The sequence below is a fragment of the Neltuma alba genome, unplaced genomic scaffold (genome assembly GCF_004799145.2).
Source record: "Neltuma alba isolate B1F8T4 unplaced genomic scaffold, ASM479914v2 tig00012048_pilon, whole genome shotgun sequence".
Classification (NCBI taxonomy): Eukaryota; Viridiplantae; Streptophyta; class Magnoliopsida; order Fabales; family Fabaceae; genus Neltuma; species Neltuma alba.
In genome coordinates this window covers 5639-73248 of record NW_021636613.1, presented here as the reverse complement: position 1 = coordinate 73248, position 67610 = coordinate 5639, and the positions used below count along the sequence as shown (strand labels likewise).

Sequence of the window (67610 nt, the reverse complement as noted above, 5' to 3'; positions counted from 1 at the left end):
ATGTAAATAAAGCTACAAGTTAGTAATTTTCATGACCCTCTTCTAGCTGCTTCTTTAGTGTTCCTGTAATAGAATGAGCTTAGTTATACATTTGATTGGTTTTTCAGGAATGGTTTGTCACCGGTGTTGGAGATGGTTGGTGTGAGAAAGTAAAACCCGCTTAAAGCATGTGTGGAGGTTATTCACTGGTAGCTAATGGAGGTTTTGGGGTCTTATTCCTATTTTAGGTGTCCTTAATTTACCCTGTTAAAGACCTTAATTTTGGGGACATTTTTATGTTCTTTTTTTTTTTTTGGGTTAAAATGTTTATATATATAAGGATGCTTATATATATGGTATTGTGATACAGTCTTGACTGCTGATCGATATTAATTTGTGTTCTTTTATCATGGTTCATTATGAGGCCATCCTTGTGCCCATGTTAGTTTTGTCTGTCATTGCCATGAAAGGTTATTTCCGCTGCAGCTTTTGCTGAATTCTAGATTCTAGAGAGAGGCAGGATAACCCGATTCCCAAATTTCAACAGTTACAAACATGAATAACCAACAACCCCATTTTATGCTCGTTTTATTTTCGCCAGCCTACTTTTCATACTCGGTAAATATTTTTAATTGAATGGCAATGAAATATCTTGGAATTAAAGTCAAACTTTACCTGACAATTATCAGACTTTAGAGGCCTTGGTAATTCACTCGGCAGCCGTAATTCAAGAAGAGGCCACTTGCTGGGGAATGTGTCACGTGGAAGGCATGGACGCGTGTGAGTGAATTGTGGACCAATTGCAAGGTTTGATGATGGAGGCTACAAGTTACGAGATTTATGTTTGGTCTGATTCATTCATTCACAAGCGATGCTGATGCACGCAAATATATTTATGATGGCAGATGGCAAATATTCATGTCAGTCAGGAATCAAAATATGAACCACAAAGGCAAAGCCCTCGTGATTGTCGTCGTCTACGTGTCAGCTTTCTTGCTCTCCTTTATTGCTGCTCACAGTATTGTGTTTTCACAATCATATCTCACATTTAGATTTAGGGTGTGTTTGGATGAAACCAAACCGTGGTTTGGAAAAGTGATTCTGGAGAATAGATTCTGGAAAGAATAGATTCTAGTGTAAATGTTATGAAAAAGTGATTTTGAGAAGTGAGAGTGTTTGGATAGTTATTATCAGAATCACTTTTTATATATACAAATTACTAAAAAAAAGACATAAGTTAATATGATAATTACAGAAAAAATAGATTTTATGATATGTTTTAATTTGAAGGAATAAAATTGTTAATAATATATTTTTTATTAACATAATTAATAATACATAAGATAATATAATTAATAAATAATTAATATGTATATATATTTATAAAATATAAGATTAAATATGTTTATAAAAAAATAACAAGATATATATCCTATAGGCTCTCACACTCTCCCTTTTTTCTTCAAAAGCAAAAAAATTTTGCTTTTTTCAAAACCATGGTTTTGAAGCCAAAACCATGGTTTTGGCTAAAACCACGGTTTAGACAAATTAGAGGGTTGTTTGGGTGACTTATCACCCAAACCATGGTTTGGGGTGTCACCCAAACAGTGCCTGTCAAGTTTTCAAAGTTAAAAAGAGCGTGCGTCAAGTTAATAAATAATATTTCCTCGTTTCATACGTAGTATCATACAAATTACGACATGTGATTCCCAGACTCTTGTCCCTCTGTAACCTCCGCGGAGGATCCTCCGTGTTGCTTTTTTTTTTTTCCAACTCCCTCATAAACCCAGTGGTCGGACAATTCTGACTTTGACCAATAAAAAGATGGGGAAAAAACAGAGTCTTCCTCTGTTTTCTCCCCCGTTTTTTTGAATTATGAAAGATGAAACATGCATGTCCGGCTTTTTTCTCGCCCCAACGCCAGGCTTAGGTCACATGTTTTTATATTTTGCTTAAAGGTGAAAAGGGTGCCGACTGACTATTTAAAAAGATCCTTTGTGCGTGTCCGCCTAAAAGACCCTGTTTGGTTCGGTGGAAATGGGTTCTGGGAAATGGAAGCTCCACTTCCTGTAGTGTGGTTGGCATGAAATTGTGTTTCTAAGAAATGGATTTCCACCCATGAAAATCCATACTTTCCTGGGAATCTATTTCTGATGACTAAAATATCCCTGGGCTTTCTTCGAATTTCTAGATTTGATCAAATACTTCCTCCTTCTGTTCGATTGTCTTCAAATTTTCAGGAGCTCTAGCCGTCGGCAACACCCTCTTCCTCTTCTCCGGTGAACACTTGTCACAGCTTTCTTCATCGAGCACTGCATTCTTAAAAAATAGTTAAGACTCAAAGTGCCCATCAAATACGAGAATTTCTTTTTCTTAAGAGAGAAAAGTTCAGAAAAGTTTTCCCAAGTAATTTCATTTTATTCACATGGGATTTGAATAATTAATTAAAGAGATAAGAGCCAGAAGGAAGAAGTTGCTTGCTGCACAGGTTTTCTCTTCAAAACGTTTTGGCATCAATATGGAAAGGAATAACTGTCAGCTAACGATAAAAGGAAGTAATCACATTCCCTCCTTAATGCCATTGAAGTAATACTCCTTAATTATACCAATAAGACCAGACACGCCTATTATTCTCCAATCCACTTCACTCTTAACTACTTCTAAAGCTCCAAACATGGAGGCTTCCAACCCTACCCGCAATTCAAATTGCTTCTGTTGCAGAGAACTCTCCCTCCATAACTTCTCCTTCAAAAAGTTTTGCTTCTTTCTCCTCATCTTCTTCCTCATCGCCCTCGTTATAATCGGCTTATCTACGTTCTTTGTGATCATAATCATCAAACCCCACAAGCCAGTTTTCTCAGTTCGAGAGGTTAACATGGATTTTTACGATGTTGACAGTGATCGTAACTCTAACCTAACCCTTCTGTTTTCGTCTGTGCTCTCATTGACCCTTAATGCTGAAAATCATAACAAGTTTGGATTAGGGTTTAGTCCTGCGAGGTTCCGTGTCTATCACGAGGATTTTCCCATAGGAACCATACGAATTCCGAGGTTCTTTCAGCCTCCTCATAGTGAAGATGTTGTGGTGCATTGTCGTGTTTTGTTAGAGTGCGTCAATGTCTCCAAAATCTTGGCCAAGGCTTCAAAGACTACTGGTGATGATGAGTCAAAAGGGAACATTTCTGACATGAAAATCTTAGGAGATGCCAAGGTCCATCTTTGGTTTCTTCATCTAAATTTTCTTACTATAAAGGTGACTTTTCTCTGTCTTTTTTCCCATATTGATTTAGATCAGATTAGATTCATTACTCTGCTTTGCTCTGAATATTTACAACTTTAAAGTTAAATATAATATGAACTTCATTTATTTGATATGATGCAATATATATTTTTTGTAATATTTATTATTTAATATTATTATCAATTTTCTAAATATGAAAGTAGAGTCTCGTTTCCATCTTTTTATTTTATTCTGTTACTAATAGTTATTCATATACTTAACTTGTTACTATATCGTATTAGTGATCAATTAAATTGATACTTAATATATTACTAAGATTTTTGAGAGAGATGATTATTTGACAAGCTCCATATCCAGTAACTCAAGTTTATTCATGCACGCTTACCTTACCATATGTACGTACCTCAAATTTGAAAAACATCCTCTATCTCCTCCCATTGCGGAAGCAACGTACAGAAAATTAATAAGCTCCACATTAATTATTCATTAGTATTACATATACTTTAGTTTGGGAGATGAAATCATTCTTCTAATTTAAGCAATTTTTTTATTTAGTTATAGTATATATCGTGTGGTCCATATAACTGATCCTATTTAGTATCTAGTGGGATAAATTTCACTGTTGTTGTATGGTTATGATTTCATTAATGTTTTGTTAATATATTGTATATATGCTATGGATATAAATTATATTTAAAACTTCGACAAAATACACACACACACATATATATTGATCTTGATGAATTGTTATTGCTTAGAGACCTGATCTAGCTTGTTGGATCGTTCCATTTTGTTGCAGCTTGCTATGGATTGTGACATGAACGTTAACTTGAAAGACATTATTACTTCCTCGAAAAATGAAGTACACAGCGCCAAATTGATAAAGAGTCGTTTGGTAATTAATCAGGCCTTTTCACAAATCAATTATTGATATGTTAAGAGCAAAAATCATAGTAATTACGATTGATTAATTATTATTATTATTGTGTCAGGCCTATGCTCTCAGCAACTCCAAAGGCATCACAATGAAATGCGTCTCAGCTCTTTCCATCTAAAAATCCAATCCCCTTCATGAAATGAGAGGGGCTACACAAGCTATTATCTAAGGCTGCAACAAAATCAATATGTGCACCAATTAATTTATTCGAGTTTTGTGTACTTATAATCATAATTTAGGGAGAATGCAATCTTATGTTTTTTTTTTGACCGGAGAATGCAATCTTATGTTGGAATCTTTATTTTAGTGTAAGATTCTTACGCATTAGGATTTGAATTACGGGCACATGGCCCCTAATCTTTGATTGTTTTAGTGTTTGCCTTTGTATCTGTATAAAAGGAGAAAAAAAAGTGAGAATGTTTTGGGGCGTGGAAGCTTCCGAGCAAATTAATTAATGGAAAAAATTGATGAACTTAACTTGTTTACAAATTAATTTCAAAAGCATTGCAAAAGTAAGGCCCTGTCTGGTAGGTGGAAATCCTGAACATGGAATCAGAATTGGAAATGGATTATGTGCCGAAAGCATGTTTGATTCCTAGGAATTCTGATTCCAGCCAAAAGGCCTGAATTTTATTTCATGGAATTCACGTCGTTGCCCTCCTCAGCTCTCTCTCTCTCCCCCCCCCCCCCCCCATTTTATCCCTTCTTCCCTCTAACTCTTCCAGTGACGGTGACGATAAGGCAACGACAGGGGAAGACCGGCAAGGAATTTCAGCGACCTCGGATGACATCTCACCAGCGAACAAACGACAACGACAAAGGGTATGTTTGGATTGGCGTTGGACAAAACTGACTTATAGTCTAACTGACTTTTATAACTGAAGTTAGAGTAAAAGTCAGTTAGTATAATATGATTTATGTTTGGATAGGTGCTTATAAAAAGTCAGTTGAAAAAGTTAAAAGTTGTTTGGATAATTAATAGAAAAGTTAGTTTAGTTGTAAATGACTGAAAAGGGCATGGATTTTATTGAACAGTAGTGTTTGAAATTTAATATTTTTAATGTGATAATAGTTTAAAAAATACATAAAATTATTATGATAAAATATAAATACGTTATTTGTGAGATTATAAAATAAAAATATTTGTTATGGAGAAAAATTTGAAAACACATTGTAGATAATTAATTAAATATACATAATGGATAAACAAGAATATAAATTAAAATTTATTTGGTCTCTAATTAAAGTAAACGAAATCACATGACTAATTAGATCGTAAGCTTTGCACAATTTTCCCATAAGTCAGTTAGAAAAGTTGATTCAGATTACGTTGGATAAGTCAGTTAGAAAAGTTACTTTTTCTCATAAGTCAGTTAGAAAAGGAGTCTCATCCAAACAATCTTCTAAGCTGCAATAAGCCACTAACCTCAGTTTCACGCTTTCCCGTGTGCTTTTGGCTTCTCCAATTGCAATCCAAACATAGCCAAAAGCACTTGTGTTTCCAAAGCTTTTTCAAAGCTTTTGACGGTGTTAGCGACGGCAGAGGATCGCTGTAGCTTACAAATCTCTAATCGAACTCCTCAGGTGGTGGCTATTCAACGATCTAGCTCGCAGATTCCTTGGTTTGCGTCGTGTTGCAATTTTCCATCTTTGTGCCTGTTTGGTACAGAGAAAATAGTATTGCGAAGAAACCGGAAATGGAGAATAACTCGTTTTCCAGCAGCAAAGACGTTTGGTAGCATCTTTCATGTGGAAAGACGTTTTCCTGGGCCCACCAATTCGCATCTCTACGCTGGAAGTCTGGAACACGGGGAAGCCAAATTCCTGAACCGTGGTGAGACCCACATTTGAAATGACAATTTTGCTATTTTTTTCCTCCCTAGTTCAATATTTATTTTATTTATAAATATAAAATCTTAATTCATTTTATCTTTCATAGTTATATATTTTTTTAAGGTGGACCTTATAATAATAATAGTATTGGTTAATACACTTAATTGTTAAAGATATTTTAAGAAAAATAATCCCTAATTATTATAAATAACTAATTTAACTAGTTTTTTTAATCTATTCAAATTAGTTAACTATCAGCGATAGTATTATAATAATGGTAATTAAATTATAATAATAAATGATATTCAACTAAGATTTTAATTAGAAAATTAAATGAACCGGATAAGGAGAATTAACATGAGTATAATCATAAATAATTATTCTGACATTTTTTAATTAATAATAACAAGAAATCAAATATTTTATTATTATTTTCAAATAATGATATTAAAGTGGGTCGCTCTTTACTTTTTCAATTATATTATCATTTTCTTCCTGTCAAATATAAATTTCTTCATTCAAATGCATATCAAACGTGTCAGTGCTTGGAATTTTCTCATTTCATTTCTTTTCCTTCCCTTCCAGCATGATTAATTCTTTGTGCCAAATGAGCCTGTGTTTCTGACAATAATGACCTTGATCATAGATTTTCCAACTTATGAGGGTTGTTTTAGTAATTTGACATTATAAATACGTAGATTAAATGAAACTCATACAAGGCTCCCTGTATGATAAATACACTTTTTCTATTCCGCTTTCATCAAGAAACTTCCTGCGGGGCCTAAAATGAACAAACAATGCCGGAGGGGCCGCGTTGGATTCTTGGCTCACTATCACATTTCACCACTCCACAGTCACACTCTCCTCTGTTTTAGTACCTTCACATAACACTAACCATCTATGCTCAATTCTAAAACTTTGGAATAGATGGCCACTTCTGGTTTAATTATCCGTCTCTTTTCACTTCTCTGTATCATCCCAGTTCGCTGCTGTGCTAAATCATGCCGACCAACAAACGACGCCGCATTGTTCGTTTTCGGGGATTCCCTCTTCGACGTCGGAAACAATAATTACCTCACCTCCAAAATTCCCTTTCAGGCCAACCGATTTCCCTACGGCCAAACCTTCTTCAACTACCCCAGTGGCAGATATACTGATGGACGAACCATTGTTGATTTTGTTGGTAACTTTCTTTTCTTTTTTTTTTTCCCCTGGCTCTGGGTTGTCTGAATTTGAGTTCTAGATCATACCCTTCTTTTTAAAAACAAAAATTTTCCGCAGCTGAGTATGCGAATCTGCCACTGGCTCTTCCTTATTTGCACCCTGCTTATCGACAATGGCTTGATGGGGCCAATTTTGCTTCTGGTGGATCTGGAGCTCTCTGTGAAACTGGTCAAGGACAGGTATTTCTCACATATTTTATCATCTAAACATGTCTTTATACTGAATATTGGATGCTGTTTTTTTCTTCTTATCTTGAAATATTTGGGAGATTGATGTACCCAATTTGATATTTTCCCAGGTGATAGACCTTAAAACTCAGCTTGATTATTTCAAGAACTTCACCAAGCTATTGAGGAAGAGAATAGGAGAAGAAAAAGCCAAAGGCTTGATATCCAAAGCTGTTTACTTGATCAGCATTGGAAGCAATGATTATGTAGAACGTGTGGTTGTGAATTCCAGTGCCTTTTCATCATACTCTCGAGACCAATATGTTGACTTGGTGATGGGCAATCTGACAACTGTTATTGAAGTATGTGACTAGCACTACAGTATCAATTCACGTTCACAATTGTTTTTATTATCTGAAATCATATCTTTTAATATGAAGGAAATTCACAATGAAGGAGGGAGGAAATATGGGTTTCTTGGCTTGGGCCCTATAGGATGTGTTCCACAGATGAAGATGCTTGCGGATGGGACATGTTGCTGCCATGAAAATGAAGCTTCTGTACTGGCAAAACTTCATAACAAAGCACTTTCTTGGATTCTGCGGAAGCTACAGAAACAGCTTAAAGGATTCAAATATTCACTTGCTAATTTCTATGATTCACTTACTGACCTAATTAATAACCCCATTCAATATGGTAAGTAAATGCATGATTCTGGTGAATTATTTTATTTAATCTGAATTGAAGGTTTAGTTTGTTCTAAGTATTGTGTTAATACTTTGAACAGGTTTCAAAGAAGGTGGTGTGGCATGCTGTGGTAGTGGTCCTTATAGGGGAATGTTAGCCTGTGGAGGAATTCTGGGAAGGACAAGTTACGAGCTGTGTAGAAATTCAAGTGAATATGTGTTCTTTGACTCTGTTCATCCCACTGATAGGGCCAATCAATTTTTTGCACAGCAAATGTGGATTGGACATCCCCATGTTGCTGCACCTTACAATCTGAAATCACTTTTTAAGGCCTAAAATTCATGTACACTGACACTGAATATACATGAATATTAGTCTAGAGTCTGAGATTATTATCTTTTTGCTTTCCAAATCTGATGTTTCATAGTGAATATTTTAAGCAGACATCATGATCTACTTTTACTTATCTTCCTTATAGAAATATCATGTATTAACATGGAAACTATTGTTACCGTTGCGTTCTAGTCTTTTCTGCAGCTGCTATAATAAAACTAGTCTGAACTCTAAACACACAAAACAAAAATGTTGCCAGACGTGAAGGAAGTATCATTTACTAAATGCCCTGCAATTAGCTATCTGGTTGTTCGTTACATATGCATGTATTCATACTATCAACCTAAGCGTCCTAAAGCCAGTGTGGTGGGGGGGGGGGGGGAGAGAGAGAACATTTTCAAAGGGAGTTTCATACGGAGGTTGATAGATCGATGAAGATGAGGAAAGATAGAAGCAGGGTTGGTATTTGTGAGAAGGGGATGCTCTGCTTCTGATAAATGTGGGTGCCAAGAAAGCATGCAGCTTTATTCGTATTTGGAAATAACCGCATCAATACTCTTCCTTATGCCAGAACTTTAGGCACCCTAGCGTTGGGGTGAATTTCGCATCAGGAAGATCGGGCGCTCTTGCTTAAATTCATATAGGATACGCATGTTTTCTCTGCTCATCCCATTAAAAACACATGTAATATGTTTCTGATTCTGAGAGATCATGGACTATAACTCTGTCTGATCCCGTGTCTCTGTCGGTCTAAGACTTTCGTTGGATCTTGCATTTCTAACTGATGACGAGGCTAATTAATCATAGTAACTTGATGTTTGATTTTCTGGTCCTAGATCTGAATACTCAATTAGAAAACTTGGAAAAGGTCAACAAATCACCGAGGAAGAAACATGGAGATTCTGAAAACGAAAAAACTTGTTGTCCGATGCCATATACTTATTTAACATAAGATTCAGTGACTACTCGGTCCGTGTGTTAGAAAACTGAAGTCCCCTTTTCATCCTTATAATTGAGAGAAGTTTGTCTCCATGGTGTCTGGCAATTTGACTCATGCAGTCCAAGTAAATAAAGCCCAGTTAAAGGTTGATATGGTTGGTAAGGAGTTACTCTTCATAACATATAAGGCCATAGTTTAAATCCAATTATTAATGTGAGTGCTTTGTTAATGGGCTATCTATTAGTACTCTGTAAATATTTTTTAAGTCTGGAAGCATGCTGTAATTTGGCAACCTTTGTGATCTACCTCACCTAAACATTTAGCTTATAAAAAGAAGAAGAAAAACCTAGTTGTTTCAAAATATATCGTTACGATACTTACGATTCTTTTTTACACAGTTTCGTATTGATTGTGTCAAAACCTTAAACTAATGTAAATATGTTTAACATAGAAAGGAATGTCAGCTAAAACTGAAAGATCACACATAACGGATATATTTATCTAATTGAATTTAATATTCCATTAATTTGGTCAAACTATTGCGTTTGAGTTCCTCAAAAACCAACCGACCATTCTATTAATTTAATTGGTTAATATTCAATTCCCTTTGATTCCGTACTTACGTATAATCCCAAAATTTTATACAAAATACTCTTTCGGTCTTAAATATAAGACCACTTTTGTAGTGTAAATTACACTACAAAAGTGGTCTTATATTTAGAATCAGAGGAGTAACTTGGCACACATGAACGTCTCTGACCCGGCCAGAAGAACCAACTAAGCGCTGTACTTAAAAATGTCTCTAGCTAGTATATCCTTATGGAATGCTTCCTCCGATGTTGAAGTTAATTATAATCATAAGTAAAGACTTTTTTTTTTTCCTTTACTTGACTAGCTATAAACAAAAACTACTTGATTTTAAATACAATTAATGATTGTTTTCAAATGTACGTGTTCATTCAGAATTAAAAGATCGGAGATGTTGCAACATGCCAATAAATGACTATTATTATTAATAAGGTCATTTGAGATAAAACAATTCAATTTCAAATATAATTAATTAATCCCCCTCTGAAGTAATTAAACATAACCTCTTAAAAACCAGGGAGAGTACTCCTTGCAATTTTGTATGTCAGTCACTTTCAAGTTTCAACCATCCGAAACAAGAAAAGACGATTAACTTATTGATTTTGTATTAAAATTAGAAGAATTTCAAACTTTACCCAAGAAACTTTTTCTCATGGGCGGCTTGCTTTGAACTTTGAAGTTACACCACCTCTTTCCTCTTTCTCTCGCTCCATCTAAGTCCAAATGAGATTACAATTAATCTCTTATCAAATACTCCTCTGGTCCTAAATATAAAACCCCTTTCGTAGTGTAAATTACACTACGAAAGGGGTCTTATATTTAGGATCAGAGGACTATATATTCAAATCTCATCATAGCGCCATTTAAGCAATTTTTAAAACCTAACCATAAGGAAGTTAAACCTGTCGCCGTGTTCGGAAGTTAAACATTAACCCAATTTCACAAAACCAATACGCGGCGGTGTTGGCGCCCTGTAATAGTAACCAGTAAGGAACGGCCGGCCGGCAGCCTCAATAATTGACAATGATAAATTCTGTTTATTAACAATGAATGCTTATAAATAGGGTTCCTCCATATTTGTAATGATGGAAGTTTATTAGTAGTTCCGAAACTAGCTATGGCAAGTTCGAGAGCATTATTAATATTGTGTTTCTCTGCGATCGTTTTCCTTAAAATCACTAGTGGCCAGAGCATTGCTAATGTCAGTACCATATGCTTGCTGGCAAGTAATTCAGCTGTGTTCGTATTTGGAGACTCTATCTTTGATTCTGGAAACAACAATTACATCAACACCATCGTTCATCTTCTATCTAACTACCAACCATACGGCCAAACCTTCTTCAAGTTTCCCACCGGAAGATTCTCCGATGGACGCATAATCCCAGATTTCATTGGTATAGCAGTGTACTATATAATATTCTATCCGGTTTTAGGTTCTAATTATTGCAGGATAAAGTTAATTATCTTCCCAAATCTTAGGGAAGGAATGATAGTTAATATTCTTAACTTTGTCTTAGTACATGAATTTGCGAAGCTTGATGATTTTGTTTCATTATTTTATTGGAAGCTAGCTGAATTAGTTTATGTTTCGTTTCATGTAGCTGAATTTGCCAAGTTGCCATTATTGCCACCTTATCTGTATCCTGGAATTTACGATGATCACTACATTTATGGAGTAAATTTTGCATCATCAGGAGCTGGAGCCCTAGCTGAAACAAGTCAAGGAACAGTATGTTAATATAATACCTCTGACTGATATATATATATATATATATATATAATCTCCAGTTTCAAATATTAGTCACCATTTTTTTTAAGAAAAAGAGCATTAGGGGCTCAAAATTGAAGTTACCTCTATATCATAAAATACTTATTTTCCACAAATGTTTTTGATTACTCGTATTGGATCGAATTAAATTGGTGAGGTACATGGTACTCTATGCAAGTTTGAAAAAAAATATTCAATTCATGACGAGAAATAAATTTAGACTTTCTTAACATGTATGTTAGGTACGGTAATTATGATTTATATTTAGAATCAGAGGTAATATTTCTACCAGTATTGATGTTACCTACATGCGTGTTTAATTAACATTTGAAATTATGTTTGAACGTTCCATGTGGTGTTATTTTGTCAGCTGGTTTATATCTCATTATATGGCTTATAAATCCTTATAAGCTACTTTAATTTCCTAACATTAACAGGGGAATTTGTTAATATTGGTTAAATGTAAAGAATTTGTTGGTCCATTTTATTAGGTGTCTTCCAAAAGAATTTGCTGGCCCATTTTATAAATAATCATCAAATGTTAGATTATGAAGTTTTTCCCATTTTATACTCCTTCGTTTACCAAGGGCCACAGAAATTTAATGTGGGGGTGAAGTTGGAAATTTCCTTTAATGTCTGGACATTTTCAATGAGTTTCAACATTCATTGGTTTTATTATAGTTAAATAAAATGCCCTACATTTAGGATTAGAATAAATATATGACTTGCTTTGGTATCAATTTTTGTGTTTGTTTTTCTTAATTAAGTTAATTTGAGTGAGCCTTACGTACTGCATCGATCTCAAGATGAATATTGAATAATACACAGGGTTTTTTCCCCCCTGTGATATTCTTCGTTCAAGCCAGAAGTCTAATTATATTATAATACTGGGGGATTAGCGTGCAATTTTGTACGTGGAATTGAAATCGTGCTAATTATTGTTGTTTATTAGGTGATAGACTTGGGAACTCAAGCAAGTAATTTCATAAAAGTGAGCCAGCAATTGAAGAACAAACTGGGCGAAGGAAAAGCCAAGTCACTGATTTCTAGAGCTGTCTTCATATTCAGCTTGGTCGGCAATGACTATGTTACTCCTGTCTCCCCCACAAATTCCACTGTCGTCCTCCCATACCCTCCCCAAGAGATGGTCGATGTTGTCACTGGAAACATAACAATCGCCATCCAAGTACGCATGCATGCTTATATGTGTGTGTGTGTGTGTGTATTAACTTGTCGTCGTTTTGATAATAATTTCTGGTTGGATGATAATTCTGATGATGAAACTGCAGAAAATATACAAGGAAGGTGGGAGAAAATTCGCGTTAATGAATGCCGCTCCATTCAGTTGTTTTCCATTGCTGAGAAGAAACGGAAGCAGTATAAGTAGTTGTCAGGAAGAAGAAGCTGCTTTACTCGCAAGACTTCACAATCATGTTCTTCCACAGAAGCTTCAGAAACTGCAGGAACAACTCACTGAGATCAAATACACCGTCTTTGACTTCTACAATGCCCTTCTTCAACTAATGAAATACCCTTCAAATTATGGTATGTTACTTAACTAATTTAAGTAAATTAAAAAATTTGAATAAATTAGTTAATCATAACAAATATGACATGATCTCTTTAAAATACCCCCACATAACATTAACTTGTATATTAGTCTATAAGTTAGGTAAATTAGTTTTATGATCAAATCCGATCTGGGGACCGGAGTGAGGGAGTATAATTAAGATTTTTTTTTGTTTTAACTGAAATGAAGACAATTGTACGTAAGTAATTCCATTAAAGGATTATTATTACTGATTTAATTTATTGTTGCTGGGAAGGTTTCCAAGAAGGGGAGGTCGCTTGCTGTGGAGGAGGACCTTACAGAGGAGATTATAGCTGTGGAGGGAAAAGAGGGATTGAAGAATATGAGTTATGTGAGAATGTGAATGATTATGTTTATTTTGATTCTGTTCATCCTACAGAAGCTTCTGCTCAACATTTTGCCAATCTCATGTGGGCTGGAACTGGAAATTTCACTCACCCTTACAATCTCAAACAACTCTTTGAATATTAAAAATCCTTTCACATACATATACGCAACAGAAGGACGTTGATCCATCTTTTGTATGTTAATTAGTATGTTACATTCATACATTAAATAAGTAACATCACTTTGAATGTACTTCAGTAATTAAAGATGTGCGGTTAATTAGCATTCAGGTTCGTCTCGTATGTTGCAGGCAGTGCGTTTCTCCCATATTCCTCTAGTCTTATTTGAAGGGCCGAGAAACAAATTTTTAATTTATATGAAACATGTTGAAAGTGACTTATAAATAAAATTAGAGGAATAACTGTTTAAATACTTCTCATTTAATTGTAGCTCAAGGGTCAACCTATACAAGTGCCGACCTTAATCAATCTCAATAATTGAATATCCATATATGCACTGTGGTCGCTGTACAAATTTAGAATCACCACGAAATTTATCACTAAACCTACTTTATCTGCGTGATGCATTTAAATATCTCACCAAACCAGGACAGGGTCCTGTTCCTTCAATCTGCACCGTCCACATCTATCATCCTAGAGAGAAGACCATGCCACACCGCCCACCTTGATGAATTTGCTTTTTCTCCCACCCCACATGGTGCTTTTCTTTTTCCTTTTGAATTAGATGAGTCGGTATTAGCACTCTAACAAGTGGATCAAATTCACAACCTCGAGCTTTCATATTATTAAGTCAAAAGAAGATGGTCACAAGTGGTCGTTTTTCGGGGCTCTTTCCAAATTTTTTTTTGTCTTTATATCATTAAATTTCACATAAAATGAGTAAAATTTTGATATCTTATAGACAAAAAAATTCAGTTTTATTTTTTTACATTTTTTTTTTGAAATTTAACACTCCAAGTATATATGTGGTTATGTGGGCATCAACACAACATGCTGGTTTTGGTTTTGTATCCATAATCATCACGGGTGGCGACGATATCAGAGTTGGCGGCCACGTGATTCTTGTCGTTATTGATGTGTTCAGTAGTCCAAAGTACTGTGTCGTTTACATTCCAACATCACATAATCGGCGAGGGTCCGCGTCTGAACCGCAATACGACAGTTGACCACTCACTCATTCTGCCATCTGACTCAGATTTTTCATTCTCTATAGGCAAAACGACAACATGCCGGCCTTTCCTTTTGCTTACAAACTACAAAGGCCTATTACTCCCCCCCCCCCCCAAAAAAAAAACACACACACACACAGAGGGAGAGAGTTTTATTGGGAGCCAGAAATCTGTGTGACAAAGCTAGCAACATTAGAAAATAAGTGAATCGGAGAATTAGCATGGCTACGGCTATGGCAAGTTTAACTAGGAAGCTGATGATTTTGTGTGTGATGATCAATATTGTTATTGGAAACAAAATCTGCCTGCCGGAGAACCAACCAGCAGCCTTGTTCGTATTTGGAGACTCACTGTTTGAGGTCGGAAACAACAACTTCATCAAAACTATACCTTTTCTTCAGGCCAACTGTGCTCCTTATGGCCACACTACTTTCTTCAAATATGCCACCGGAAGATTTTCCGATGGCCTCGTCCTCCCAGATTTCATTGCTAAATATGCCAACTTGCCTCTGTTGCCGCCATATCTGCGTACGGCATCAAACGATGGTGACGATTATATTTATGGGGCGAATTTTGCATCTGCCGGAGCCGGAGCTCTTGTTGAAACTCGCCAAGGAACAGTAAGTTTCTTTTGTCCAATATGATCATATATATGGAAAGCTCTATATCATTGAGAGTTTAAGGTTAACAAAAATTGTACTATATGAACATTATTTTCTCACTGGTTTTATTACTTTTTAGGCGATAGACCTGAAAACACAAGTGAGTCACTTCAAACAAGTTGGCAAGCTGTTGGAGCAGAAACTGGGAGATGCAGAAGCCAAGGCATTGTTATCCAACGCCGTTTATATTTTTAGCATAGGAGGAAATGACTATTCTGCCCCCTTCTTGACGACCTCCAGCACTGTCGTTCTTCCTTATCCTCAAGCACAATTTGTGGATGTCGTGATCGGCAACATATCAAGCGCCATACATGTATGCAAATGCTTAATCCAACTTATTGTCGCCTTTTCAAGTGCTATATACTACCTCCCCTACTTAATACAAGAGTTAGATAACTAATTTACAAATATTAAAAAAATGAGGTAAATTAATTATTTATAATAAATAGATATTGTTTTTCTCAAAATATTTTTATTAATTATGTGCACTAGAACTACCTTTAATGGAAACTTCCTAAAATGGATAATCCCATAAGGACTACTTAGATACAAAATGGATAAATATGTAAAAGGCAAAATGGATTGAGATTTCATATTTAGGACTGGATTGAATATGTATATTAAAAACCGGAGGTAGTATATACTTAGGTATGTGAATTGTTTTTCGTATATGTAGCAGTCATGATGAGCCTCATCATGTATTATAATTTGCAGGAAATTTACAAAGAAGGTGGAAGGAAATTCGGATTGCTTAATGTGGGTCCTATGAATTGTTTCCCAATATTCAGGATGATGAAAAACGGAAGCAGCTTAGATGCCTGCCAAGAAGAAGAAGCTTCAGGAATTGCAAGATTACACAGAAAAGTTCTCCCCACAATGCTTCAGAAACTGGAGAAACAGCTTGAGGGATTCAAATACTCTCTCACTGACTTCTACGGTGCCCTTGTTGAAGTAATGAAGTACCCTTCCAGATATGGTATGCCCTAAAACATCATTACATGCACTTAATAATTACTTGACAAAATAAAATATTATTTATGTGGCTATTATTAGAGGGGACATTACAAGACTACTCTTAATCTTTCGAATGGACATTTTTAATTCTGTGGTGGTAACGATATTTGTGATTGGTATTGAGAACAGGTTTCAAAGAAGGAGAGGTGGCTTGCTGCGGAGGAGGCACATACAGAGGAGATTATAGCTGTGGGGGCAAAAGAGGAATTGAAGAATATGAGTTATGTGAGAATGTGAATGATTATGTTTATTTTGATTCCATTCATCCTTCAGAAGCTGCAGCTCAACATTTCGCCAACCTCATGTGGGCTGGAAATAATGATTTCACTCACCCTTACAATCTCAAACAACTCTTTGAATTACGCTAACTTAGTGTATTTTTGTTCTTGATATTTAGTTAATGTTTCCAAGCTGCGTTGTAATATTTAATTTTTTTTCTTAATTAGCAGTAATTTTTAACAAGATTTACTTTCCAGTATCAACGATATATATACATAGGGTTGTTTGATTTGATGGTATATTACATTGTGCAGTCCCATATAAGTATGTCCCTTGAATGTGATCAATAATATATCATGATTTGTTGTCATTTAATTGTACAATAATTGTTCCTATTAAAGTGCCAGAATGCAATGTTTTTTAGGCAAAAAAATTTGTCAATTAAATCATTTCAATAATATAATTTAAATACCAAAACTATTCAGCTTAATGAAAGAAAAATATATGGGAGATTACAATGAGGTCCCAAGAAGGGAAAAAAAAATCACAACAATTCTCAAATGTTGTTATTCTTCATTCTAGAACTTGTCATGCTTAGGTTGTTACTAAAACTTTTTAATAATTATTTATCTTCTTTAGGATTTAATTTTAATTCTCCCAAAATTTATCACTAAACACCGCCAGATGTACGTGTCTATAAAATACTACTATAAGAGCAAGTTGATAAATTTAGGTAGATTAAGAAAATTTATTAAATTAGTTATTTATAATAATTAGGTATTGATTTGTTTTAGATTACCCTAGCTAGTATATATTAGCTAAAGCTACATTTTGATGAAACATTTAACATGTACAACTATTACAATGATTACTTTAAAAAAAAGTATAAATACGATAGACAAAGTGAATTGCGTTGTTATATTTAGAATCCAATTGAATGTGAAACTAGCTCTTATATTAAAGACTGAGGGTTGTATGCGTGTGTGTACATATATAAGCAGATACATTCAATGGAGTCGCGTTCATTTAAGTTATACACACGTATATATCCGAAGCATATATATGGGACAAATTTTGTAGGGCCTATATATATCACATTCGCTAGTCATGATTTCCTCTGTTCGGTCTTCTCTATATACAAGCAAAAAAAAAGTGAGAAAATCCTTCATTATGATTAATTGAATCGTCCATTCGTCTCTGACTATCCAGCGTCTTCTTTGCATCATGAGTTTATTAATTTACACGCGTATGCTCTCATTTAATGTTTCTTAAACTGTTCTTCTAGTTAGATTCTTATATTGTAAAATAGAAGTATAAACTATTAAAATTACTCTTTCTTTAACACTAAATCCTAATTAATTCACAGTTAATTGATGAAAGGTTTTTGAAATAGTATCATTAAAGAATTGTTGTTTTTTCAAAATATCTTGTATTATGAAATTGCTCCAAGCAAAATTAAATAAATTGAGGAGGGAGTATTATTTAATGTGAAACTGTATAAATGCCGTCTGAATTCAAAACGTTGAAGATGGTAATTAATAATTATGATTAATAATATAAATAAACAGGAAGTGGACCACGCGGACGCACTCCAAAATTGAAAATGATGACCGCCGATCCTGTGAATCCTGTACAGTGACCACGCTTCTCACATTCATGTATCAATCACATCAATTAAGAGAATGGGATAATGAAACTTTTGGCTTTTTTAAGTTAACCTATTAATTTTGGCTCTTAAAATTTAATTTTTATTAATGACGCTTATACAGTTTCACGCGCAATTTTATATTTTCATTTATTATCACTGGAGTCATACTTCTTTTTCACAAGGACTAATTGTATGTGGTTATGAAACTCAGGAACTTGATCGATAAAAATTATACTAGTACTTCAGGATTAAATCGATAATTCATGCAAGCTTTAAGAAATCAAAAGGTTTCTCATCCTAAAAAGAAAATATTACACACAGAGACACACATCCCAAATAAGCAAATTAATTGCTAATAGATCCCTGAAACAATTTGTGCAATTAATTTTTTTCCCCCATATTATGCAACAACATTTCCGAGTCAAACTTAAAAAATTATAACTTATCTAATTTTTTTACACAAATTCTCTACAAGGCCTACTAATAATAAGTCCGATTTAAGAAATTTACTTGTACTAGTAGTAATTAATTTTTTTAATTGGGAATTATCTATAATTTTCCTATTAAGCGCATTAGGATTCCCCACCTCATGATGGGGCCATGCCCAATTCAATCTGCGCCGTTCGGCGGTTCGCATAATCCAAGAGAGGAGAGCATGCCATCACATGCCCACACGCCACTGCTGCTCTTGTGAGAAATAGAGAATCAGCTCTCATAGGCAGCCACAATTTTGCCGTTCATGGAACTACCACGTTGTTTTTGACAACCCCGCAATATGATGATTTACTACTCATCTCGCTTTGCTGCTTAACTAATAGGCCAATTAGTTTGTATTCTACGTTCTTAAATGTCTGAGAGTTGTATCATTCAAGTGATCTTTGTTCTTATATAATCTCTCCCATTTTGATCATTGAAACATTAGATCTTATTACGAGATCCGGCCTTTTCTCAGACTCTGATCTACATGAGCACGAGATGCCTTGTGCATTAAATTGTTCTTTTTATGTTTGAACTCTCTAATTCTCGTCTTTTTTATTAAGTTTGATTTGCAACTCTTTCATTTTTAATATATTATCATTTTAATTTTTTTTTCAAAAAATAATAGTTTGTAGTATAGTAATTAAGATGAGAATTTTTTTTTTTAATAAGTTGGAGGTTGCATGCTCAATTTTACATATAATCTTGGAACGTTAGACCTGTTACTTATCCGATCTCATATTTGAAAGAAATGGAGGAGTAGAGGTCTTTTATTTGATTTAGAAAAGTTTGGATAGATTTTGTTGAAGGGGTTTATCGATATTTCTGAATTTTAAACTCTCATATATATAAAAGAAGGGGTTTATTATATTCTAGTTTAATTAACAGTTTTTAAAGGAAGTCGATGTAATACATATTTTAAATTTGCATACAGGACAGAAAGTCGAAAAGAGGCTGGAGAGAAATCCTAGGGCACATGAATTCTAAAACTATTTTAAAATAGTATTAAAAATTATAAAAATATCGTAAAAATGAAATAATATCTAAATCGTCTAATTTTACACTTGCCTCGCTTTGTTGATCGCCCCTTTTTTTTTTTTTTGAATACAAAGGGCAAGTTAAGACAACTTGTGAGGCGGATTTCAGAGAAACTCAAATCGTGGGTTGCTGGGAAATATCATCTCTCATGAGTGAGAGACATCCTGGATGCGCATTCGGCCCTTGATTAACTTGTTCTTTAATGTCAAAACGATCCAAAGTCAAATGTCATTAAAAAAAAAGCTTCGACTGTGAAACTTTCGAGGATAATTGTTATGAAATATTAAGGAAGGAATATAATTAATAAAAAGTCTCAGTAATAATATAAATAACATATAATGACGAGTTTCAATATAGAAATTAATAAATCCTTACTTGTCATTTGAATGTTTTGATAATTATTTTATTTTCTTATGACCGTATAGTAATTCTTCTAAATTTTTATTTCATATGGTTGAATTCAAAAGTTTGGTTCTTTTGTCAAATATATACATATAATATAATGACCTAGATTCCAATTTGCAGTTATATATTTTTTCCTTGTGATGCTAGAAAGAGATCATGATGATGCAAAATTTATTTAAAAGATTGTACAATTTTGTTAATTTCAAATTTATTTAAATATGTAAAAAAATTAAAATAAACAGAAACTTGCATTGATGAGTCTAATTAAACGTGTAGAAAAGTTAAAAAACTGCAATAATGATAATTTGCGATTTTTATAATTTTTTTGATTTTATATTTCATATATAAGTATATGATTTACTCAATTGATATAAGACGAGAATTTCTTATTTTCACTGGAGATATAATGTTTGAATATACGGTAGAACAAGTAACTTATTTTTCAATTTGATTTTTAGAAAAGTAAAATTGAGTAAAATTTAGATTGTGTAATGTAATTTGTGTTTGGATTGACTTTTATAAAAGTTAGTTTATAAAATAAAAAGTTATTTTGATTATGATTGAATTAGTAAGTTTAGTTTGTAAAATGATCAAAAAAGATAAGACTTTTATTAAATAATGAAAAATAATAAAAAATATGAATTTACAAAATATAATAATTTAAAATTATTATAATAGAAAAAATTATATTTAATGAATAAAATATATTTAAATTAGAAATCATTGTAATGTGGAGAATTTTGAACCAAATAATATTATATAATTAATTGAATAATATACTCTCCATAATTTATGTAGATATAAAATAAAAAATAATATTAAAAATTAAAAATACTATAAAAATTGTTAAAAATGATTTTTATTTAAGTGAATATTAAAAATAAAAAATTAAAAACTAATTGGGAAGCACAGAGAATATATAGAAAGAAGTATAAGAACAACATAAATATTAGGGCAAAAATATCTTTTAATTTCAAAAAACTACTTTTGCATAAGTCATAAGTAAGTTTTATATGTTTGTACAATGGTGTTTAACAATGTAACTTTTGACTCATAAGTCAAATTAATTAAAAGCTATGCAAACAGCTCCAAAATTTACAAATTAAATTATTACACCTATAAGTTATTTTTTTCCTTTCAAAACACCGTACTAAACAGGCTGATAGTTTATTAGGAAAATCGTGATTAGGTCGCAAGAGTTCAATTTAGTGATGCACAATTAGGTCATAAAATTTTTTTATTAAAATTCAGTTTCAAATATTGATTTAAATAGTTTCAAATATGTGAGGCACTGTTGCAAATCATTGGAAATCATCTATAAGAATTAAATGTTTGATTTACATTTCAGCGGCCCAACCATTATTAAATTAAAAATTTTAAAATCTGATGACAACCAATCCATCTTATTTATTTGTATTTAGAGACAAAATTAATTGGAACAAACACGCACGTATGGATGCAATGCAAATTGATAATGGATCCTAACATTACACGTTACCACTTATTATTATTATTATTTTCATAAGGGGAAACGTGTACGCAATACGAATTAATATGCTGTCCTATATTTTAATTGATATATTAACCATAGAAAAAAATTATATTAACCAGAATAATGCCATCCAGTCCTTAACACATGCATTATATATACGGTTATTAATATAAGAACTAGTTGGAGTTAGATATGATCATAAATATAAGACCTCAATCCATTTTGTTTATCAAATTTATAACTTTTCTTCAAAATATATTGTAAGGGGTTCCTATTAAGAGATAATTCTAATACACATGATTAAATAAGATAGTTTAGAAAAGTCAAGATACATTTGTTACAAATAATAATAAACTTAACTAATTTTTTAATATTTTTGAATTAGTTATCTAGTTCTTATATTAATGACTAGATTGTGTTAAATAATAACTCTAACTGAAGTTCACGAAGTCGAAGATAACTAAATCACTTATGGATTTTTCTGTCCTCTATTTAGGATTGATTGAGAAAACCTATATATATGGCGAAGTTTGTAACAAGTCTTAACACATCAACATACGAGACAAACATGGGAAGTTTGAGGGTTCTCATGTATTTCATGTTTTTTGATGTTATCGTTTTTGTTCAAATGACTCACTGCCAAAGCAAAATCTGCCTTCCGGAGAAGCAAGCAGCCTTGTTCATATTTGGAGACTCACTATTTGATTTCGGAAACAACAACTACATCAATACCACCACTTTTCTTCAGGCAAACTTCGATCCGTACGGCGAAACTTTCTTCAAGTATCCCACCGGAAGATTTTCCGATGGACGGGTCATCCCAGATTTCATTGGTAGATATATATGATTGATCACCTCATAATTAATATATATATGCGTGTGTGTGTGTATTCCGTAGAAAGGATCTGGCTGTACGCAAACATATTCATATTAATGTTGTGTCAAGCTTTTTGAGTTTAACTTTGTCGTGGATGCAGCTGAATATGCCAAGTTACCACTGTTACTACCATATCTGCACCCAGCAACGTTCGAGGATTACTATGTCTATGGGGCAAATTTCGCATCAGCAGGAGCTGGAGCTCTGGTTGAAACTGGTCTAGGAGCTGTATGTGATTATGACAGTGTACAGTGGACGAAGAAATTAATGATCCGAAAGCCTTCATGATATAATTTAATCATTATTTTTCTGACTCACTTTTAATTAGGTGATAAACCTGAAAACTCAAGCAAGCTACTTCAAACAAGTGAGCCAGAAATTGAGACAGAAACTGGGAGATGAAGAAGCCAAGGCATTACTTGCGAGATCTGTCTACATCTTTGACGTTGGAGGCAATGATTATGGAAGTCCTTTCTTGGCGAACTCAAGTTCTGTCATTCTTCCTTATCCTCAACAACAATTTGTTGATTTTGTGATTGGCAACATATCAAGCGTCATCAGGGTATATAAGCACAAGATTTGAACTTTATATATTCCCTTTCAAATGCTACATATTTTCGGGAATTGTTTTTCCCTCTAGCAACTCTGGGCTTCATATATCAATATTGCAGGAGATTTATGACGAAGGTGGGAGAAAATTCGGATTATTTAATGTGGGGCCTTTGAGTTGTTTTCCAATACTTAGGATGCTTAAAAATGGAAGCAGTTTAGATGCATGCCAGGAAGAAGGAGCTTCAGCACTTGCAAGATTACACAGAAGAGATCTTCCCATAATGCTTCAGAATCTCGAGAAACAGCTTGAGGGATTCAAGTACTCCCTTACTGACTATTACAATGCTCTCATTGAAGTAATGGAAGATCCTTCCAAATATGGTATGCCCTAAAAAAGTTATATAACGCTCACCTAGCACAATAAAAGACATTAATTCAATTTCGAAAAAAAAGTTTGACAATTCATCATAACTTCATTAAGTCTTTTCTTCATGAAAACCAGTTTCGGTGCTCATAGTTTTGATGAGCACCCTAAGCTCATTAGATCTGGATCGTCTATATCTTATTAAGATAGTCCAAATTTAGCTTTTTTTATTTAAAATAATTATTTAAATATGTATAGAATCTAAAATAAAGATAATCTCTTAATTATCATTCTTTCAAAAAATAGTTTTTTATTTAAAAATAATTAATTAAAGATTTTGAATCTGAACTGTTCAAATTATATATAGACAATTCAGATATGATAAATTTAAAATGCTTATTAAAATGATGAGTACTGAAACTGGTTCCTCTTCTTCACGCAACATTAATATAATGATCCTTATCTAAGAATCCAGCCCTCTTTTTCCATTAGTAATTAATTTTATAATTAATCATAACCTCATGTAATTTTTTTCTCTCACAAGGTTTCGAAGAAGGAGAAGTGGCCTGCTGTGGAGGTGGGCCATACAGAGGAGATTACAGCTGTGGAGGCAAAAGAGGGATTGAAGATTATGAGTTGTGTGAGAATGTCAACGAACATGTCTTCTTCGATTCTATTCATCCAACAGAAACTGCTGCTCAACATTTTGCCAACCTCATGTGGACTGGAACTGGAAATTTCACTCACCCTTACAATCTGAAACAACTCTTCGAATTTCATGTTTGAATTTCAATAGGAAGAAGTTGTTGTGAAGATAGTCCTTCTCTCATCACATGCGCACGAGATATTATGGATTTGTAATTCCAAGCTGTTATCATTTTGATCAAATAAATAAACAAGATTACTTGTGCTTCATCCTTACATATTCAAGTCCCCTTGTGAAATCTCGCAAGATATTTTCCTCGCTGAATTAGACGGAAATTAAATAACAATTAAGAATAATGTTATAATATATATTATATTATGTTATTATGAAAAGGATTATTTATGATGTGCCCCCTGCAGCCGATTTTTTTTTTCTTGGTAGCTGTCACCAGCAAAAGGGAATAGGGAAGAATATAATAAACTCGGCTGGGTCAATCATAATATTGCGCGCTGCAGAATTTTGACAATAATTTGGAGACTAAGTGTACTTTTGTGATGTTTTTCTAAATTATAGTTACTACTATTCAATAATATACTACCTTCGATCATAAGTATAAAATCTAGCTGACTGATTTAAGAAAATTAAGAAAGTTAGTTAAATTAATCATTTTTATTACTTTCAATCCTACTTTAAGACCTCATTTGTAGTGTACAAACGAGGTCTTATAATTAAAACCGGAGGTAGTAGTAAATAAATATTATTTTTCTTAAAATATCTTTATTAATTATGTGTGTTTAAATTACCCATTGATAGTAACAAAGTGGATTTGGAGTCTTATATTTATGATCAAATTAAAAGTCAAACTAGTTCTTATATTAAGTTTCGGAGGTAGTATTATAGGAAAGAGAGAAAGTAAAATCTGAATATTCAATGAAGCTTATACACACAAAGATCACTTCAATACAGTGCGTACCAGCACACGGTAGACTAACTTGCAGAAAAATTTAAGTTTGGTTTGAATAAGGAATCTGAAAAGGAGGACATGATGATGATATATATTATGAAGGGGCGAATTTTTCTAAGTTCAATGTATTTACAAAATATATAAGTGGTCTAATTTTCCAGCCAAATTGAAAACTGCCGAATTTTGTCCCCTTATTGCAAACGTATGCATTTAGCTAGGTAAACTTAAGAACTAACGGTGTGAGGTTATATAAGCGGAGAGAGAAAGTAATAAAAAGTATAAATATGACTCTTTTTTTTTAAAAAAAAATAGAGACACAGATTCTAACAGTCTGAAATTAGAACCAAACTCGACCACCGGCAGTATGACTTATGTTTTAGGTTAGAAGGAATATGCCAGAAATAACGATACCTCTGAGTTTCTGACTATGGGAGCGAAATTTGAGCATTTACGATTCTAAATTCTCCCTGAAATTCGTAACGGATCATGGATGACAAACATAGTCACAAACAAATTAAGACATTTCAGCGTGACAATTAGTCTTAGTACCAATTTGAATTCCTCCTTTCTTGTCCATTTCTTTTTGGCCAAGTCATTGTAATATAATAAATTATATTATCCAATTTATATGTAAGGAATATTCAGTAATAACTTATGAATAATGGTAACATTTGGTGAATATGCCTTACCTTAAACTCTCTATTTTGGCCAAAAAATTGGTTCGTTAAATATATCTTTTATTGATAATTTAAACTCAATACGGGAGGCCATGCTTGTAGAATTTACGTTTGCGAGATCACAAAGTCAGCATCCGAAAGGCATTTGCTTAATGTCACGAGCCAATAATTTGAAAAAGTGATACCTCCATGCGATCCACGGTTTGGAGTTATCATTAAGATAATTTTTTTCCTTTCATTGTGTGAAAGATATATGTAGTATCTCCAATCCTTAATATAAGAGCTAGTTAACTAATTTGAATAGATAAAAAAAACTAGTTAAATTAGTTATTTGTAATAAATAACTATTATATTTTCTAAAATATTCTTGCTAATCAAATATATTAGCTAAAATTATCAGTATTATAAGAACTATTTTGAAAAAAAAAAGGATAAATATGAAAGACAAAGTAGATTAGGGTCTTATAATTAAAATAAAAGTAAAAATCAAATGAGTTCTTATATTAATGACCAGAAATAGTATATGACAATCATAATTGGATGTGACGAATATATTGAACTTGATAAATAGAAGTCATGAAACATATAATGAAATATTAGTATTGCATTGCGCAAGATGTTCTCAAATAACCATAATTGTTAACAAACGCAAATATGTCTGTGACATATGATTGGAATGGAGGGGGAATTCTGCTGTTCTATGTTTCTATGTTTCTATGATTAATCATGAGGTGAAGAATCATGTTCTTCTTGATCAATGAAGGTTAGAAAATCTTCCTCCGTGAGATATGAGAGGTGAAAATTAATTTTTGTTATATTTCTGCAGTTCCATGTAGTTCTATCACCTGGTTTATGTAAGAAATAATGTAACTAGATAAGAGTTTATTATTTTGTGCATAGCAGTGAATGATTCACATTTTTTTTATCACGATTTACAACTGAATGACCAAAGGTGCGGGTACCTTTTTTTCATGGAAAATACAGAATTCGATACAGAATTGCACCAAGTTAAATAGATCATAAGTAAAATTACACCACTAAAAAAATTAATGTGCTCTGTGCACCTAATAAAATTAGTATTAGTTACTCAATTGAGGATGAGCTCAGTTTTTTTTCCCACAAAAAGAAACTTCTAAGTTCTAACAACTCATATTCCTAGGAGTTGAGACAAAAAGATTCATCACGAATTCTCCATCAAACCATATTTAGTAATTGTTTTTGACTAGTTCTGCCTTGTGAATTCAAACTTTGATGGGTGGGAAAAAAGTCATACTTCAATATAAAATCAAAGTATTAGCTCAGAAACTTTTATTTGATTTTTTATTTGCTGGAAGAAATCTTCCTTTGATTTTACTTCTAGAAGTTCCGTATTGATTAATCTATCATCATTTTATTTTGTGAACTCAGGTTTATACAAATATTCTTATTTAGAAGTCATTTGAAATCAAGAGAAAAAAGTCCTTAAATCTCCTTAATACTATATATAGGTATATAATAAATTTTCATAATTTTACCTCTTTTTAATATATACATATTTTAGGAAAATAACAGCCTACATATACAATAATGAATGAAGTTTAAAATTATACATACACATAGATGTGAGTTATAAGTTGTAGGTTGTATTGAAATATATAAATATGTTAAAAATAAAAAGAAAAAAAACCATATTGGAGGTACTTATACTTTTTCTTAATTTTTAATTTGATACTTATGTGTTTTTTCTCTTAATTTTTTTTAGCAACATTAGTTCTTGTAACTTTGCTTTATTAGCACTTTTAGTCTCTATGCAATGATTAATGATGTTCATAGAGCAAAATTAAATATTTAATTAAAAGGAAAAAAAACTTAGATGCCAAATTGAAGATTGAAAAAAAATTATAACTAGGTACCTCCAAAATGGTTTCACCCAAAAAAAGTGTTAAATATTTATAAAACTAAACACTCTCCTTAACTTTTGTATTTTGTGCTGATATGGAGCAACGGATCTACCTAGTTGATATTAATGTAAGCAATGCAATTTTTAGTTTTCAATGGAAATATAGCTTATTTCAATTTTAAGACTAAAAGAACCCCTCAAAAAGAAGAGAAGTCGGGCAAAGAAGTTATTCAATTAAAAAGTATTTTGATTGCAAGTGTTTTAATTTTCTTTGAAATTTCAATAAAGTAATAATTGGGCCTAACAAATTATTTCATTTTAAACTATGATTAATCTTTCATAAATTGCAGTTATATGGCAAAATGATTATTGAACGTAGAATATGCTTTTTGTCCTATTATGCTTATTTCTATATTTGTGTGTGTGTGTGTATCAATAATGCTATGCAATTGAAGCTGACCATATAGAATGGCTTTTAAGAATTTGTGGTTTTCAACGGAAATATAGTTTACTTAAAACTTTAAATTCTAAGACTGAAAAATTTGAACCCAAAACTAAAAAAAAAAAAAAAAAACACACACACACACACACACTCTTTGGAATATTAAACACAAAGTCAATACCGTTTTATAATGAATATTAACACACACACACACATGTTCGTACGTACATTACCATTTTTTTTTTGTAAGTTTTAACGTATACGCAATACTAATTGATAAGTATCTCTATACGCCGAGACGTGTAATCTTTCATTACTTAATATATGAAACATATAGCCGGTTATCGCAGGAAAAAAAAAAAAAAGCATGTAGGTGGTCAACAAGGCTAAATGATATAAATTTCTCTCAAAATTTTGAGTATGTGTAAAAATAATACCTTTATTTGCACACTTGACAAGGAATCGCGTAAACTTTTAATTTTATACTAAAAAAAACTCTAGAATTAGTTATTTTATGTCATTAATGGCGTGTGTCATCCACCGCATTGGAAAATAGCAAAAAAAACCTCTCCTCCTATAATTAAGCTGGCAAATCTGCAACCAAATCTAAGATCCAGCAACATACGAGACTGTGCAAATTAAACATGGGAAGTTTAAGGGTTTTCATGTGTTTCATGGTTTTTTATGCTATGGTTTCTATTCAAATCACTTGCTGCCAAAGCAAAATCTGCCTTCCGAAAAAGCAAGTGGCCTTATTCATATTTGGAGACTCACAATTTGATGTCGGAAACAATAACTACATCAATAGCACCATTTTAGCTCAGGCAAACTTCGATCCATACGGCGAAACTTTCTTCAAGTATTCCACTGGCAGATTTTCCGATGGACGGGTCATCCCCGACTTCATTGGTACATATATATATCTGACTCATCGTCTCAGTACATTATTTTAGAATTCGTCTGGTTTTGTATCTGCAATTATATTCATATTAATGTTTTGTCAAGTCTTTTTGAGTTTAATCTTGTGGATGCACCCGAATATGCCAAGGTGCCGCTGTTGCTACCATATCTGCATCCAGCATCGTACCTCGATGATTATATCTTGGGGGCCAATTTTGCATCAGCAGGATCTGGAGCTTTGGTTGAAACTCGTCAAGGACTTGTATGTCATTAGTCGATATCATTATTATTGCAAAGCATATATATGTCGTGGACTATGATTTGCAAGCCTTCATGATAGTTTTATTTTCTTACTCATTTTTAGGTGATCGACCTGAAAACTCAAGCAAGTTACTTCAAACAAGTTAGCAAGCACTTGAAGCAGAAACTGGGAGTTGGAGAAGCCAAGGCATTTCTAGGAAATGCTGTCTACATTATTGCCGTTGGAGACAATGATTATACATCCTTTCTGTTCTCAAACTCAAGTACCGTTGGTATTAAAGACCCTCGAGAATTTGTTGATGCCGTTATTGGAAACATATCAAGCGTCATCCAGGCATGAGAAAGATTGCAAACTTATATATTGCCTTTCAATATTACGATGGAGGAGAGTTATTTTTATTTTCTCTTGCAATATATATATATATATATATATATATAATCCTGAGCCTCTATATATGCATTATAAACTGCAGGAAATTTACGAAGCCGGCGGAAGAAAATTCGGATTGCTTAACGTGGGTCCTAGTAATTGCTATCCAATAATAAGGAGATTTATGAATGGAAGCAGCTTAGATGCGTGCCTGGAAGAAGAAGGTTCAGCAATCGCAAGATTACACAGAACAGCTCTTCCCAAAATGCTTGAGAAGTTGGAGAAACAACTTGAGGGATTCCAATACTCTCTCACTGACTATTACGGCGCTCTTATTGAAGTCATGAAATTCCCCTCCAACTACGGTAAGCCCTAAGAACTTTGTAACATTATTGTACTAATTAAATTACACAATAAAATATTTATGCAAGTAGTCAGTGATTTTGCAATTAATCATATGATTTGTTTTGACTGTGGTTGGTAAGGTTTCAAAGAAGGGGAGGTGGGTTGCTGCGGAGGAGGAGCGTATAGAGGAGATTTTAGCTGTGGAGGGAAAAGAGGGATTGAAGAATTTGAGTTATGTGAGAATGTTAATGATTATGTCTATTTTGATTCTGTTCATCATACGGACAGAGCTAATCAATATTTTGCCGAGCTCATGTGGAGTGGAGACAATCATTTCACTCAGCCTTACAATGTGAAACAGCTCTTTGAATTTCAAGTTTGAATCGCGCCGATTAGCTTATTGAAGCAGTCCGACAGTACGTAAAGGGGAACATAATCTAATAATAACCTTTCCTGAGTCAACAATCGATAGGATAGGAAACACCTTGTACTTTTCTGTTTCTCTATATACATATTGCAAGTGTTACTATTCAAAAGATCCATTTATCTGCGTCTTAAACTTGTCTATATGTTATTATAGCTTGGCAAAGACGTTATTGATTTATATTCCGCTGCGGCATGCATATATTATCACTTGGGATATACCTCTTAAAAAAAGTCTTCGATGGTTAGAATACTAGTGAATAGCAGGAAAAAATATAAGAAATATATATTATTTGGAGAGTCTGTCCTTGTTTGATACAAGTGTTTGACTCGGAAAATCATCATGTGATGTTAAGAAAAAATGAAATTCCAAAAAAAAAAAAATCTCATAACAAGCGGATAGGTTCTACTAAGAAGTCATGAAATCATGATTTGTCACTGAGACTTGTTATTGAATTTTTTTGGTAATTATATTATTTCCTTAAGAATTTATAATGATTTTTCCTTATCTCATTATGCTTGTGTATTTCGCGCTGATGTGAAAGGAAATTAATAAGTCGCCTCATCTCACATGTATTTGGCAATGCTTTCAGGACTAGATCACACATTATATATTGAACAAGTCAAGGCATCAATTCAAGGTTTTATTATCGGACATATTTAATTTTAATTAAGTTAATATAATTTAAAGAATGTGCATGAAAAATAAAAATATATTGAATAATATTTATTCATATTCTTATCATACATACTAAATTATAGTCAAACCACACCAACATCATAATAATAATAATAGTTGCTTTCGACAAATTCTTTAATGTCTGGTCAAACTTTAACATAAAAGTATCAGGCTCTATCAGCTCAGAAATTTTGGTTTGATTTTGCTGAATTCTACCTCTACAAGTTTGGTATTGATGACTCGTCTATCATTATCAAGATGTGCGCGTGTGTATTCACACCTAGCTAACCTTTACATTCTTCAAGCTCCAATTCACATAACACTATTTTGTTCAGCACACTAAAGATGATAATTTAATTTTCTAACGTTTTAATCATTAATTCAATATTGAAGTTTTATTAAAATATAAAAAATAGAGAAAGAAATTAAGTTGCAAAAAACTCAATAAAATGAGTGGAAAAAATTGAAAGAACTAAGAAATATGACAATATTCATACTTTGTGAATAATATGACTCTCCTTAAGTTTTATACTGACACCCTGAGCTCTACCTAGTCGATGCAAATTACAGAAGAAACTTGTAGTTTTCAATGAAAATATGGTTTATTTGAACTATAAGACTAAAAATTGGAAAACCCAAAAGAAACACACACTCCCACGCTCTCATATTGTAAGATTTCGATTAACCTAAAATAATAGTGTTTGTTAAAATTGCTCTCGTATAATACAAAATCATTAAAATAAATTAATTCATACTCAACCATAGAGTCAATGTAATGTAATGATTATTAACTTTATCCGTTCTCATTTATTTTTAATTGATAAGCGGTAGCCATTACGCAATACTTTTTTTTTTTTTTAATAAAGCCATTACGCAATGCAAATGGATAAGCATCTAACAATATATTAGCCACGTATTCCTTAATTAACTAACATACGTCAGAAATATAAGTGGCCAAAAATTATTTTTGTTTCAAATGCTTAGAAGAACACTGGCAAAGTAGCCGTTATTAAGAACGCATATCAGAAGTTCAACTCTAGAGACAAGCCACGATCAAATGGGATGATTTTCCTGTCTCTTGAAGATAGCTTTTATTCTCTGTTTTTCAAGACAGATTTGTTTACTTTCACTGTTCAGTTTGTTTGTATTTTGATTTCTTTGTTCTCGCTTACTATTCAGTTACTACTGTTCTTTGAATTCTTTGTAATTTTTTTTCAATATTATTAAAAAATTTCTTTTGTTAAAAATAGATTTCTTTTGTTTCATTTGTTTTATCTTTTTCAAAATTATTGTTGTTTTAAAATTATTCAAGTCCATGATTTATTTTTTTCCTTTCCAACTATACCCTCATTCAACTACCTATAATTATGTTCCTTCTTCTACCGACTAAGAGGGGATTAAATAATAAATAATGGAATTTTAGTTCATGTGGGGTACCACTCACCCTCTATTTTAGAGTGCAAGCCTTTTTAAAGTTTAAGCACATAATTGGATTAAACAATGCAATTAATACATTAAAATATTGAGTATATTAGCAAACTTATTCGCGTATACATATTATGTGTTCAATAAATTAAAGCTAGCCAGTCATAAGGATTACTGTTTTGAAATTTTAAAAAGATACTAGTACATAGAATGTGCAAAACCTCAGACAAGGTACAATTGCAATTGGGAATGGAGGGAATTAATAGTCTAACAAGTCCTAAAATGACACTTTTCCCAAAGTCAAATAAACTTTACTTTGTAGTGCTATACATCTATTCTTGAAACTCCCAAAATGTTGTGCTTTTTAATCATCACCATTGTCGTCAATAATCAATGTGTGTTAAAGAGGGTAAATATATTAAGAAATTCAGAAGAACGCTCCCGCGAATGGAGCCGTTAGCTGTAATTTTTTTGGGCCAGCTAGCGGTTTGCTTATGCTACCTCTGGTTTTTAATTTAAAATCTTATTTGATTTTTATTTTAGTTCTAAATATAAAACTCTAATTCATTTTATCTCTCATATTTATTTATTTTTTTCTCAATATAATCTTTCTAATAATGGTAGTTCTAACTAATTAACTTAATTAGCAGGAATATTTTATAAAAGACAACACATATTTATTATAAATAACTAACTTAACTTATTTTCTTAATCTGTTTAAATTAGTCAAGTAGCTCTTATATTTAGGACCAGAGGTAGTATGATTCTTAATTCTCCCTCAAATTCATCATCAATGACACAAACAAATTAAGACATCTGAATATAATAATAATCTGAGACTAATTTTGAATTCCTCTTTCCTCTTTCTAGTCTATTACTTCTTGGCCAAGTCATTGTAATGCATTTCAAATTTGCTATTCAAACCATCCAAGCAATTTATAAAGGCATCAAAGAAGTTATTTAATTAAAAGCACTTTGGTTGTGAGTGCTTTTCCTTGAATTGTCTATAAATTAATAATTAGATTTGAAAAAATAATCTCACCTTGTGGATAATCAAAATAATTTGACTTTAAAATGTGAGACAAATGACAGCATTAAGGTCAACCGTTTGTATAAATTCAAAAGTTTAGAGAGATTAATTGTCAAGTTTTAAGGGTTAAAGAAATTCTTTGAAGCTAACCCAAAATTCAGGAGATTATATATAGTTAGAAAAACTTTGTAAAGGACTATATATTGTGAAATTTGCAATCCAATCTTCGACACTGCAACATAAGAGACAAGTGCGAACATGGGAAGTTTAAGGGTTTCCGTGTATTTCCTGCGCTTTTATGCTATGGTTTCTATTCAAATCACCATCAGCCAAAGCAGAATGTGCATCCCGGAGAAGCAAGCAGCCTTATTCATACTTGGAGACTCACTATTTGATGTCGGAAACAATAACTACATTAACACCACCACTTCAGCTCAGGCAAACTTCGAACCATACGGCGGAACTTTCTTCAGGTATCCCACCGGCAGATTTTCCGATGGAAGGGTCATCCCAGATTTCGTTGGTATATATGTAGATCGATCGTCTCAAGACATTCTTTTAAAACTTGTCTAGCTTTGTCAAGTGTTTTCTAACTTTAATTTTGTTGTGGATGTAGCTGAATATGCCAAGCTACCGCTGATACTACCATATCTTCATCCAGCATCGTACCTTGATTATATCTTTGGGGCTAATTTTGCATCAGCGGGATCTGGAGCCCTGGTTGAAACTCGTCAAGGAACTGTATGTCGTTAATTAATTAGTCTCAATAAATTCTAATGAACAGGGGATTATGATTGAGAAGCCTTCATGATAATTTAAAGGTTATTTTCTTAATTACTTCAGGTGACAGACCTGCAAACTCAGGCAAGCTACTTCAAACGAGTTAGTAAGCTATTGAAGAAGAAACTAGGAGATCGAGGAGCCAAGGCATTTCTAGCAAGATCTGTCTATATTATTAACGCTGGAAGCAATGATTATGGTGCCGTTTTGTTCACAAACTCAAGCACTCATGCTATTCCAAATCCTCAAGGATTTGTTGATATTGTGATTGGCAACATATCAAGCGTCATCCAAGTATGAAAAAAGATTGAAACCTGTTCCATTCCAACAGCAATATATATAGGTATGTTTACTAGAATTGTTAATCGATCAAACAATTCTGAACTTTATGTATAAAATTGCAGGAAATTTACGAGGAAGGTGGAAGAAAATTCGGGTTTTCTAATGTGGGTCCTATTAACTGTTTTCCAATAGCAAGGATGCTTGTAAATGGAAGCAGCCTAGATGCGTGCCAGGAAGAAGCAGCTTCAGCAATTGCAAGATTACACAATAGAGCTCTTCCCACAATGCTTCAGAAACTGGAGAAGCAACTTAAGGGATTCAAATACTCTCTCACTGACTTTTACAGTGCCCTGGTTGAACTAATGAAATACCCTTCCAAATATGGTATATGCGCCAAAGAATTATTGCCTGCATTTAATTACTTGAGACGTACACAATAAAATATTTATCAGTAATATTGTAACCGATCATGATTTGTAATTGTTGTTGGGAAGGTTTCAAAGAAGGGGATGTGGCTTGCTGTGGAGGTGGGGCATACAGAGGAGATAATAGCTGTGGAGGGAAAAGAGGGATTGAAGATTATGAGTTATGCGACAATGTTAATGAACATGTCTTCTTTGATTCTGTTCATCCTACAGAAGCTTCTGCTCAACATTTCGCCAGCCTCATGTGGACTGGAACTGGGAATTTCACTCACCCTTACAATCTCAAACAGCTCTTTGGAATTTGATCGAAGTGGTCTAATTAGTTTATTGTATACAGCTGTGAGTACAAGGGGAATATAAACTAATAATAAGCTTTCCTATGACTTAATTCATGGGATTAACGAAAGACTAAATGTACTTTCCTAGACGCTATTGATTGTACGGCGTACCCATTGGAATATGTGTCGCAAAGAAAAGTCTTCAATGGCTAAAATATTTGCAAATCATCCATCCTGACATGAATGTCCATATAGAGCGCGCGCGCGCGCGCACACATATATAAAGAAATATATCATTTGGAGATCGATCCAGCGGCATGGTAACGTGTTCCATTTGAATACGATCTTTTTTCATGATTAAGCTATTGGCATAAATAATGCTGAAAAAAAAATCATAAAATATAAATAATCAAGGCCGTGCACATTAAAATATTTTATATTCGAAATTATTTTTAATTTCTCAAAAAGTTAACTTATCAAAAAATTCACGTACAATTTATTTGTTTAACATTTTTTTTTCCGAGCAGTTGAAATTATTCTTTTAAACAAAGCACATAATTTGCTTTGGATTGGGGAAGTTTAACTGTAAAAGCTATTTTTGGAAGATTAACATCGAACACTTGAAAAAGTTTTACTTGGAAAGTCACTATTTCCCCCAGTGTTTTGAATAGTTAGACTCACTTTTCGGAAATTTGTTATTCTATTTTTGTTCTCCCTCAAAGTCGTCATCAATGACACAAACAGATTAAGACATTTGAATATAATAATCTTAGACTAGTTTTAAATTCCTCCTTTCTTGTCTATTACTTTCTGTCCAAGTCACTGTAGTATCAAATTTGTATTCAAACAAACGCAATTTGAAGGACTAAAGAAGTTATTTAATTAAAAGGTACTTTGTTTGAGAGTATTTTCCCTTGAATTATCAATAAAGTAAAAATTTGGTTTGACAAAATAGTTTGACTTTATTGATAATCAAAATAATTTGACTTTAAACTGAGACAAGTTACAACAAAGGTAATATTCTGTATATATTTAATTTTTAATGAGAATCATGGTCAAGTTTTAAGAATGAAAAAAAAGTTATTTGAAGGCAACCCAAAATTTAGAATATTATGTAAAATTAGGGGGAAAAAACTCTAATGAGGACTATATATTGTGAAATTTGCAACCAAAATCTTTAACACAGCAACATACGAGACAAGTGCCAACATGGGAAGTTTAAAGCTTTTCGTGTCTTTCATGGTTTTTTATACTGTCGTTTCTATTCAAATCCCTGTCAGCCAAGGCAAAATCTGCATCCCGCAGAAGCAAGCAGCCTTATTCATATTTGGAGACTCACTATTTGATGTCGGAAACAACAACTACATCAATACCACCATTTTCGGTCGTGCAAACTTCCATCCATACGGCGAAACCTTCTTCAAGTATCCCACGGGCAGATTTTCCGATGGACGGGTCATTCCGGATTTCATCGGTACACATGTGTATGTGTGCGTGTGTGACTCATCGTCTCTACATTCTTTTAGAAGTTGTCTGGTTCGGTATCTGCAATTATATTCATATTAATGTTTTGTCAAGTTTTTTTTTAGTCTAATTTTGTTGTGGATGCAGCTGAATATGCCAAGTTACCGCTGTTACTGCCATATCTGCATCCAGCATCGTACCTTGATGATCATATCTTTGGGGCTAATTTTGCATCAGCAGGATCTGGAGCTCTGCCTGAAACTCGTCAAGGAACTGTATGCCATTAATTCGTCTCACTGTTATATTATATTATTGTGCAAGTTGAAGTGGAGTATATGATTTACAGGCCCTCCCGATAATTTAAACATTATTTTGTTGCACATTTTCAGGTGATAGACCTGAAAACTCAAGTGAGTCACTTCAAACAAGTTAGCAAGCTGTTGAAGCAGAAACTGGGAGATGTAGAAGCCAAGGCATTGTTATCCAATGCTGTGTATATTTTCAGCATAGGAGGAAATGACTATTCTGCCCCTTTCTTGACGACCTCCAGCACTGTCGTTCTTCCTTACCGTCCACAACAACTTGTCGATGTCGTGATTGGCAACATAACAAGCGTCATACAAGTATGCCAAAGATATATATACTTACGTGCGCGAATTGTTTTTCCTGTAGCTGACCTAAGACTCGTGTATTATAAATTGCGGGAAATTTACAAGGAAGGCGGAAGAAAACTCGGATTGCTTAATGTGGGTCCTATGAATTGTTTCCCAATATTCAGGATGATGAAGAACATAAGCAGCTTAGAAGCGTGCCAGGAAGAAGAAGCTTCAGCAAACGCAAGATTACACAGAAGAGCTCTTCCCACAATGCTTCAGAAGCTGGAGAAACAACTTGAGGGACTCAAGTACTCACTCACTGACTTTTACGGTGCTCTTGTTGACGTAATGAAATACCCTTTCAAATATGGTATGCCCTACAAAGTTATTAACTTCGTATCAGTAATTTAATTTGTAAGTAATAATGATTTGTGATTGTAATTGGGATTAAGGTTTCTTAGAAGGGGAGGTGGCTTGCTGTGGAGGAGGCGCATACAGAGGAGATAATAGCTGCGGAGGCAAAAGAGGGATTGAAGAATTTGAGCTATGCGACAATATTAATGACTATGTCTTCTTCGATTCTAGCCATCCTACAGAAACTGCTGCTCAACATTTCGCCAGCCTCATGTGGACTGGGAATAGTGATTTCACTCACCCTTACAATCTCAAGCAACTCTTCAACATGTAGCTCTTTTATATAGATATATATATTCCTAAGTCCACGTCACGAATAATGCATGGTTGGTTTCATTGTTGTGTACTGCTTAAACCATAAACATCTCTATCCATGTCGTATCATGGCTCTGCGCGCCCTATAGGTAAGCGTTGTTCAATAAATGAAGTCGCTCTTGTATAATTAATGCGTATACTCTTAAAATTGAATCAGTTAATAAATGGATTGTACTGCCTCCGGTCCTAAATATAAAAACTAGTTGGCGATCCTAAATATAAAATTTCAATTCACTTTGTCTCTTAAATTTATGAAGTGTTCTAAAAAATATCTCTATTAATTGTAAAGTATGTCCACTCAAGTATAGTTTCAATATACTTAATTGAATGAAGATAGTTTAAGAAAGCCAACACATATTTATTATAAATAATTAATTTAACTAATTTTTTTAATATCTCTAAATTAGTTGTCTACCTCTTATATTAAAAACTTAGTATAACCTTTCACAATCAGTTAGGGGGTATCGCTGGGGGACTAAACGCCCCATGTGTTTGATTGATGGAGGGGAGGGTACATAGAATGTACGTTGTGGGGGAGGAAGCAACAGACAAAATACAATGATTCATTCAACTACATTACATTAAAAGGGAAAATTTGATGGCGACAGACAAAATACACAATACAGCTTTGACACAACTTATGAGGAAGGCAGTAATTGCGGGGAGGAGGGAGTAATTTCACAAAAAGAAAATGGTAGGACGTACAATATGATTCATTATGTTTTATGAAAATATATTATAAAGACAACGATAAAATGTTCAAAACAAAATACAAGTTCAAGACCAAGGTCCCAGGAGAGAACTCCTAAAAGCAAGGGAATATCTTGAGAAACAAGAAAAGAAACATGGTCAAATAATTCGAGATAAAAGCAAATTTATAAAGCAAGACCATTATGTATGATGTGCATATGAGAGTTTTGCTGGACCAAGAAATTTGGAACCAACACCAAACTATGACATAGTTAACTATGATTTTGTAATGAATTGGGTAGTTAACTATGATTTTGTAATGAATTGGGGGCGTCAATGTAATGCATTTAAAATTTGTTATTCAAATTAAAAAGCACTTTGATTATCACTGCTTTTCCTTGAATTACATATAAAGTAAAAATTTGATTTGACAAAATAATTTGACTCCCGATTTGTAAAAATTCAAAATTTTAGAGAGATTTATTGTCAAGATTTAAGGCTTAGAGAAGTTATTTGAAGATAATCCAAAATTCAAGGGATTATACGTATATAATTAGTAAAACAAATACTCTAATGAGAACTATATATTGTGAAATTTGCCTCCAAATCTTTGACGCGGCACCATAAGAGACAGGTGCGAATATGGGAATTCTGGGGCTTTCATGTATTTCATGTTCTTAATGTTATCGTTTTTGTTCAAATCACTCGTGCCAAAGAAAAATCCGACTCCCTAAGAAGCAAAGCAGCCTTATTCACATTTGGAGAATCAGTATTTGACGTTGGAAGCAACAACTACATCAATACCACCACTTTTCTTCTGGCAAACTTCGATCCATACGGCGAAACTTTCTTCAAGCATCCCAACGGCATATTTTCCGATGCATGGGTCATACCAGATTTCATTGGTATATATGTAGTGACCGATATCATCTCAATACATTCTTTTAGAGCATTGCCTGGCTTTGTATATGCAATTATATTAATATTAATGCTGCGTCAAGCTTTTTATAATTGAGTTTAATTTTGTTGTGGATGCAGCTGAATATGCCGTGTTACCGCTATTACTACCATCCAGCATCGTACCCTGATGATTATATCTTTGGGGCTAATTTTGCATCAGCAGGATCTGGAGCTTTGGTTGAAACTCGTCAAGGAACTGTAAGCTGTCACTAACTAGTCTCACTATTAAATTATAGTGTGCAGTGGATGATGATTGAGAAGCCTTAAGGCTATATTCTTTATTACTTTAGGTGATAGGCCTGCAAACTCAGGCAAGTTACTTCAAACAAGTTAGCAAGCTATTGAAGAAGAAACTAGGAGATCGAGAAGCCAAGGCATTTCTGGGAAGAGCTGTCTAGTGTCTACATTATTAACGCTGGAGGCAATGATTATGGTGCCGTTTTGTTCACAAACTCAAGCACTCCTGTGCTTCCAGATCCTCAAGAATTTGTTGATGTTGTGATTGGCAACAAATCAAGCGTCGTCCAAGTATGAGAAAAGATTTAAACTCTTTCCATTCCAACAGCTATATATATAGGTATGTTTACGAGAATTGGTGTTCCTCGATCTAACAATTCTCAACTTTACGTATAAAATTGCAGGGAATTTACAGGGAAGATGGAAGAAAGTTCGGGGTTTTTAATGTGGGTCCTATTAACTGTTTTCCAATAGTAAGGTTGCTTGTAAATGGAAGCAGCCTAGATGCGTGCCGGGAAGAAGAAAGCTTCAGCAATTGCAAGATTAAACAATAGAGCTCTTCCCACAATGCTTCAGAAACCGGAGAACCAACTTGAGGGATTCAAATATTCTCTCACTGACTTTTACAGTGCCCTTGTTGAACTAACAAAATAACCTTCCAAATATGGTATGCCCTGCAAAATTATTAGTTGCATGTTCAGTAACATTTTTGAGGTATTTTCCAACACTCAATATTTTAAATTAATTTTTAATGCACCTAGCTGCTGTCTTAAAATATTTTTTTTCAATAATACTCAATATTTTAAAATGATTTTTGGTGTATCCAACAAACACCTTAACGTATTTTTTCAATAACAACAGTCAGTATTTTAAGTTTAGGGTGTTTGTTAGTACTAAAAAAAAAAAAACTTGAATGGTAAAATTGCATGAAAATTTATTTTAGGCTAATAATAAGTGTTACTGAAAAAAAATACTCCAGAATCCCAAATATTTTTTCAGTAATATTGTAAGTAAACATGATTTGTAAATTGTTATTGGGAAGATTTCAAAAAGGGGAGGTGGCTTGCTGTGGCGATGGAGCATACAGAGGAGATTATAGCTTTGGAGGCAAAAGAGGGGTTGAAGAATATGAGGTTATGCGACAATGTTAATGAACACGTCTTCTTTGATTCTGCTCATCCTACAGAAGCTGCTGCTTATCGTTTCGCCAACCCCATGTGGATTGCAAATGCTGATTTCACTTTCCTTACAACCTGAAACAACTCTTTGACTTCAAAGTTTGAATGGCGTTAATTAGTTTGGTGTATATAGCAGTCAGTAGTTGGACCAAAATATATATATAGCAGTCAGAAGAGGAGGAATAGTATAATACTATCTCCGGTTCTTAATATAAGAATTAGCTTGACTTTTAATTTGGTTTTAAATCTAAGATCCCAATTTACTTTGTTTCTTATATTTAACTTTTTTTTTTCAAAATAGTTTTTGTAGAGGTTGCATATGTTAAAGATTTCATCAAATGACAGTTATAACTAATATATATGATTAGCAAGAGTATTCTAGGGAAAAAAAAACACCTAATAAATAACTAACTTGACAAATTTTCTTAATGTATTCAAATTAGTCAACTGACTCTTATATTAAGAACTAGATGTAATATAAACTAATAATAAGCATTCCTATGACTCGTTCATCGGATTAAGGGGACGGCTAAATTTAATGTACTTTTCCCATTCTCTATCTTATTTTGAAGTTTGACATGTATACGTTGTTAGTTGTATGCCATCTATCCATTGGAATATATGTCGCAAAGAAAAGTTTACGATGGGTAATATACCTGTGAATTTAACTAATTCCCCTCCGGGGGAGGGGGGGACTGAAATTTGCTCGAGAAAAAATCTCTAATGAAGACTATAAATTGTGACCTCTGCAACCAAATGTTTGACACAGCGGCAACATACAAGACAAGTGCCATCATGGGAAGTTTAAGAGTTTTCATGTATTCCATGGTTTTTTATGCTATCGTTTCTATTCAAATCACTTGCTGCCAAAGCAAAATCTGCCTGCCGGAAAAGCAAGCAGCCTTATTCATATTTGGTGACTCGCTATTTGACGTCGGAAACAACAACTACATCAACACCACCACTTCAGCTCAGGCAAACTTCGAACCGTACGGCAAAACTTTCTTCAAGTATCCCACCGGCAGGTTTTCCGACGGAAGAGTCATCCCAGATTTCATTGGTGCGCGCGTGTGTATCAGTGATCAACTGAATACATTCACTTAGAAGTTCTCTGGCTTTGTATCTGCATAATTATGTTCACATGAATGTTTTGTCATATGTTTTATGAGTTCAACTTTGTTGTGGATGCAGCTGAATATGCCAAGTTGCCACTCTTACTACCATATCTGCATCCAGCATCGTCCCTTGATGATTATATCTTTGGGGTTAATTTTGCATCAGGGGGATCTGGAGCTCTGATTGAAACTAGTGAAGGAATCGTATGTTATTAGTCTCATTATCTTCTAGTGTTAATGTGGTCATTTATTTAAATTATATGCGACATTGCTGAAGAGGTGATCGTAATTTGCTTCTAAAGTTAATACATTTTTTCTACGTTTATTTTCAGTTGGTAGACTTAAATACACAGGTGAAATATTACAAGAATGTGAGAGATGTTCTGAGGAAGAAACTGGGGAATAAAGAAGCCAAAACATTGTTGTCCAGATCGGTGCACCTTTTCAGTGTTGGAGCCAATGACTATGGAGCACGTTTCGTCTCAAATTCCAGTGATCTTCTTCGTTACTCTAAACACCAGTTAGTGGATATTGTGATTGGCAACATCACGGATGCCATAAAAGTATGTGGATTTATATATAACAGAAATTAACGTTCAAGTTTCTTGCTTTCTTCTCTGTTGGTCCTACCCATTTGCTCATAATTCTAAAAATATGTGTTGTTTTACAGGAAATTCACAACCTAGGAGGAAGGAAATTTGCGTTTGTGAATATGGGTCCTATAGGTTGCACTCCGACCATTAGGTTTACAGTAGAAGGATATAAATGTAATGAAGAAATGATAGAATCTGCAAAGCTACACAATGTTGAACTTCCGACAATGCTCCAGAAGCTTCAGAAACAGCTCGCGGGGTTCAAATACTCAGTCTTCGATTTCTACAGTTCACTTTCTCAGTTGATGAAATACCCTTCCAAATATGGTATCTGTATTGAAACTCTTACTTTTCAACGTCCCACGTTATTTAGTTCACAGTGTTCTTCGCATAAAATTGAATATGGATCGTCTGCTTCTCTGTTTTTTTTTTTTTTGGCCAAATGCCTCTCTGCTTTACTCATAAAATGTTGCCAGAAAAACAGAGGAGGAGCCCCCTGTTTCAGGATTGAATACTGAGAAACAGAAACTTTCAAATCCCAGCATAATCATAGGTCAAGAAGAATCGAAAGTTAACACACACACACACACACACACACAGAGAAGGTCGTGGTTGTGATACTTATCGAATTATTGGAATTATGATGAGCAGGTTTCAAAGAAGGGAAAGTGGCATGCTGTGGAGGTGGAGCATACCGGGGAGATGATAGCTGTGGGGGTAAAAGAGGAATAAAAAAGTACGAGTTATGTGAGAATGTGAATGACTACGTCTTCTTCGACTCTCCTCATCCCACCGAGAAGGCTAATCAGCATTTCTCATCCCTGATGTGGTCTGCAAATCTCACTTTCAATAAGCCTTACAATATGGAGCAACTCTTCGAATTTTAAGTTGTTGTACTTTGATTGATTAAATAATACTCCTCCGGTCCTTAATATAGGACCCAATTCTTGAGTTGGTTTTGGTCCTAAATATAAGATCCATTTCTCATATTTATCAATTTTCTCTAAATTACCCCTATGGATACTCTCTCAACCATAATCAAGTAGAAGAAGGAGAGGGGTATTAAGAAAGATGATTATGGTGTTTTAGGAAAAATGTGTCACTTTTCTTATAATTAACTAACTTACCTAACTTCCTTAATCTAATCAAATTAGTTAAATGGGTCTTATATTAAGGACCGGAGGAGTATTTGCTTCCGAGCATGTACCTCCCCATTTCACTTTGTATGAAAATAAATTCAGTGTTTTCTTCCCCTAGCTGCAATTACTTGTAAGTTGTACAAGTTGTAACACTTAAATAGTAAGTCAAAGTCAACACTTTGTGGTTGACGGCTCTAAAAAATCTCAGGTTTCGCGGATCTCCACGACTCTACTATTCAGTAATTCAACTCTTTCTCAGACTTGCCTTGTTTCGATTAGTCTTTAACTCTTTATCAGACTTTTCAAAACAACGATCTCCTGGATTGAAGTTGAAAGACATGTTGTTCAAATTACGACTTGGATACTCCCTCGATCATCTATGTCATTGTCCATATTTTAACTTATTTGAGAAAACGTGTATTGAAATCATTTGTCTCTGGTTATTATATTATTTTATGAGAGAACCCAAAGCCAACGAAAGCAATAGTACATCAAACTGAGTAAGAAGTAACCAAGCAAGTGGCGATATGGCGAGTTTAAGGATGATCTATGCGTATTTGTCGGTGTTCTTGATGAGTATTGCTAATCAAATCACCAACTGTTCTGGGAATAGATGCTTGTTGCATGAGAAAGAAGCTTCCTTGTTCGTATTTGGGGATTCTCTATTCGACGCAGGAATCAATAACTATCTCAGCCCTTCTTTCCCGGCAAACAAGGCTAACTATCCCCCATATGGTCAAACCTTCTTCAACTACCCATCTGGCAGATTCTCTGATGGACGTATTATTCCAGATTTCATTGGTACGCTAATTAAGTTCTATGTCTGGGGCAAAGATTTTTGTTACCTTTATGAATCCTCTGAGATTATTACAAAACTGCAGTTACGATATCATCTATAATTCATATCTGGTAATTGGAATTACTTGAATCGAATTGTTGTTGCAGCTGAATATGCTAAGTTGCCGCTGATATTACCATATCTGCATCCAGATTCTGAACATTACTATGTTTATGGGATAAATTTTGCATCGGCTGGAGCTGGCGCTTTGGTTGAAACTTCTCCTCCAGAATATGTGAGATCAGTTTACACTATCATCAACCCACATAGATATATATAGTCACGACTTGATTGTGTTATTATGGAAAATGCAAGAAATCCTAAGTTACTTGTCTATTCTAGGTGCTAGACCTAAATACCCAGGTGAGTTATTACAAGAATGTAAGCAATGTATTGAGGAAGAAACTGGGGAATGCAGAAGCCAAGGCATTTTTTTCCAAAGCCGTGCACTTGGTTAGCATTGGAGCCAATGACTATGGAGCACGTTTCGGCTCAAATTCAAGTGTGTTTCTTCGTTACTCTCAACAACAATTCATTGATATTGTGATTGGAAACCTAACAACCGCGATCAAAGTATGTTAATGCAGCTAATTAAATTTCGCCTTTTTCGCTTCAAATTTTCTTACTTTGTTCTCTTCTGCTTCTTCCCTTTTGTTCATAGTTCTGAAACTTCACGGTAGCTTTGATTTCAGGAGATTCATACCATAGGAGGAAGGAAGTTTGGATTTGTTAATGTGGGTCCTGCGGGTTGTTCTCCTGGAGCAAAAATGATCGTGAATGGGACCAAAGGCGCTTGCGATGAAAAGCTGTTAGAAGTTGCAAGGATCCACAACGATGAGTTCTCGAGAATGCTTCTGAAGCTGGAGAAACAGCTCGACGGATTCAAATATTCAGTGTTTGACTTCTACGATTCGGCTCTTCAAGTGATGAAATACCCTTCAAAATATGGTATATCTCGAAACTGTTTGTGAACATTACTCTTAGCCTTTGCTACAGTAACATCTCTAAAACGCCACGGGAAGTGACATGAAATATGGATGTCCATTTCCAAAGTAAACTGGTTTCTCTGCTCAAATCATAACATGTAAATAAAACTTTTTTAGAAGATTGAATTTCTGGTACTAAGATTTGAAAATTATCGAATGCTTTAGATTGTTGGCATTTTCCTACCAATTTGCTGATCTCTGGTTATTTGAAAGGTTTCAAAGAAGGGAGTGTGGCTTGTTGCGGGGGTGGCCCTTACAGAGGAGATAATAGCTGTGGAGGCAAGAGAGGGATAAAGAAGTACAAGTTATGCAAGAATGTCAGTGAATATTTGTTCTTCGATTCTGCTCACCCAACTGATAAGGCTAATCAGCTTCTCTCTCAGCTGATGTGGAGTGGGAATCTCACAGTCAACAAGCCTTACAATCTAAGACAACTATTTCGATTTTGAATGAACAGAACATCATCCGTTTCCAGCTCTGTTATTAGCTAATCACATAAATGGCTCATACGGAGCTTCTCTGTTCAATAATTGCGTGAAATAAATTCAGAGCTTTTTGCCCTTCAATTTGTATCTTCTTCCTCGGTATATCCCATTCTTCAGATACTGGACATCATCTGGAAAGTTTCCGGAATCACGGATATCAATGCAATTAGCTCCATATGAAGTTACATGAGTTTGCTGTCCAACATGTCAGACAGATGAAGATAATTGTATCCATGTTTTATAGATCAGATTAAAATTTCATTAACTTTTCTATTGATATGCCCAAATTAACGAAGAACAGCGAAAGAAAATTGAAAATTAATTCTCATTACTGCAATGTTAATCCAAAGAAGACTGAACAGAATAATAGATATAAAAATTATGCATATAATTTAATTTAATAAGATTTTAGTCGAGTGCAGAACTCATTTCATGCTTTGAATTTATCTTTACCCTTCCAAAACGCATATCAGTGCACTAGAGAAAAACAGTACAAATCAAGGACTTGATGGCGGATATTAAACTTAGTAAGGAATCATACAGTGAAAAGTTTATTTGAAGAAAACAACCAAAAGGAAAGAAACAGAAAAAGTTCAACAATATTATTAAATAGAAGGGAAAACTTTGACTAGCAAAAGTTGAAAGCACCCGGCTATTGCATTATGTTTGAGTTATTCAAAGCACTGATTGACGTTAACTGCAGAGTCATCTTGAATTAAAGTTTGAACAGACAATCTGCTGATAACGCAATGGCTTATATCAGCAAGGATTTGCCCTGAAATTTTAGCCTTTCAAGAAACCAAACTGTATCTGGTCCAATTTAAAAATGGATGAGCTCTTCCTATAAAAATAGCAGCTGCTAACTGCGAAATATAGATGAGAAAACATTAATCAAGTACAGAATGGAAAATTCAACGATTCATATTTGTTTCTTGGTTCTCAGTGCCGGCCTTTATATCTGCCATGGCTTCTTTTGTTTGCCAAAAGAACATGTGGCCCTATTCATATTTGGAGACTCAATATTTGATGTTGGAAACAATAACTACATCAACACAGCAGCTGATTTCCAGGCAAATTTCTGGCCGTATGGGAATACTACTTTTAAGTATCCTTCCGGAAGACCTTCTAATGGACGCCTGATTCCAGACTTCATTGGTAATAGATTTGCATCTGTGCTTTAGGCTGCTTTCATGTTGTACTGATCTTTGGCATGCTCACATGTTGATTCATAACTCATATAGGCTAAGTCTATGTGGGAATATATTTTATGTTTCAACATGAGTTTGTCTAACATTGAACCCTTGTCTCAGCTGAATATGCAAAGCTGCCGTTTATACCGCCATACCTCCAACCTGGTTTTCAACAATATGCTGATGGCGCAAATTTTGCATCAGCTGGTGCTGGTGCCCTTGTTGAAACCAATCAAGGATTTGTATGTGATTCTCCCTTTAGAAGCTAAATGCTTTTCTATTACATTTTTAGCATAGGAAAAATGCGCTTTTAATTTTTCACAATGTAGAGCTTATCAGGACAAAATTCTATGCTCTGGTGTTATTTTTAATTTTGTTGATTTCCTTTTTTATTATCAGATTAAAATGGTAATCCTATTTAGACAGGTGCGTGTAGCTAAATAACGATAACAGAAAATGGTAATCAGATTCTTCCTTAAACTGCCTGCTTGCTAGCTGATCCTATGTAATGCTCCTTCTCCCTTCCAAATAAAACTAATCTTACAAGGAACCGATAAGATGGTAACTTGATCTAAGTTACTATAATTATGGCAGAAACATTATTGAAAGAGTAAATTGTTGACTCTGCATTGAACTTTTTCTAAGGTTATAGACCTTAATGGTCAACTCAGGAATTTCAATGATATGGTGCGATTGCTGAAGCAGAGGCTGGGAGATGAAGAAGCCAAGAGATTATCATCCAAAGCTATCTTCTTGTTTAGCATGGGAACCAATGATTACTTTGTACGTTTCGTTTCTAACTCTTCCAGGTTTCCGACGTACCCTAAAGAAAAATATGTTGACATGGTGATCGGCAACATGACCAGTGTGGTCAAAGTAAGTGTTTATTCATAAGTTCTGAAAACTTTTTAATCTGTCTGATTGGCAATTTGAAGGTTTCAATCTGAGATTGAACTAGTTTTTTTTTTTCCCCAGGAAATATATAAGAAAGGAGGGAGAAAGTTTGGATTCCTAAACCTGCCTCCTTTAGGATGCCTGCCTCTAATTAAAGCACTTATCCCACCAGCTCAAGATGGCTGCGTTGAAAATGTTACACAAGTTGTAAAATTACACAATGAAGCACTAAGTGAAGCCCTCCGTGGACTCGAAGCTCAGCTAGAAGGGTTTAAATACTCATACATTGATTTTTACACTTCACTTAGTGTAAGAATAAAGTCACCTTCAAAATATGGTAATATAAGTTCCATTTCAGCCTATCCTGCTCTGTTCTGTAATCTTAAATAATTCTTTATAGTCTTCAAACTTATTGATCAGTATTGGTTCTGTGATACTTAAAAAGGCTTCAAGGAAAGCAAAATGGGATGTTGTGGTGGTGGTCCGTACAGAGGATGGCAAAGCTGTGGGGGGAAAAGGACTATTGTGAAAGAGTATGAAGTGTGTAATGATGTGGAAGACTATTTGATCTTTGATGCTGTTCATCCTACTGAAAAAGCATACCATCAAATCTCTGACCTAATTTGGAATGAAGATCACAGGGTGGCACAACCTTACAATCTCAAGGAATTATATCAACTTTAAATGTTTTATGTCTCATGAGACTAGTCTGCATATTATTCAGTGCTGGGAATGTACTACTAGACCTTTAAGCAATAGAACTGCTCAAAATTGGATACTGGTTTGTATTTGATTAAAGAATGGGGGTGGGGTGAAGCACATTAAGTACAACTTTGTGACCAGCATTGCTTGCCCTTTGTTATTTCCACTGCATCCTAATTTGATCTTCCATTATAGTTAGTTAACACTAACTATGTTTAGAGGTATTCAAAATAGGCCCGTCCCAGTCCTAGTCATATTAGGACAGGACAAGACGGGATGGGATCATCCCGTCCTAATAGTAATTTTTTTCAATTTTTTTATCATATTATAATTATTAAATGTTAAAAATACAAAATGTTTAAGGCGTGTGTAATACAAGATGTTTATATTTTTAGCTTTCAACACATATATAGTTGAATGATTATTTTTTTATTTAGAGCTTTTATAGTAGTTTATGATTTTTGAAATGATGAAAATAAATTTTGGAGTTATCATATTACTTATTATTATTTATTTGGGCTTTTGTTTGAGAGGGTTGAGCCCAAAAAAAAAGGAAAAAAAAACAAAAGATACTTTCAAAAAGGCTAAGCTCAAAAAACTAAAAATAGGAGGGATAAAAAAAACCAAAATCCATTGTAATAGGTCTAACCACAAGGCAAAAACATTTTTTTTTTAGACAAAAAAGGAGACAAAAGGACCTAGACAACACCAGGATGAAACAGAACACAAGACAAATTTTCTATCCTATTTCTATTTATCAGGATGGAACAGGAACAAATCTATCCTAATTCCATTCCATGTCTTGAACAACCCTAGCTATCCTATCAGTACTTCATCTTGCACCACTTGTTCTCATCACTGTTTCTGAGTAAATAAATTATTATTTTAAGTTCATATATATATATATATATATATATATTTCTTCCTGGTGTTTTTGTTTGTTTGTTCTTGTTCACAATTATTTTCGTACCAATAAATGATGACTTTGTCATTGTACTAAACTACTAATACTCTAAGGATTTCAGTTCTTGACTTTTAGGTTTCATTTGTTTTTTTTTTTAATTTTGATATTATAAGATGATCTTTAGTTTATAATTTGAGGTTTCTAAAAAATACTCATTTCATTTTTTTTAATATTTGTAAATGATCCTTGATGTAGGGATGTGAAGTCAAAAGACAAATATCAAACACATATTACTTTTATATCAAGTAGAAATGAAAAGATTAAATTAAAATTAAAGGAATTGAAAGAACAAACTTGTTATATTTCATAATTCGATCATATTAAAAAGAAGTATGTTTTTAATTAACCGGAACAATCTCCATGGAGTTTGAAATTAGGGGCAAAATGAACAATAGAAGCCAAAAACTGATGGCACGTGGCAAGGCCACGCTATTTGCAGTTGCATATTGATATTGATAATTCCTGGAATTGAAGAACTAAATCAAAATTACTGCTTTCTCTATTTGTGAGTGTTTTTTTTTTTTTTTGAAATATCAATAAAATTGACTCTTTTCTGTTTAAAAAAAAGAACTAAATCAAAACTATAAAAAATTAAATTAAAACTATGATTTTTTTTTTTTGGGTTTCATGCGGATTAAGCTTCTCTAATAATTTTATGGTCTCATTCTTCGTTTAATTTAAAAACAACCTGAAATAGTATGAGGCTATGGAATAATTCATACCAGTTATCATTTCTTAATGTTGCAAAGCGATATCATTCCATATAATATAATGATTCAAAATATGGTTTGATGATTCCCCATTCGCCATAAACAGCATCTTAAACTTTTCGAGGTTTTTAAGTTTGTTCAGTTCCTTGACTTTCCCATTCCCTTAATCATGTACCCACCGTATTTTGAATGCTCAGTACTACCCCAATCCTTAATATAAGAACTAATTAACTATTTTGAGTCAATTAAAAAAATTAGTTAATTAAGTTATTTATAATAAATGTGTTTTTTTTCTTCAAGATATCCTTATTAATCAAGTATATTAGCTAAAACTACTATTACTACAAAAACTACCTTAAAAAAAAATATAAGAGACAAAGTAAATTAAAGTCTTATATTTAAAATCAAAATAAAAGTCAAACTAGCTTACATTAAACACCGGAGGTAATATAATCATAATATGCGACCATGTGTGCAACAAAATCAAATGTTACATATTTTAAGATCTTATTTTGATCCTCCACGGGAGGGGTTTGCTTTCGACGCAGTGGCTTGCTTCCCCTGCTTCCTCCAATGGTTTCTCAATTACACATCAAAACTCAAGTACGACGTGGGATTTATCGGGAAATTACGAAGATGGAGAAATGCTTGCAGCCATTTCAAAGCATGAGAGAACCACATGGACGCGTTACAGAAGGTTAAAAGAACGGTGTTCTAGTTCTCTCTTTCAGATCATAACCAAATGAAGTTTGCCGAGCCTACGAAAATGCCCCTATAAAACTGAAGACTAGTGGAAATACATTAAGTATGATACGTCTTACGAACCCTGATCTGCGATGCAGTTAAAGCTCAATTCACTGCGCAATATAAGAGTGGAGAACGGGAGATGAGCAATCAGAAGCAAAAATTAAAATTTCTAAGGTCTATTCAAGAACTTGTACCTTATAACAAATATTTGATAAGTTCTCAGTGATTGGGGCAAGTTAAAAAGCTGAGCAACTTAAACTTTCGCAGCAAGAAGGATTCCTCGTACCACAGATCTGAGCAACTTAAAATTTCACATCAGTTGTCCATGTACCTTGCACACTGGGATGCTTGGTCACATGTCTAGTCCTCAGTTTTATAACTTTTCTTCCTAACGCATTCCTAAGCCTGGTCGCATGGAGAAGTATGTCATCTGGATCCATATTCTTCACACATACCACCCTCTGGTTTTTGTTCTCTGCATTTCATAAGAGAATCTTCCAATTAAAACTTCATAGAAGTTTCAGCAATTAAGTTACAATTTACGTGTGCGCTTGAAAGTCTTACTGTAGAAGCCCTTCAGATGGGGATGCTGACCACGAATAAGTTCTGTAACCACCTCTAGTTGAGGATTCCTCTCCTTAAAAACTGGCAACTGAGACTCCATAAATGCCCTACATCACAACAGACAAGGCAACAGGGAGGAGAAATGAATCAGCAAGAAGTGGTATAAGTTTAAATCCTGCATTTAACTGAATTCTAAAAAGTAAAATGCAATGATTCCAAGTTCAAAGTCACTAACAATAAGACAATAAAATATAGGTGCGAAAAAATATGACAGTAAAAGCACCGTACAAGCAAGAACTACTTGTCATTGAAAAACACCAACCATCTCTTTAAGAAATGGCGGATGGTCAATGTAAAGTTCACAGATTCACGTAAGGAAACATCTTTTACAACCCACAAGAATGGCACAGCCAAAACGAAAGGAAAACTTCTTCCAAAGGAAGCATACAAAGCCCAAAAAAATTGTATTCTTTTTTTGTGAGAAAAATTGTACTCCTCCAGTCCTAATTATAAGACTCAATTGACTTATTTGAGGAGATTAAGGAAGTAAGTTAAGTTGGTTATTTATAATAAATAAGTGTTGTCATTCCTAAAATATCCTTGCTAATTAAGTATATTGGCTAAAACTATCATTATTAGAAAGATTGTCTTGGAAAAAAATGCATAAATATAAGAGACAAAATGGATTGGGTCTTATAATTAAGACCAAATAAAAAGTCAAATTGGGTCTTATAACAAGGACCGGAGGAGTATTATTTAGTGTACAAGAAAAATGTGTTTTGGAATATATCAAAATTGGTAACCTATAACTACTAGACCTAGTATGAATATCAAACATAAGGTCATGAATGAGGAAATTTGCAATAAAACCAAGGGACTATTCATAATTTTCAAAATCATTCTTTAGTTCATAGCGGGGAATAAATAACTTAAGGTGAAATGAGCATGGCTGTTAACTTACATATCGGCTATTGATGACTGAATATAATGAAAGTACATCACACTTTATTATCGTCGAATGAAAGAAACAGATCACGAGAGCAATATAACCCTATATAACGGCATGTTGGATACAGCAGTACTTAAATTCACCCTTGCAATTAATTTTGAACAAAACGCTACAAACAAATAAACCCTGATTAAAATGCAAACCAAAACTTGAAATTATAATAATGAGAAGCATACCTTATTCCTCTGCTACTTCCACCCCAATCACAATAGCTCACAATCAGCTTCTGCAGTTGCCAAACCCCTCTCAAAGCCATCTGATTGATTCAAAAAGAAAGGCGTTTAAGAGAAACTTAAATGGTTTAAAAAGATAAGACGTTGAGAACAACGCCAATAAGATCGAAAGCTGATTGTTGCGACGGACGACTAATCTAGCAGACAGCAAGGGTGCTCAACCGTAACACCCTTTTCCCCCTCATAATTCATGAAAGCTGAGCTCTAAACTCCTTATTTTAATATCCATTTTATTGTACAGTACAAGCGTATAACCCCTTGCCCTCTCCATATTTCCTCCAGCGAGCAAGTAAACCCCCCACCATTCGCATAAACCAATATATGAAGTTCGATAGATGTTTCATGTTGTATGAAAACCCAAAATACAAATATAAAGCAAAACATAATGCAGGATATGGAAAACCCGCCTTTACAATTATCAATCTAAAAAGCTTCTCTGCCAGAGCCCATAAGCAATACATTTAAAATTACAAAAGTAGTCGGGATTCAGAAAAGTAGAAGAAATTACCTGAAGGATTGAGCCTTGAACGATAGAAACGGCTGGAGAATCTCACCCACGCACCGAGAGAGATTCCGCCGAGAACGAAAGGAAGACTGACGAAGAACGCAGCGGGAGGTTCTACGGAAGCAGCAGAAGTGAAGATCAGAGACTCGGGCGATGTCTTCTGCTAGTGAGAGGGAAGGTGTCGCCGGCATTAGGAGAGAGGAGGCAAAGGGGGTTAGGATTTCAGATAGTACAGACGGTGGAAACGACGTCGTGCAGCTAAGGCATAGCATGGGAATGAAATCCATTTAGTCGTCGACTTGGGCCAAGATCACTGAGTTTCATGGGCAAGTCAATGGGCTTTGCAGTCCGATTTGAGCCCATGTACTCACTGGATTAAAAGAGTGTTGAGAAGATTTGAAGTTTTAAATGCTTGCTTAATGAATTAGTTATTTATAACAAGTAGCTGTTATCTTTTTTAAAATATCTTTACTAATCAAATTTATTGGTTAAAACTTAAAACTACCGTTATTAGAGGGACTATCTTGAGAAAAATTAGATAAATATGAAAAATAAAGTTGATAGGGGTCTTATGTTTATGAATAAAATAAAAATCAAACGTCATCTTATATTAAGGACCAAAAGTAGTACTATAAAATAAGGATGTGGTGGTTATTTTTTCCAAAAAAAAAATGTTGTCTCTTCTTTATTACAACATGACATGTTTTTAATTATTGAACAACATTAGTATATCCATAAATTTCACGTGATCTCATTTTCTTATTAATATCCTTTTTATTCTGATCCAAAAAAATGTGAAAATGATCCCATGCTACGTTGCTTCAAACTTACTTACCAAATTAATTAATTGACGTGGTGTACATAACAGCCCACGTGATTCTTCAAGCGTCTTAGGACTCGATAGGAGTCAACTATTTATTGAGCAGCATAAAATACCTGTTCAGTTTCATTTAAGATTAAAAAGAAACGCATTAAAGCCTGATTTTTAAAAAATGAACGATGCAAATATGTCGTGGACAGGTAAGACAGGCACATCAAATCCAATTTCCCTCGCAGGCAGGGATCAATAATTGGGGGGGGGGGGGGGGATTATTGTAATTGTTTCATTATAATATTTGGGGTTGGGGAATGGAATGAGATGCAAAGGCAAATGAAGTGGCTGCTTAGACGCCACAAATTTAACAGCAAGGGCCTTTTTTGCAATTTTAGTTTGAAATCACCATATATGGACTGTTTTTTGTCGCATTGCTGCACCAAACCCCAAGAAAAAGCAGAAACAACAGATAGGGATTAGTCGTAGCGTTCTAGACGTGCAGGTGTGGTAAAAACAAAAAGTATCCTATATTGCACATTGCGGCTTCATCTATTATTTTATTATTTATTTAATTAATTAGTACTGCCTCCGATTCTTAATATAAGACCCCATTTGACTTTTTGTTTGGTCCTAATTATAAGATCCCAATCCATTTTGTCTCTCATATTTATGTATTTTTTTCAAGATAGTCCTTCTAATAATGATAGTTCTAGCCAATACACTTAATTAACAAGGATATTTTAGGAATAACAACACTTGTTTATTACAAATAACTAATTTAACTTACTTCCTTAATCTCCTCAAATAAGTTAACTAGGTCTTATAATTAGGATCGGAAGCAGTATTTATTATTTACTGGGGCGTGCGACGGAGTTGAAATTCACATGAATGAATATACTCTATAGCCTAGTTATAGGGATCGCCCCGCGACAAGACGTTTTTAAAGGCTTATAATGATGATGATAAGGGATGACCATGGGAATCATTCATGTATATAATAATTAAAAACAAGCTTCATTTTGACATTTGACGCCTTGCCCTTTTGTCCGGCCCGGCCACCCTCTCTCAATTATTGATCTCTATCTCTTGTTGCGAAAAGTCGCCTGCAGATGCTCCAGTTCGAAAGCAACTTCACTTGATGATGCCACCCGCGCGAGTCAAAACAAAATTTACATCCTACTCCTCTTGCTACTTTTCCGTCTCTACGTACATACGTGGACCCTTTTCTTTCCCAATACAAATATTCAATTTTTTAAAAACAAAACTACACACACACAAAATGCCCATTTATTATTATTATTTAAGATTTTTTTATTTCATATATAAAATCTAGCTAATATTATCAAATCATATCTATACTATCAACCTGTATTTATGTATTGTCAATTCAAATAAAAAATAATTATCTCATCAACTGTTGGTACCCAGGGACAATGTCACTTTTCATGTTTGGATGGAATTTTTTGTTTAAACACGACCTTAATAAATTTGCGCACCTATGTGTTTGGCTGTATTATATCCAACAAAAAAAGAAATAATTCTCTCAAAGTATTTTCCTACATTCAAACAAGCTTAACTTCAAAAGTTTATATTTAAATGATCATAGCTACTTTTGCTATAATTATTCGTAAAATTTACATAAATTTATCTTAAATATAATATAAATTTCATGTTTCTTTCTTTTTAAAAAGTACACATACGACTTTTCTTCAAATTTTGAAATACACACACTAAATTTAAAAGGTACTGAACGTAGATGTAATTTTAATAAAATTTAAAGTGTCTTTATTTTAAAAAATTTCTATAATTTTTTTATACACTCTTGAAATATTCAAACTTTTAACCTTTACCCACATTGATCCACCCGATTTTTTTGGGAAATACAATGAGTGCATGTATATTTTTTGCTGACAATATATCAATATATTATCCTATAAAATTAGGCTAGATGGATTATTTTTATAAAGCTTGGATGTACGTATAGCCACTTTGAATTTATGAGCTTTCATAATTTAACTTACTAATATTAGAATTTTTGGTTAAAAATAATAAGATGAAAGAAGGCATGAGATGGAACTCGCATAAAGATAATTGTAAATAAAAAAATAATAGCATGATTAAAGAAGATGGAATTCCATGACAACAATTTAAAAAAAAAAACTCCAAATTTTAAATATAATTGGCATAAGAATGTGGCGAGTGTGATAGGAACACAGGCTGCCGCGCGTATGGAAGGAGGCTCCAGAGATCTCGGCTTAAAGTTACTAGAGCAACCAATAAACTAAGGACACACGTGGCATGTCTGTCGGCCTAGTAAGGGTTACTCCGCACCATCACGTGGTTCACATGGGACGTCCACATCATCCTGCTACAGCACATCTGCCCACATCCAAAGCTTGTCCTCGTCAGAGGCACATCTGTTATATTAAATTATTGACATCATTATCATCAATGCTAACAATTAATTAATATTTATCTAATAATTTAAACTTTTTTTTTACTTTTAGTCCTAATTATAAAAAATTTTTATATTTTCCTAATTATAAAATCTTATTTGTATACTAAAATGAGATATTATAATTAGGACCAGAAGTAATAAATGAGTGGGCAAACTGACTTTTCCATACCCCTCCAATTTCATTTATAAGTTGCTTTCAAAATGTTTCATACTAATTTAAAAAGTCTTAAATTTTATTAATTTTCATTTAAAATTTAATAACTTTTCAATCTTATTCCTATTTAATATATATTATAAAGAATAAAATTATATATTCATATAAAAAAAATTTCTTTCCATCTTATAAATAAGACTAAAAATTTTTTTCTCTTTATTTCATAAATAGGAAAACTTGAGAAGTTAGTAAGAAAGAAGCTGAGATGGCGAAGGGCAAAAACGATGGCGTGCCAATGTGAAATTTTGTTTACATGATGCCCTAATGGCATTATTAATGAATTTGAACGGACACGATTGAGTCAAACCTGAATTATATTTTGTCAAATTTTGTCTCAGCTAAATAAATGCATATTTAACTTATTCAACACGTGGGTTCTAACTAGTACAGTAATTTCCATTTTCTATGGTTTTGAAATATTTTATTATTTCCTTCATCACACTCTTGAATGAGCTTTTTGGTATGAATAAACAAGAAGTCTTCGCCTTCTTCCTTTCATTTTTTTTGGACTTTAAAAAGTCTTCGCTTTCATTTTCACTAAAAGAAAAACGTATATTTCATACAGCTGTGTGAAATAAAAAAAAAATATAGTGATGACGTAAATAGTGTGGAAGCAAGTGATTTCCAGAAGCCAGTTTGGGCACGCTCCTTTACAGTAAAAAAACTTGCCTTTTTTTTTTTGGGGTATTTTAACACACTGATCCAATACTAGCAGCTAATTAGAATTTGAGTTCTCATGTCAAGAAAAAATGAGAGGAAGCTTTAAGGTTTAATTCACCTTTTCTTAGTGAAAAAGGGATGCAGTTCCTTTATACTAATATTAAGTTATGAGTAAACTGTTAGCTTTTAAAGATGTACGTGGTGTGTTCCTTAAGGCATGGGATATGATAGAGAAATTAAGATCAGTTTTAATTAATTTCATGTTACCATGTTAGAATAAAACAATTTAATTAATTTTATTCATTAATTTTCATTAACTGTTCCTCTTAGGATAAGGGGGAAAATTTTGACAAGACAGCAACATGATTATTTATTACTCCATTCAGTTCTAAATATAATAATTTTTAAAAATTAAAAAAATTAGTTGAGTTAATTATTTATAAAAAGATATTTTTTTTTGCTTATCATTTAAATTAAAATTATTGATAAATTAATATGTATAATCAATAAAAATCGTTTAAGAAAAATTATAATTTTTAGAGACAAAGTAGATGGAAACTATAGATTTGATAGCAAGGTAAATTCCATAACCAGTTCCTAAATTTAAAATAAGAAGAGGAATTTATGAAATATTTAAGTTTTTTTTTTTCAATTTCAATTCGTTGAAGTCATCATGGACGCATATGCATGATGTATGTGTACGCATAATTTTGTATACTTTCAGCTTTTTAAATGAAAAATATGAAGTGAATGTGATTATAAGAATGTACAAGAGAGCTTTTGTTATGGTCGTCTTGTTATATATCATATTAAATAAATACTAAATATAAGAATCTTATTATTATATACATTCAAGATCTGTATGATACATTAATGCTTTTAAAAATGTGAAATTAAATATACGCGCGTTGATTTGTACCAATTTGTGAATGCGAATTGGTCTATTATATATGATTGCGTTTATATGTATCACTTAAAATTTTAATAGTAAGATATGACCTTTTAGGTGTTTATGTGTAACCGAAAATAATAAGTCTAGTCTGTTTTTGTAATGATTTACGATTTCCACAATTTTTTAACCAGCGATATCTTTGAAGAGAAAGGAAGAAATGTTTCTTTTTTAACAAAGTATTTGACATTTGATGTTATTTTGTACTTCAAATCTGAGTTAGAGTTTATTAATAACTTGTTTTAATACTTAATTTTTTATTTTTCAGAAGTTTTTTTTTTACTATACATGTAAAAATTATATACGTGATTACACATCCATCACTTTATAGATGCATCTAGATTAATTTTAACAGATGTCGCGTGTTTACGTTTACGTTATATATTCAACATGCAAACTACATTATTCAATGCATATAGTAATACTTTTTCGATTTTAAATATAAGTTCCTTTCGTAATGTTAATTACATTACGAAAGGAGATTTGTATTTAGGATCCAAAGAGTATTATATAAGCACGGAGTCATGAATCAAGGAATTAATTAAATACAGTTTTAGATTTTATATTGATATTAATTTTAACGTTGACCTAGTCAATAGAAATAAATATAACATTATACAGTATGGCTAAAATAATGCGGCGTGAAAAGCGTGAATGGGCGGGGAAGGTAGGTTAGAAAAGCATGTGGCAATGATTAGTTGGTTCGCAGCCATAGGAAAGCACGTTAGGATATTCCATACCTACGTGGAATCTTTTTCCAACTAAGGTTTTATTCATTCATTCACGATTTTATTTCATTTCTTTAATTATAACATTTTATTTATAATTACAGATAAGATTTCATAATTAGAATCAAGGTAGTAATACAGTTTTTATTTTTTTAATTACTTCTCTCCATATCTAATGTTTCTTCTCTATTTTTAATAAAAGAGAATTTTAAAAAAATCTTTAAATTTTGAAATTTAAAATCAATTTTGTTTGCTACACTTTAATAATAATTGATAACATTTAAAAATCAAATAACAATGTATTTTTGTAGTCATTAATGATGAGATTTTAAAAGTTTAAAATATTTTTTGGGGATTTTTTATTTCAATATTATTTGTCACAGTGAGGGTTTTAATTATTTCCTCATATCCCAAAATGTGTATATTTTAAACTGATATACAGATTATTAATATTTCCCTAAATAAGATTCTAAATAAAGATATTATTCCCGATGTCAGTTATGACTCTCGAGATGGAAAGAAATTTCCCAAAAAACAAACAAAAGGAATTTGAAAATTGTGCTGTGAAAATATGCCGGGAAAAGTATTTATGTACAATACTAATTAAGCTTATCCTTCAAATAAGTCCCCCCCCCCGGGGGGAAGTTTCTTTAAAAGGATTCTTCTTCTTATAGAAGCATTCATTTTTAATTATTAAAAAAAGGTAAGCCCTTAGTTATGTTCTAATCAAAGACTAACTTTACAAACTTTTTGGGAATGGGATAATTAATATCGTGACAATACTTTTTTTTTTTACCAGCAATATTGTGACAATACTTTTTTTTTACCAGCAATATTGTGACAATACTTACATCATGTGTTTTTATTTTAAAATATTATCATATAATTATAAATCCAGATGAAAGAATATGACATATAACAATATGTGGCCGGAGAACATGATGAAATAAATATAAGAAATTTAACCTAAGTATTTTCCTTAATAATACCACGTCTATTTGTGGTTGGATGTTTCATGACTAAAGCATACGAGGAAATTATGCATCTTCCCAAGGCATTTCACTTCCAAAACACGTCCTAAAATGACCAAAGGGCCTATTCTCCCCCAAAAACACTACTTTTTCACGCAACCCAAATACTTCCTGCAAAACCCCTATCTTTAATACTTCCATTACATACTCTTTATAAATACTTTTCGATTATAATTAAGTAAGTGAGAGATAAAAAAATATTAAAAAGATATTATAGTATTTTAAAAAAATATGTCATATTTTTTATAATCAATTAATTTACCTAACTTTCTTAATCTAATTAAATTAGTTAAATAAGTCTTATGTCAAGAATTAAAAAGTATTTGTCAAAAGCCATTCGTTGAAATAGGCTATCAACTACATATTCTTATGCACCCTAGTTTCCACGAGTTTTGACAACTCTATCATCTTTTTACTTGTCATTCCCTGGCAAAACTTAGGCGCCAAAGGATCAATTAACTTCACTTGAATTTCCAAATGATGAGAGCAGCATATCCCCTAGTCGAAATCAAAGTTGGAAGATCAAGTTTCACAATTTTTCCAATTCAGTTACCCAACGCCCTAAAATGTCTTAACATCTTATCATAATATTCCATAAGCAGGCTCCCAAACCTCACCCAAATAGGTGCTTCTTCAATCTTCTCATTCATTAGATCAAAATAGAGCATTAGGCCATCATTCTCTCATCGTGTTCTATGATAATTTGTGGATCATCTACTACAAACAAAGTAATGATAATGCTACCCCGACCCTATTTATAAGACTTTATTTATAAATTATAAACAACATCTTATAATTAGAACCGAATATAATATTTACTTATAAATTAAACAGTACAGGGGTCGTTATTGTTGGCATCTCCTCTATAATTTCACACAATCCTTATGAAATGATTCGCAATTCTCCATTATTCGTTCGATGAGTGTTGTTTCAAGCAACTTTACAATTAAGCTCACCTCAAATGACTTTCCAATTCTACTATTATATTCCTCAATGAGCACAAACTCAAGGATGTTTCATATCAAAATTTCCCGCTCCACCACCACCTTGACTGCTACCTTCTTCGACTCACTCCTCCGTCACATTGGCACTCGCCGCCCTTCATTTTGACCCCATCATTCACCGTCGATCAACCTTCCTCCAAAAATTCTGGAGCTTCCACATTTTGGCTCATAATCATACCCCATCCGTTTGACCTTCCGTTTACTTTGTTAGAGGAGATCCGCCTCTTTCGTCGTGAGCCTCCGAATTTCAGGGGTGAGAGCGAGAAATTCTCAACACTACTTAACTTCCACTTTGATTTTTCACTCAGTAAATCTATAAGTTGTTACTGATTACCGCCGCCACATCAGAACGACGGAGAGAAGATCGCCTCACAAGTTGCGATTTCCAAAACCACATTGTAAAATTGATTTTTTTTTAAGAAGGAATTTTCGCTTTTTAAAAGTTGTCTTGTTTTTATATGCTTTGCGTTATTCATCTTAAAAAATTGTTATATTTTTGTGTGGATGCAGTCGCCGAGGCTGTGGCTTTCTTCTTCTCTCCCTGGCTGACGATCTGACATTCACTTCCTTTTCTCCTTCGAACCCACCAATCACATACCAAACATAGGAACCACTTCTTCGTCTGCTTCTGCTTCCCCAATACTTCCGAAACCAGCGTTTCTAGATTTCTCCTTCACGAGAGCGGCGTGTCTCCCTGTCCTGATTTTGATTTCAAGCTTCCTCCCTTTCTTCCCTTTTTTCAATGCTTTCCGTTTCGGGGTCTCATTGTATATACAAACTTCTGTTTATGTTCTTACAGATTCTTTGATGTAATATCTTGAGACATTTATTGTGTATTGAAGGGGGGCCGTGATCAGAAAGAAATTCCGGCTGTTTCGTTCAATTTTTGTTGCTGTGCTTTCTGTTTTAGTCTTTTGAAATTTCTCTTGGTGAGCTGGTTGGAGAACCCGACCTTTTTGGGGCTCGGGATCTAAATTCTGATGGAGCCAGCGAATGAGAAGCAGCAGAGCCATATTGCCGATGGAGCTGACCTCAAGTTTGGCTATATGCAGAAGTTCAGCCTCTATGAAACTCGATCGGTATGGATGAACTTCCCCCCTCCTATGTATTGAAAATCATATCTGCATTTCTCTCGGGTATTTTCTTCTCCATATATTGAAAAAATGATTCCCATGTGCATTTTATATGGTTACAAATGTTCCAGCTGTTGTTCATGATGCGTTAGGTGCGGCAAAAATCTTAAGAACCGTTAGTACAAACTTTTTCAGAAATTAGTGTATTGGGATCCACCTTTCCACCGAGAAGGTAGATACGTTCATGTTAATAGAGCTTTCGGTTCAATATAGCTGTCCATCGAGATTCTTGATTATCATGTTTTTCAAGACTACAATGAACCAGATTTCCTACTTCTTCTTTGCTGGCCCAGCGAATTGTTGCCTTCTTCCTACTGCTTGTGATGGAAATTATAGGCCGAATTTTATATCCTAGTATAAAATGATTTTGCAGGCAAATGGCGAATATATGGATTCCACCGTTTCGCAGTATTTATTACGCTGCATATATATATATATATATATATATATATATATATATTTTCGGTTTACATGGGTGTAATGGGTGATCACGCTGCATCAGCGTCGATGTCCACTTTCTAATCATTTCACAAGAATTTGTTCATTTGGCTTGACTGTTATAAACTTAACTGTAACTTCTATTGATTGTTTATGTAAACTCTGACTTCGCTGCCAAGTTTTTAAACAGAGGAGCTAGAGCTTTGCCTTTTATTTTCAAACTTGACATCTTTAAATGTTATGCCTTTTAGTTGTGAAATTTTACTACACCTGGCAGTTGCAAAAGTAATATGAACGGGTTATTTCTTGTCGGCAGCATTAATTAGGCATGTGATTTTCTGGAAATTTTGATGAAAAGGGGGAAAATAAAAAAGGAACTGGTACCTGGGAATTAAAAATTGCTTTCTTCTTTCGGAAATGAAATTCAAAAGTAAATTTGTCATAATTTTCAACCGCAAAACACATCCTTAACTGTCACTTTACCTTTATCTGGTCACTTTTTTCTCTCCTTTATTTTTCTCTGTCTATTTCATATGTTTATTTTTTGTCTCACCATTCTTCAAGGACATTATGACAGGTAATATAACGAGAAGCTAGCTGATTTATTGATTGCAAGGTGCTTTTAAACTTGGGATATTGCACGAGCGGTCATTTGTTTGTCATGGAATGATTATATAACCATTCGTTTCATATCTTCATTGATGTCATGAATTGCTTAGATTTACTTTCCTTTATTGGATACAACTATAAAGCACTCTATCATTCTTCTATGGACAGAAATTTTACATGGTTGGAAGAGATAAGAACAGAACCTTTTGGAGAGTCTTAAAGATCGACAGATTGGAGCCATCTGAACTAATTATCTCAGAAGATTCTACGCTATTCTCAGAAATAGAGTGTTGTGACCTGCTAAGAAGAATACATGAAGGAAACAAGTCAACGGGAGGTCTTAAATTTTTGACCAAGTGCTATGGAATTATTGGTATGTTGATATATTCCATCTGCTACATTATCACAATATTGTTAATTTATTATAGAAAAATAGATATCTGCCATAAAGTGCATAGCATGTGGAGGAACCTTTATGAAACACCCCATCATATGGTGTTGGGTGTAAAAAAGAATTACACGTCATGTTAATACTGAATTTGAGAGCTTATTCCTGAATCTACAATTAAATTATGTCCTAATTATTTATGGCTGTTTTGACTTGAAACTGGAATATATCCATCAACTTTGTTTCTCCTTTTGATCCAGGATTTATCAAGTTTCTTGAGCCATACTACATGCTGATCATAACAAAACGGAGGAAGATTGGGTCAATTTGTGGGCATACAATTTATGCTATCACAAATAGCCAAATGATTCCGGTTCCACATGCTTCTGTGCGATCCAAGATGGCTTATTCTAATGATGAGAACAGGTCTTTAGTTCATTCTGCAAGTAAATGTAATATGTCTGTGTTGCTGAAAGAGACATAAAAGAGTAGCATTTAGAATTACACCCTGTCCAATGTACTTGGATGAGATGGATGTTATAAACTATAGTTGTTTATTTGAATTCATATTATTAATATTTAGTCAAAACATTCTGTCAAAGCATCATATTCATCTAGCACTGAACTTCTACAGTATGAGGAATTTTCTGCGGATTATATATAGATGATAATTTCAAGTTGGTGTACATACACAATGTGGGGTTCCTCAGAACCTCTTCATGTTTCTATGGTAAAATCCATTTGTCTCTTTTGAAGTAGAATGAATTATGCTTCTTCAATATGTTGGTTTCATGTTCTACATTCTATTGCCGGTTCATTTCCTGCAAATGTACAGGGGCAATCTTCATTGCTGTTGTGATGTAAATCTAACATTTTGAGTGAGACAAGGTATCACCGGGGTTTCACTGGGGAGATCACTTTCTTTCCATTTTACTTCTTTTGCTACACTTATGGCTTCATAAGTTGTTTTTGTGATCATTTTTTTTGTTTTCCTCATCCTCTCCACGGTATGAAACATCTTATTAATAGACTTTGCTCTTTCTTCTCTTGTGACTTAGATACAAGAAGCTTCTATGCAGTGTGGATCTTACGAAGGACTTCTTTTTCAGCTACTCATATCATGTCATGCATAGCCTTCAAAAGAACTTATCAGATAATAGTACAAGTGGACAGTTACTTTATGAAACATTGTTTGTGTGGAATGAGTTTTTAACTCGTGGAATCAGGAATATTCTGCAGAATGCTTCCTGGACAGTTGCCTTAGTGTATGGCTTTTTTAAACAGGTACGTATGAAGTCACCTTTTGAGGTTAATAAATGTGAATAATAGGGACTGTCGAAGGGAGATGACTGATGGGGCTTTTAATATACTAGCAACTTTTATATGTTTCTCTCTTTTCTTTTGTTTTCCTCCCTTTCTTTCTTTCCTTCTTTGAGTTCTACTTTAAGATAAGGTTGCCCTTTGAGATATGCCTAGAAATCCAGATATCTCATGGAATTTTCTCTTTCTTCTTGATAGTTACGGACTCAATCTTTAATTCATGTTGTTTATACAAGCGTTCCTCTATCATTATAGTACAAATAAATTCTTCTTGTCGCCTTTTACTCATACAGATCATTATAGTGTTCAGTTATCTTTTGTTGGGATTCATTCCTCAACACTGATTTGAAGGTTAGAATGACTCTCTGATATGTAGGGCATAGTTTTTAAGGCCTTGTTGCTGGGTGATTTTAATGGTTTGCTTACTATAAAGGCTTAAAGCCTTTCTCTGGTTGTGCCAGTAAATTGCATTCGTGCTAGTTAGTATATGTTTTGCTTAAGAATCAGTATTTTCCTTTTCATAAGTGTTCAGTTTCAATACATGGTGTCCAGGTCAAACTTTCAATATCTGACAGGGAGTTCAATTTAACAATCATTGCTAGACGTTCGCGACATTATGCTGGCACCAGGTGTGCACAACTTTTATCCCTTTGAGTTGGCCATTAACCTAAGCTACAATCTAATTCACAGCTGTTCGCTTTTGTTCCAGCCTACAAAAATCCTTATATCTGCACCCTTAACAGTTTGAATCAGTTTCTTTGAGTCTTGAATATATATGCTAGTTTTCCCATGCACTTCGAATTATTTGATGCATGCAATGTGATGTCTTGCGATGATACTTTTTCATTATTCTTACTTCTGAATTTATTTGTCATTTTTATTTTTCTTTTCATGAAATGACACTCACTTCATTTCTATATCTTCTGGTGTAGATATTTAAAACGGGGAGTGAATGAAAAGGGTAGAGTGGCTAATGATGTTGAGACAGAGCAGATAGTCTTCGAAGATGCTCATGATGGATGCCCCTTCCAAATAAGTTCTGTAGTGCAGATCAGGGGTTCAATCCCTCTTTTCTGGTCTCAGGAGGCCTCTCGGTTGAATATAAAACCTGACATTATATGTATGATATGGAACAACTCTCCATATTATGGCATTCATCTTGTATAGGTTATACTGACTTGGGTTCTTTTCCTCAGTATCAAAGAAGGACCAGAACTTTGAGGCCACAAGACTTCACTTTGATAATCTTGCAAAGAGATACGGAAATCCAATTATCATTTTGAACTTGATTAAGGTAGGATTCTCCACATGCAACAAAACTTTTTATGGCATTGGCACTGTTAATTTTGTTGTGTTTTGTCAACTATAGGATTTTTCCTAACTTTTCTGTTCTTCTAACCATCTTCTGTTTCTAAGACCCGTGAGAAGAAGCCTCGAGAAACTATTCTTCGAGAAGAGTTTGCGAATGCTATTAGGTCTATTAACAAGGATTTGAAAGGGGAAAATCGCTTGAGGTTCTTTAACTGGGATCTGCATCAACATTCAAGATGGTAGCCTGATCTTCCCTTCTTGTTCAACTGTGTAAGTTTTTCTCGTGTGTTATTTGACATGATTAGATAACTGCCTTTAGCAGCAAAGCTTCTAATGTCTTGACGCAACTGGGAAGAGTTGCTGCATATGCTTTAAAGTTAACCGGCATCTTCTGTGGTGAAGTAATTCCAATTCCAAGTCCAGAGGGATTGCTACAATACTCCTTCTCAGAGTACGAATTATAACAGCACCTTTTTAACTTTATTCATTCATGGCTTTTATTCTATACTGTGTCTACAATTGAAGTGTGTGGTGTTCTTGTTTCTCGTTTATAGGCAATCAGAATTCACAATATCTTCCCGAATTTGCATGCATCTTATGGGGAAAAAAGCTGAATTTATATAGGAGCTTCATATCTTTTAATTTATACCCATTATTTTTTGATGTT

At 33.6% G+C, this 67610-nt stretch overlaps 13 protein-coding genes across 18 annotated transcripts in view; 12 read left to right on the top strand and 1 right to left on the bottom strand.

The window, feature by feature from the left end:
• The window catches only part of LOC114721596 (ethylene-responsive transcription factor RAP2-12-like), a 2938-nt gene extending 2519 nt beyond the window's left edge, over positions 1 to 419 (top strand). Inside the window, exons 2-3 of the mRNA XM_028907457.1 lie at positions 1 to 18; positions 108 to 419. The exon at positions 1 to 18 is cut by the window's left edge and continues 933 nt beyond it. The gene's annotated coding sequence lies outside the window, so the exon portion shown is untranslated. The remainder of the gene's footprint in view (positions 19 to 107) is intronic.
• Positions 420 to 6855: 6436 nt separating this feature from the next.
• Positions 6856 to 8641, top strand: LOC114721600 (GDSL esterase/lipase 4-like). Its single transcript, XM_028907461.1, has 5 exons — positions 6856 to 7173; positions 7272 to 7393; positions 7513 to 7743; positions 7822 to 8077; positions 8169 to 8641. The coding sequence occupies exons 1-5, from the start codon at positions 6918 to 6920 to the stop codon at positions 8402 to 8404; spliced, it is 1101 nt and encodes a 366-aa protein (XP_028763294.1). The 5' UTR covers positions 6856 to 6917; the 3' UTR covers positions 8405 to 8641.
• Positions 8642 to 11046: 2405 nt separating this feature from the next.
• LOC114721599 (GDSL esterase/lipase 1-like) lies at positions 11047 to 13759 on the top strand. The gene is made up of 5 exons (XM_028907460.1): positions 11047 to 11323; positions 11531 to 11658; positions 12650 to 12883; positions 12987 to 13242; positions 13524 to 13759. The coding sequence occupies exons 1-5, from the start codon at positions 11047 to 11049 to the stop codon at positions 13757 to 13759; spliced, it is 1131 nt and encodes a 376-aa protein (XP_028763293.1).
• On the top strand, positions 12901 to 16871 carry LOC114721604 (GDSL esterase/lipase 5-like). Its single transcript, XM_028907465.1, has 5 exons — positions 12901 to 12915; positions 14955 to 15424; positions 15546 to 15779; positions 16181 to 16442; positions 16610 to 16871. The coding sequence occupies exons 2-5, from the start codon at positions 15026 to 15028 to the stop codon at positions 16846 to 16848; spliced, it is 1134 nt and encodes a 377-aa protein (XP_028763298.1). The 5' UTR covers positions 12901 to 12915; positions 14955 to 15025; the 3' UTR covers positions 16849 to 16871.
• A 5445-nt stretch (positions 16872 to 22316) lies between these two features.
• Positions 22317 to 24471, top strand: LOC114721606 (GDSL esterase/lipase 1-like). Its single transcript, XM_028907467.1, has 5 exons — positions 22317 to 22592; positions 22737 to 22864; positions 22965 to 23198; positions 23308 to 23569; positions 24097 to 24471. The coding sequence occupies exons 1-5, from the start codon at positions 22328 to 22330 to the stop codon at positions 24336 to 24338; spliced, it is 1131 nt and encodes a 376-aa protein (XP_028763300.1). The 5' UTR covers positions 22317 to 22327; the 3' UTR covers positions 24339 to 24471.
• Positions 24472 to 28804: 4333 nt separating this feature from the next.
• Positions 28805 to 30567, top strand: LOC114721598 (GDSL esterase/lipase 3-like). Its single transcript, XM_028907459.1, has 5 exons — positions 28805 to 29019; positions 29166 to 29322; positions 29425 to 29655; positions 29795 to 30056; positions 30177 to 30567. The coding sequence occupies exons 1-5, from the start codon at positions 28805 to 28807 to the stop codon at positions 30416 to 30418; spliced, it is 1107 nt and encodes a 368-aa protein (XP_028763292.1). The 3' UTR covers positions 30419 to 30567.
• A 3207-nt stretch (positions 30568 to 33774) lies between these two features.
• LOC114721593 (GDSL esterase/lipase 5-like) lies at positions 33775 to 38239 on the top strand. Of its 5 annotated transcripts, none has more exons than XM_028907449.1 (5): positions 33775 to 34116; positions 34210 to 34334; positions 37212 to 37445; positions 37527 to 37788; positions 37871 to 38239. In XM_028907449.1, exons 1-5 carry the CDS (start codon positions 33852 to 33854, stop codon positions 38104 to 38106), a joined length of 1122 nt encoding a protein of 373 aa, XP_028763282.1. In that variant the 5' UTR covers positions 33775 to 33851; the 3' UTR covers positions 38107 to 38239. The 5 variants fall into 5 exon arrangements, with proteins under 5 accessions (XP_028763282.1, XP_028763285.1, XP_028763284.1 ...); XM_028907452.1 differs by lacking the exon at positions 37212 to 37445 and adding an exon at positions 34437 to 34667; XM_028907451.1 differs by lacking the exons at positions 37212 to 37445; positions 37527 to 37788 and adding exons at positions 34437 to 34667; positions 34778 to 35039.
• A 1240-nt stretch (positions 38240 to 39479) lies between these two features.
• LOC114721597 (GDSL esterase/lipase 5-like) lies at positions 39480 to 40195 on the top strand. The gene is made up of 4 exons (XM_028907458.1): positions 39480 to 39501; positions 39608 to 39723; positions 39876 to 39995; positions 40088 to 40195. The coding sequence occupies exons 1-4, from the start codon at positions 39480 to 39482 to the stop codon at positions 40193 to 40195; spliced, it is 366 nt and encodes a 121-aa protein (XP_028763291.1).
• Positions 40196 to 41998: 1803 nt separating this feature from the next.
• LOC114721594 (GDSL esterase/lipase 1-like) lies at positions 41999 to 44277 on the top strand. The gene is made up of 6 exons (XM_028907455.1): positions 41999 to 42272; positions 42404 to 42531; positions 42660 to 42890; positions 42998 to 43247; positions 43572 to 43836; positions 44109 to 44277. Exons 1-5 carry the CDS (start codon positions 42008 to 42010, stop codon positions 43805 to 43807), a joined length of 1110 nt encoding a protein of 369 aa, XP_028763288.1. The 5' UTR covers positions 41999 to 42007; the 3' UTR covers positions 43808 to 43836; positions 44109 to 44277.
• A 270-nt stretch (positions 44278 to 44547) lies between these two features.
• LOC114721605 (GDSL esterase/lipase 2) lies at positions 44548 to 46633 on the top strand. Its single transcript, XM_028907466.1, has 5 exons — positions 44548 to 44860; positions 45005 to 45132; positions 45240 to 45470; positions 45590 to 45845; positions 46097 to 46633. The coding sequence occupies exons 1-5, from the start codon at positions 44587 to 44589 to the stop codon at positions 46330 to 46332; spliced, it is 1125 nt and encodes a 374-aa protein (XP_028763299.1). The 5' UTR covers positions 44548 to 44586; the 3' UTR covers positions 46333 to 46633.
• A 560-nt stretch (positions 46634 to 47193) lies between these two features.
• LOC114721607 (GDSL esterase/lipase 2-like) lies at positions 47194 to 49383 on the top strand. Its single transcript, XM_028907468.1, has 5 exons — positions 47194 to 47523; positions 47679 to 47800; positions 48204 to 48434; positions 48534 to 48789; positions 48898 to 49383. The coding sequence occupies exons 1-5, from the start codon at positions 47271 to 47273 to the stop codon at positions 49134 to 49136; spliced, it is 1101 nt and encodes a 366-aa protein (XP_028763301.1). The 5' UTR covers positions 47194 to 47270; the 3' UTR covers positions 49137 to 49383.
• Positions 49384 to 51601: 2218 nt separating this feature from the next.
• LOC114721603 (54S ribosomal protein L51, mitochondrial) lies at positions 51602 to 54098 on the bottom strand. 2 transcript variants are annotated; one of them, XM_028907463.1, is made up of 4 exons: positions 53936 to 54098; positions 53325 to 53404; positions 52140 to 52246; positions 51602 to 52050 (listed from the first exon to the last, which is right to left on the bottom strand). In XM_028907463.1, exons 2-4 carry the CDS (start codon positions 53402 to 53404, stop codon positions 51878 to 51880), a joined length of 360 nt encoding a protein of 119 aa, XP_028763296.1. In that variant the 5' UTR covers positions 53936 to 54098; the 3' UTR covers positions 51602 to 51877. The 2 variants fall into 2 exon arrangements, with proteins under 2 accessions (XP_028763296.1, XP_028763295.1); XM_028907462.1 differs by having other exon boundaries at positions 53890 to 54097.
• Positions 54099 to 62254: 8156 nt separating this feature from the next.
• Positions 62255 to 67610, top strand: part of LOC114721595 (phosphoinositide phosphatase SAC2-like) — an 8813-nt gene continuing 3457 nt past the window's right edge. The window contains 9 exon segments of the mRNA XM_028907456.1: positions 62255 to 62823; positions 64093 to 64297; positions 64573 to 64738; positions 65371 to 65596; positions 66185 to 66261; positions 66565 to 66752; positions 66829 to 66926; positions 67049 to 67182; positions 67266 to 67394. Of these exon segments, the coding sequence (XP_028763289.1) occupies positions 62725 to 62823; positions 64093 to 64297; positions 64573 to 64738; positions 65371 to 65596; positions 66185 to 66261; positions 66565 to 66752; positions 66829 to 66926; positions 67049 to 67182; positions 67266 to 67394 (1322 nt within the window). The 5' untranslated portion in view covers positions 62255 to 62724.

Excerpts from the sequence above, each read along its gene's own strand:
- LOC114721600 (XM_028907461.1), top strand. The coding sequence starts at position 6,918 with ATGGCCACTTCTGGTTTAATTATCCGTCTCTTTTCACTTCTCTGTATC. Across the intron at positions 7,174-7,271 it reads AACCATTGTTGATTTTGTTG|CTGAGTATGCGAATCTGCCA; the intron begins GTAACTTTCTTT and ends AATTTTCCGCAG. Across the intron at positions 8,078-8,168 it reads TAATAACCCCATTCAATATG|GTTTCAAAGAAGGTGGTGTG; the intron begins GTAAGTAAATGC and ends TACTTTGAACAG.
- LOC114721599 (XM_028907460.1), top strand. The coding sequence starts at position 11,047 with ATGGCAAGTTCGAGAGCATTATTAATATTGTGTTTCTCTGCGATCGTT. Across the intron at positions 11,324-11,530 it reads CATAATCCCAGATTTCATTG|CTGAATTTGCCAAGTTGCCA; the intron begins GTATAGCAGTGT and ends CGTTTCATGTAG. Across the intron at positions 12,884-12,986 it reads ACATAACAATCGCCATCCAA|AAAATATACAAGGAAGGTGG; the intron begins GTACGCATGCAT and ends ATGAAACTGCAG.
- LOC114721604 (XM_028907465.1), top strand. The coding sequence starts at position 15,026 with ATGGCTACGGCTATGGCAAGTTTAACTAGGAAGCTGATGATTTTGTGT. Across the intron at positions 15,425-15,545 it reads TTGAAACTCGCCAAGGAACA|GCGATAGACCTGAAAACACA; the intron begins GTAAGTTTCTTT and ends ATTACTTTTTAG. Across the intron at positions 16,443-16,609 it reads GAAGTACCCTTCCAGATATG|GTTTCAAAGAAGGAGAGGTG; the intron begins GTATGCCCTAAA and ends TATTGAGAACAG.
- LOC114721606 (XM_028907467.1), top strand. The coding sequence starts at position 22,328 with ATGGGAAGTTTGAGGGTTCTCATGTATTTCATGTTTTTTGATGTTATC. Across the intron at positions 22,593-22,736 it reads GGTCATCCCAGATTTCATTG|CTGAATATGCCAAGTTACCA; the intron begins GTAGATATATAT and ends TCGTGGATGCAG. Across the intron at positions 22,865-22,964 it reads TTGAAACTGGTCTAGGAGCT|GTGATAAACCTGAAAACTCA; the intron begins GTATGTGATTAT and ends ACTTTTAATTAG.
- LOC114721598 (XM_028907459.1), top strand. The coding sequence starts at position 28,805 with ATGGGAAGTTTAAGGGTTTTCATGTGTTTCATGGTTTTTTATGCTATG. Across the intron at positions 29,656-29,794 it reads ACATATCAAGCGTCATCCAG|GAAATTTACGAAGCCGGCGG; the intron begins GCATGAGAAAGA and ends TATAAACTGCAG. Across the intron at positions 30,057-30,176 it reads GAAATTCCCCTCCAACTACG|GTTTCAAAGAAGGGGAGGTG; the intron begins GTAAGCCCTAAG and ends GTGGTTGGTAAG.
- LOC114721593 (XM_028907449.1), top strand. The coding sequence starts at position 33,852 with ATGGGAAGTTTAAGGGTTTCCGTGTATTTCCTGCGCTTTTATGCTATG. Across the intron at positions 34,117-34,209 it reads GGTCATCCCAGATTTCGTTG|CTGAATATGCCAAGCTACCG; the intron begins GTATATATGTAG and ends TTGTGGATGTAG. Across the intron at positions 37,789-37,870 it reads GAAATACCCTTTCAAATATG|GTTTCTTAGAAGGGGAGGTG; the intron begins GTATGCCCTACA and ends ATTGGGATTAAG.
- LOC114721597 (XM_028907458.1), top strand. The coding sequence starts at position 39,480 with ATGGGAATTCTGGGGCTTTCAT. Across the intron at positions 39,724-39,875 it reads GCATATTTTCCGATGCATGG|CTGAATATGCCGTGTTACCG; the intron begins GTCATACCAGAT and ends TTGTGGATGCAG. Across the intron at positions 39,996-40,087 it reads TTGAAACTCGTCAAGGAACT|GTGATAGGCCTGCAAACTCA; the intron begins GTAAGCTGTCAC and ends TTATTACTTTAG.
- LOC114721594 (XM_028907455.1), top strand. The coding sequence starts at position 42,008 with ATGGGAAGTTTAAGAGTTTTCATGTATTCCATGGTTTTTTATGCTATC. Across the intron at positions 42,273-42,403 it reads AGTCATCCCAGATTTCATTG|CTGAATATGCCAAGTTGCCA; the intron begins GTGCGCGCGTGT and ends TTGTGGATGCAG. Across the intron at positions 42,891-42,997 it reads ACATCACGGATGCCATAAAA|GAAATTCACAACCTAGGAGG; the intron begins GTATGTGGATTT and ends GTTGTTTTACAG.
- LOC114721605 (XM_028907466.1), top strand. The coding sequence starts at position 44,587 with ATGGCGAGTTTAAGGATGATCTATGCGTATTTGTCGGTGTTCTTGATG. Across the intron at positions 44,861-45,004 it reads TATTATTCCAGATTTCATTG|CTGAATATGCTAAGTTGCCG; the intron begins GTACGCTAATTA and ends TTGTTGTTGCAG. Across the intron at positions 45,471-45,589 it reads ACCTAACAACCGCGATCAAA|GAGATTCATACCATAGGAGG; the intron begins GTATGTTAATGC and ends CTTTGATTTCAG.
- LOC114721607 (XM_028907468.1), top strand. The coding sequence starts at position 47,271 with ATGGAAAATTCAACGATTCATATTTGTTTCTTGGTTCTCAGTGCCGGC. Across the intron at positions 47,801-48,203 it reads TTGAAACCAATCAAGGATTT|GTTATAGACCTTAATGGTCA; the intron begins GTATGTGATTCT and ends ACTTTTTCTAAG. Across the intron at positions 48,435-48,533 it reads ACATGACCAGTGTGGTCAAA|GAAATATATAAGAAAGGAGG; the intron begins GTAAGTGTTTAT and ends TTTTTTCCCCAG.
- LOC114721603 (XM_028907463.1), bottom strand. The coding sequence starts at position 53,404 with ATGGCTTTGAGAGGGGTTTGGCAACTGCAGAAGCTGATTGTGAGCTAT. Across the intron at positions 52,247-53,324 it reads GGAAGTAGCAGAGGAATAAG|GGCATTTATGGAGTCTCAGT; the intron begins GTATGCTTCTCA and ends GTTGTGATGTAG. Across the intron at positions 52,051-52,139 it reads CCATCTGAAGGGCTTCTACA|AGAACAAAAACCAGAGGGTG; the intron begins GTAAGACTTTCA and ends TATGAAATGCAG.